Source organism: Crocodylus siamensis, chromosome 10 (genome assembly GCF_052110815.1).
Source record: "Crocodylus siamensis isolate JL-2025a chromosome 10, ASM5211081v1, whole genome shotgun sequence".
Lineage (NCBI taxonomy): Eukaryota > Metazoa > Chordata > Crocodylia > Crocodylidae > Crocodylus > Crocodylus siamensis.
The window spans coordinates 62427433-62499521 of NC_143404.1; the positions used below are offsets into that span (position 1 = coordinate 62427433).

Below are 72089 nucleotides of genomic sequence, written 5' to 3' on the forward strand. Positions count from 1 at the left end.
ATGTGAAGTACTTCTAATCCACTTCTGGGTTTGCCAAGCACATGGGGCATTCCTGTGGGACACTCCATCCGCCCCAGCATTGCAGCATTCACAATCCATACTGGTACCTCAAGGTTTCATAGTTTCATAGTTTCTAGGGTCGGAAGGGACCTGAACAGATCATCAATCTGACCCCCTGCCCTGGGCAGGAACGAGTGCTGGGATCATAATACCCCAATAACACCGTGTAGAAAAAACTTTTAAAGTTGTGTCTGTGTCCAAATTGCTGATTATCCGAATCAGCATTGAATCTTCAGATTCAGATTCAGCTGAATTGAATCAGCGACAGTGATCCAAATCAACAAATTGAATCACTGTCCCTGATTTGGGCCGAATCCGAATCAAAGAGGGCCCACTTCACACACCCCTATTTAGCACCATTTTCGTGTCCCTTCTCCCTAAGGTGTTTTTCTCCTAGGGTTGAGAGGGTGTCTCAATCCCTAATTTTTTGGAGTGAAGAACAAGTAAATAATAGCTAGAAAATTTAAGCATTTTGGCATATATAGTCCTCCATAATGAAAAGATGTTCCAAACCATCTTATTTAGATGATGCTATTAAAATATCATCAGGGAACAACTGACAACTTGCAAAACGTCAGATTATGGCAATTAGCATATGCTGACTTTAAATCATATTTTACAATTCTGCAAGATTTTTTTCTGCAAGAATGTTGTGGGAGACCATATATGTTGAGGGGGACATGATATACCTTGACTTTAGCAAGGCTTTTGATACAGTCTCCCACAACATTCTTGCAAGTAAGCTAATAAAATACAGGCTGGATGAACAGACCATAAAATGGATAGAAAACTGGCTGAATTGTCAGACGCAAAGGGTAGCAATCAATGAGTTGATGCCTAGTTGGCAGCCAGTATCAAGTATAGTCCCACACAGGTTGGTTGTGGGGCTGGTTTTATTCAAGATAGGATAGAGTGTACCCTCAGCAAGTTTTCAGATGACAGCAAGCTGGAGGGAAGAGCAGATATGCTGGAGGGCAGGGCTAGGATTCAGAGAGACCTGGACAAATTGGAGGATTGAATTAAAAGTAATCTCATGAGGTTCAGTAAGGACAAGTGCAAAGTCCTGCACCTAGGAAGAAAAATCCCAGGCAGCAGCTCTACAGAAAAGAACCTGGGGATTACAATAGTCAATAAGATGAATATGAACCAACAGTATGCCTTGGTTGCAAAGGTGACTAATAGCATAATGGGCTGCATTAGTAGGAACATTGCGAGCAGATCAAAGGAAGTGACTCTTCCCCTCTATTCAGCACTGGTGAGGCCACATCTGGAGTATTGTGTCCAGTTTGGAGCCATCCACTACAGAAAGGATGTGGACAAATTGCAGAGAGAACAGCAAAGAGCAATGAAAATGGTTAGGGGCTTTGGCCATGTGGCATGTGAAAAGAGGCTGAAGGAATTGGGCTTATTTAGTCTAGAGAAGACAAGACTGAGGGGGGATTTAATAGCGGCTTTTAATTACCTAAAGAGTGGTACCAACAAGGATGGAGCTGGACTGTTCTCAGTGGTGACAGATAACAGAAAAAGGAACAATGGTCTCAAATTATAGCAAGGGAAGTTTAGGTTAGATATTAGGAAAAAACTGTCTCGGGAGGGTAGTAAAGCACTGGAACAGTTTACCCAGAGAGGTTGTGGAATCTCCCTCCTTGGTGGCTTTTAAGATCTGGCTAGACAAAGCGTTGGCTGCGATGATCTAGTTGGGGACAGCCCTGTTTTGAGCAGGGGATTGAACTAGACCTCCTGAGGTCCCTTCCAACCCTAATTTTCTATGATTCCATGTTCACCAAAATTATATGCTACCTATAGAAAAATAAAGGCTTATATTTTGTCTTCCATTCACATTTCCTTAGTAAGGGTTATGGTAAAAAGTTACTGGCTCAAAGAATATTTGATATCTTTATTAATTTTTTCATTTGCTTCTTTGATCTAGAAACTTTAATAGAATTATTATTATTATATGTTATTTCATTTTTTATACACATACACACACACACACATATACTAGGGCTGTGCAAAGCTTCAGTCCCTGATTTGATTTGGCGGAGATTTGGCCTGATTCAGAGGGCAAATCTCTGAATCCGAATCAAATCAAGAGACGCTGAATAAAATCAGAACCCTCCAAATCAATTTGGAGAGATTTGGAAAGATTTGGTGATTCGGACATAGACACAGCTTTAAACACTTTTTCCACATACCTCAAGATAGCAGGCGGCTCATGAATGCTGCAATGCTGGGCTGGATGAAGCATCCCACAGGAGCACAGGGGGATCCCAGCATGCTTGGCAGCAGACCCAAAAGTGGACACAAGCACTTACAGTCCACTTCCAGGTCTGCTGGGGAGCGTGCGAGGGCCCCCCCTGCACCTCTCTGGCTTGGCAACTGGTGCCTCATGGGTCTGGGGGGGCAGCTGGGGTCTCCCTGCGGCTGATCACAAAGCCAGGGGGACATGGGAGGGGGCAGCACACTCACCAGCGGACCCAGAAGTGGATTGGAAGTACTTCCAGTCCACTTCTAGGTTTGCTGCCAAGTACACAGGAGGGCCCTGTGTGCTCCTGTGAGACTCTCCATGCGCCCCAGCATCACAGCATTCACGAGCCACACCTTGTAGCTTGGGGTATGTAGAAAGAACATTTAAAGCTGTGTCTATGGCCAAATCGCCGATTCTCCGAATAAGCATAGAATCTTCAGATTCGTATTCGGCGGAATTGACAGTGATCCAAATCAATGAATGGAATTACTGTCCCCAATTTGGGCTGAATCCGAGTTGACTATGGCCTGTTTCACACACCCCTAATACATACGTGCATATACACATTATATATATGTACATACACAGAAAGACATAATAGCACCATATTTGCTCCAAGCTAAACTTGAAAAGAATGACCTAAAAAATGGTGTGTTTAATATGACTGGGGGGGGAAGGTGTTTCTCAACCAGTGTCCAATAATATTCATTGTATCAAGGACCTGATTTTCCAGAATGTAGAATAATGGGTAGTACCCAACATCTCTGAAACACAAGTAGATGTTTCAAGGCTGGCACCAAAAACTGGGGCTATGACATCAAAGAACATTTTTTTTAAATATCAGTGTATACCTCTACATTAATCAATATAAAAATAGTCATGCCACAAATGTAATACCCACTCAACCTGGCTTTTTCAGGGCAAAAGACTGATTAGATAACCTTGTAATCATTCTACATGTAAATGTCAACAAGTTGTTTAGCTTAACAGGGAAAACAATTTCCAAAGTTGCTTCCATTGAGAATAACAAGTTCCCCAGCCCGATGCACAACTCCAGATACTGGTAACAAAAGATACTGATGACCTCAGCTCGGAGGATTGTCTCCTATGGTGTCAAGACTAAAACCATTTTAACAAATGTTCCTGGACAAATTTTTCAACATTGTTTCATCAGGTGTACCTGAAAAAGTATATGAATCCACAAAAATCAAAAGCCAACGGGCATATATATGGCCTTAATGCAAATTTGCACCTGTCCATATATATATTCATTTAGCCAGCTGTACTTTTCGCAGGCACTTTTGAATATTTGTTTCTATTCCTGTTAATGCTGAAATCTTTTTTTTGTTTTTTGGGTAGATCTAATAACACAGTTAGAAAGCAACACAAGTGTTTAACAATGGGTTAATCCAATATTCAGTGGCGTATGCGAGTATGAGTTCTTGACAGTCAAACCTGCTCAATAAACTAAAAAAAAATGATGCAGTGTTACAAATAATGGTCTTAATAGAGCAGAAGAGACATCTGAGAGCTTGAGGTACCAGTTTTGGTTGTGAGGTGAATTCTAAGGAATGGTTCAACTCCTTCCTTAAAATTGTCTTGAATAAAAGTTAAACATTTTCTCAAGAAAATCCAGCTGTGCTTTTTGTGATTCTTCTTCTTTTGTGATACCTAGGTGGTATGTTTAGGGAAGGCTTGCCATGATACAGAATACTTAGATGGTGTTATTACACATACAGATCCCCTTTCTTACGGCAGGTATTGTTAACTACAATGTCAGGGGGCGCATCTACATGAGAGGCTACGTTGATGTAGCTTGTCACTGTGGCGACTTATTGCTGGTAGGCACGAACCATGACACCACCACTAATGAGTAGTGGCAACAAGCTACTGTGCAGTTTATTGCTGCTGTGCAATAGGGTCAGAAACGACCCTTGTGGCACTGAGATTGTGCAGGGTCATTTAGTACTTCCTAAGGCAAGTAACAACTGTGCAGCCAGGAGCATGTCTAGCTGCACCTAGGTAGTTCTAGATTTTAATGGAGGATCTGTGGGAGGTCCAAAGAGGAGGTCCAAGGGGCTTATAAAAGACAACCATTTGTTGGGTCCTTTGCCAAAGAAACAAACTGGAGAAACCATGTGTGACTGACTCTATGAAAACACAAGAGCTGGATCTTGCAGCATTGTCTGCATTAGGTTATGTCATCATTAGGCCATGCGCAACTGAAAAACCAAAGGTCAAATTGTATTTTTCAGATGCTCCTGTAGCACATCACCAGAATTGTGTGTGGGATCTCACTGTACGTTTCCTTGGCTAGGTCAACCTAAATCAAAGCTCTGCTTTATAGGTAAGTGTCCACATCTGGCCTATTTCAGCAGGGCATTGCTCTATACTAGCTCTCTGTGTGGACACTCATAGCGAGCAGTAAGTGCAAGGTAGGTTACTGCATTTTCAAAGTGGAATGAATGACCTCACACAAAGGCATCCCTTGCTCTGATCTTGTTCTAGCCCTTGTAGTACAAAGCAGCAGCTTTTCCATCACCCAACAAGTGGTTAGTGTTCTTTGTATGCTCATAGGCCTATTTTAAGTCCTCCACTTTTGCGTGGCACTACCTGGCTCCAGCCTAGTGTTCCTAAGGTGGTATATTTAGGGAAGGCTTGCAGTACACCTTAGCTTTTCTTGACAGTACTAGAAGGTCCAGGACCTGGACACACAAAACTGCAGGTATGGTAGAAAGGCATACTGGAAGCTTGGCAGGTGGTTTTTGCACAAACAGAACACAAGCAAGATAACGACTTGGTGAATCCTGGAACGTCTAAGCACGACGAGGGGAATCTGGTTGCAGGCCAACTTTTAAACAGGAAGCTTGATGCCTCACTGCTGTAAACCCAGACCAAGTGCAGATAAAGTAAACATCCCAAGTGCAGGGAGAGTGCAAATCAGTGTGAGAACAGGAGGCAAATCAAGTTAGTAAGTCAGGGGTGAGGGATGAGCACACAAAGGTTTCTCCAAAGTTACGTGAAGCAAAGGAAAATTACACCAGAGTGAACCACGGGTAAAATTTCCCAATATACATCAGCTTTACATCAATGCACCAACTGTGAGTCTTTCTTGAACTGGGATAACTGTGACTTGCTTAAGATAACTCAGTTGTATAGCCAACGCCCCCAGCCTCCCCATAATGCACACTATTAGTGTCCATAGGGGAAGTTAGTGAGAGGTAGCTAGTACATTTGTAAATTTACACACTACCTTACTGCTCACCTGCTGTGTGTGCGTGTGTGTGTGTGTTCACACACAGGCATTTGTACACTATCAAATATAGCCCTTAAATTAACCAAGTTTTTAATGGGCATGCATAAAACAATCAGCAGCCTTTGTTGATACGTCCACTTCAGAGCCACTTCTGTAGAACAAACCATATACTGAAACTGCTTGCCGCCTTGAAAGGTTTTGCATTTTGCTGTCAAGCAGACAGACAACTTTATTGAAAAGATTTATCAGATGGAAAACAAAAGTTTAGGAAATAACTTGAATACACAAAGGAATACTGGAAGCTGCTCCACTTACCATAAAGTACTCAATTTATGGCCCATATTGAATTCTGTGCTGATAATTTATTGCAAAGGAAGTTTTAATACAAACCAATTTCAGTGTTTTACCAGATACTGCTCTTCCCCACCCGCCTGCTCACACAGATCATAGAAACAACTATTGTGAGAAAGAGCACAAGGCCAAGTATAAAAGTGACAATCTGTTGTGCGTTGAAACAAAATATTACCAACGCAATGCAGAGCTTCCTGTCCTTGCCTGCGACTGTGAGGTCCCCCCTCGTGGACTGAAAGGGCTTTGGGACTTCAGGACATTAATACACTGCCTCCGAGACCCACCCCCACTCCTCCATTCCCATGCTCCAAACCCAGAAGTAAGTCAGTGAGACTTCAGGACTGTCCCCATGGCTGCTCAAGCAGAGAAGTCCCAAAATGGGCTCACCAGCACATTTGGAGCATGTCCACAAGAAAAACGTGAAGGATATCATTGGGGCTTTGCAGCCAGGACACACCACTGCCACAGTACAGACACCTTTCATCACAAGTATCTGTTCTTCAGACACGTACCCTGCATTGGCATTTGGCATTTCACAAGCAATGAGTCTCAGCAGCTGGCTTTAGTAACAGGCTCCCTAATTTCCCATCCCCAGTTGCTTTGAATTTATAAAGCGCACAGGTGCCCTCTTCCATTCCTTTCCTGCTTTGTACACTGCCATAGGGTTAACCAAACCACTGGCAACTCGTAGGGGGTGCATGTGCACCCCGAGATCACCTGCGCACCTCCTGGAAGTGCAAGCCGCGAAACTGGAAGTGTTGGCAGGAGTGCACTTCTGGTTTCGCTGCTGGCTCGGAGATTGGCCGCTGGAGAGCCCCCTCCCCCTCCATCGGTGATCTGGTGCCCCCCCCCAGATTCAGGAAGCACCAGTCACCCATGGACCAAACTGTATCAAAGAGGAGGAACATGACATAACCCCATCAGCTGAGTGACTCATGAATTCAGACATGATGCAAGTACCTTTAGCCATAGCGAAGTTGGGTACAACACTATAAAACACATGGAAGGAGATGCACTAAATGCCAAGAGGAACTTACCCAATATGATTCTGTCTGGGACTTACCTTGGGCATAGCATTACAGAACATTATGTCTGGAAGGAAATTCCTGAGTTACTGGGTGCATCTACACATGTGCTTTAATGAGCAGCAGCCTATTTTACTGCGCAGTAAAGCATCCTGTAAAAAACATGCTATTACACCAATGCTCAGTAAAATTGGCTACTGTGCATTAAGTGTCGCTAGAAAACTGTGCACATTCATTAAGGCAGCCTAATGCACATTGCTTTAGTACCTCACGTTGGAGTTATTAAATTTAACGTGCAATAGAAAAAGTGCCTTAATGCACATGTAGATGCACCCACTGTGTCCAAGCCACTGAGTTGACAAGCAAACATTTATCAAGAGTCCTAAAATCATTCAGGCCAGCCTCTCACCCACCACAACTGCCAGCACCCTATTATATACCAGAGGCAAGAATCAGGAGATACAAGGATTCCCATAATCTGCCTGGAGATTGCTATTCAGAACTAGAAGCTAAGCCCAAGCCTTGAGGAACTCACAAGCAGAATTGTAGGCCCCAATGACCTGCAGGTACAGCACCTCAAAGGTGCAGGGACAGACAGCAAGGGAAGCAGGCTGCATCCCATATACAGTAACAGACGTGTTCTGGAAAGGTTCACAGAAACTTTTTGACTCATATTACCCACATGCCCAACAAGTATGACCTAGCCTAAAGCTAAAGTGACTCAACAATCTTGTGATTAATCCTGGCTCTTCCATTAACTCATTAAATAATACTGGGCTGATAATTTGGAGGCTCAGATTCACAACATGATGCAGGCAGTGGGGCTGTGTGAAGCTTTGGTCCCTGATTTGATTCAGCTTGATTTGGTGGCTGAATCTACAAATGTGAATCAGGAGACCCTTTAGTCTCTCTGAATCGAATCTGAACCCTCCGAATCAATTCAGAGGGATTAGGAAAGATTTGGTGATTTGGACATACGTAGCAAAAACATTTATAGCTGTGTCTACCTTAAGGTACCAGGTGGCTTGTGAACACTGCGATGGAGGGGCAGACGGAGTGTCCCACAGGAGCACCCTAGCAGACCTGGAAGTGGACCAGAAGCACTTCTGGTCCACTTCCAGGTCTACTGGAAAGCACACTGGGGGGGGCCCCCCCATGTGCCCCCCATCACTCAGCAACTGGTGTCTCATGGGTCTGGGGGGGCACCCAGGGTCCCCCTGCGGCCAATTATTGAGCCGTGGGGGAGGTGCAGGGGGCCCCCCCACATGATCAGTGGTGGACCCAGAAGTGGACCAGAAATACTTCTGGTCCACTTCCAGGTTTGCCACCAAGTACCTGGGGGGGGGGGATAACCCACCCCATCACTCCTGTGGGACCCTTCATCATCCCCAGCATTGGGGATGCTCAGGCATCTAAATCCCAAGTTGTACCTCAGACTCCTGCTTAACTGCTGCCTAACCCTGGCGTTAGCAATGGATAAATGGATGGTAGTTCTACAAGAGCTGTTGTAAAGGAAGAGAATGACACTCTCCCTTCCCTAGTATTTTAAATTTTTTTTAAAGGAACTTAAGCACCAACTTGCAGGAAGCAATCGAGGGTTGCGAATACCAAGCAGGTGGTTGTACCTCAGGGAGGAGTTTTTATACCTCTCTCAAAAAGCATTGAATAGGGACGGTAGCCAACGGTGTGGCTTTTCACTGAGGTTCTGCTGGGTCTTAGAAAACCCAGAGGCTAGATCTTCCACCTCCGCTCAGGGTCATATTGATCACTGCATTTGTGATCAAGAAGAATTTTAGTTCAGTCAGGACGACATGGAACATCGGGAGTTTCCATCTTCCTATGTAGTAGAGGGATGAATCTTCTTTCTTGGATCTCTTGTGTATATTTTAACTACTTACTGCTTTTGCAGAGGAATGATGTTGGCAGTGATGTGATTTTTTTTTTTGTACTGGCTAGAGTGCTAAGCATAGACATAATTATACTGGAAAAAATAAATTGTTCTTGCTGGTATAGCTTATTTTGTTCAGGGAACTGGTGTAAAGTTATGCCAATGCAAAGTACTCTTTTTGCCAGGATAAGCTGTCTCTACACAAAATCTTGCTATTTTAGCTACACAGATAAAGCTATGCTGGCAAAACTGTATTGTAGATCTGGCTGTAGTCTGATTTTAACATAAGTGATTTTGAAATTTTCATGTCAGACATGCAATACAAGTGCTAAATATTAGTATTTAGCTTGCAAATGGTTTGATGTAACAATTTTTTTTTTACCAGTTTTTTAATCACTAGCACAAAGCAGGCTGGTTTTGGTTGGGCTCTTTAGGTGGTGCAGTGGTGCAAACAATAAATAATAATAATTGGACAAAACAGTATTGCTCAGACAAGCTCTTTCACACAAACAAAATGTTATTTTTATGAATACTTTTTTAGTGCAACAGAAAAATATTACCATCATATTAATGTTGCCATGGATCCTCAACTAGCAGGAGTTAATCAGCAAACAAGTGCTTTGGCTAACACTTTCATCTCACTGTATACAAGTATCACTGATCTTTATTTTCTAACACACACAAATTATATTCTCAGAAAGCTTCAAAAGTGATGTTTTGAGCATGTCAGATTTTCCACGCCCAACTCAGACAACTCAGAGCTCACCTTTTGAAATTCAGCCTGTTATGAGATTCAGGTTAGGGACCTAGAACAAAGGCACCCAAAATTACTAATCCATTCAGAAATGGAAGCCTCTATTTATAAGCAGCCACATGAAAATTGCAGTTCCACTGACAATAGTTGAGCAGCATAACAGGTATTTGGGGAGGGGTTGTGCGTTTTGTTGATATTACTCACTGAATGTCAATAGACTTGGAGGGCACATTATCTTGGTAGTTTGCATGCATCTTTAAAAAACACTTAAGCTTTTACAAAAGCTCAAATAACTCTAGGTTGGAGAAGGGAAAAGTCCAATCTTTTAAATAACAAAAACCCATCTTTAAACAATTGAGCTCATGTTTTCAAGATGAAGAAACGTATACCTTTAAGGAAGGACCCCATCATGCTATCATAGCACCAGATCAAGGGCCCGTGAGAATTTTCCATCATTTGAGCAGAAATGTTTTGTTCAGGTACCTTTTAATATCAATTAACACACTTTGAGGGGAAAGAATATAAATCCAAACACAACAGTGTTGAGTTAATCCATGGGCGACTGGTGCCTCCTGAGTCTGGGGGACACCAGTGGGGCATTGGGGGTCCCCCAGTGGCCAATCATCGAACATGCCAGCGGCACAGCAACGGTGGAAGTGCTGGCGTTGAGCCAATTTCGGGGGGCTCTCCATGCCCTCTACCAGCTGAAGCATTCACTGTTAGGGGGGCACCAACTCCCCCCCCCCCCATGTCCCTGCAATGCATTGCTTATGAGTTAGACTAAATGACAGGAAATGGAAAATGAAACTAGCCAACATGGTTCTGTTTAAGCCAACAGAAATGCAGAGGAAACAAACAGTATTAATAGTGGAAAACAGGGTTGAAAAGGGCTTTGGTCCCAGTAACATTACACATTTTTTGCTCCATAGGTAATGCTTGCTCATTGCAACATTTCTTCAGGTCTCAAAAGTACTACAGGGATATTTGTCATGAGCTGAAAACAGAACTGAAAACTGCAGAGTTTTCTATAAATGTATTAAGGGTACGTCTGGTCAACAATTTATAGTTTCATAGTTTCTAGGGTCGGAAGGGACCTGAGCAGATCATCTAGTCCGACCCCCTGCCATGGTCACCCTTGTAACCTGTCTACGTCTGATTGTAGCCCGTTGCATCCTTCCAGTGTGCCCACGTCCCCCTACATCTTAGTGTCATCAGCAAATTTGAACAGGGTGCTTTTTACCCCCTCGTCCAAATCACTGATGAAGGTGTTGAACAGCGCAGGCCCGAGGACCGAGCCCTGGGGGACCCCACTGCCCACGTCCTTCCGGGTTGAGAAGGACCCATCCACTACCACCCTCTGGGTGCGGCCCTCCAGCCAGTCGGCGACCCATTTGACTGTGTGGGTGTCTACACCACAGCCCCCCAGGTTCTTAATGAGAATGGGGTGAGAGACAATGTCAAAAGCCTTCCGGAAGTCCAGGAAGACTATGTCCACTGCTACCCCTGCATCTAATGATCTGGTGACCTGATCGTAAAAGGCCACCAGGTTGGTCTGACAGGGCCTGCCACTGATGAACCCGTGTTGGTTGCCCCTAAGCATGCAGTCCCCTGCTGGCCCCTCCTGGATGTGTGCCAGCATAATTTTCTCGAACAGCTTGCCTAGGATTGAGGTAAGACTAACCGCCCTATAGTTTCCTGGGTCCTCCTTCCTGCCTTTTTTGAAGATGGGGACCACGTTGGCCCTCTTCCAGTCCTCCCACTTTCTTTAATCTGGCTAATTCATTTCGACTTGTCTTGTTCCATTATTTAAATTTCAACATTTTTAAATACATTTAGTTTTTTATTCAATGTGACTGCCTTTAGAAATACGTTTTGATTTTTTTTGGAAATAAACACTGAAGTTGAAATAAGCTGCACCATATGGGCAAAAGCAAAGCTTTTTCATAATTTTTAAGATGGGAAAACTCCATTTAATCCAATTCAAAACAGTATTATTTTGACTAATTCTTTGGAACTACCAGTAAATCAAAAAGTCTATTCTTTCTCAATTATGATTAAACTATTCAGGCTGCTTTTCCATTCTTACCACCCTTTTCTCTTCACACATCAAAACATGCAATGCAACTGGAAACATCAAGATCTAGAATCATGGGAACTGCACTGGCAATTAATTATTTAGTGGGAAGAAAAGGTAAATAATGGTGTTAGACCAGGTCTACCACTGGATCTCAAATTCAAACATTTGTGTATAACTAATGTATTTATGCTCCAGTATTTTGCAATTCTTTGCATTCAATCCTTTCACATTAACAAAGAAGTTTATAATTAAGATCAAGCCAAAGATGTCTGTCACAAAATGATGTGTGCCACGTTATATAGTGCATCTTAGTTATATAATACATCTCTTAATTAATCAGGAAATCTTGAGCAGTCAAAAAATAAAGGCAGCCAGGAGCTAAACTAATGCACACTACATTTGTTCTGAGGCAACATAATTCAGTAAATATTGAAATGCTAGCGAGATTAAATGAGAGATAACATTGCTGTATCTGCAAGCTTTCTTTGGTTCATCTCACTTGTCAGTGAGTTGTCTGGTTTTATACTAAGATTTCTTTTACACATTGAGTTAAATAAATAGGTCAACACTTTCTTGCATGTTCTGGGAAAGTTTTGTGCCCGTTTTATTTTCACCAATGTTCATGGAACAGCTAATCGATTTAGGAATCCAAAGTAAACTTGGCTTTGAAATGCATAGTACTTTCAGCAATGTTGGTTTGTATGGTGACTACTAATATCACTCTCCATTTAGCTTGTTTCAAATAGCTATTGCATGCTAACACTGCCACCTAATGCTCAAACACATTCTCAGCCTTTGCTGATAACTAATAAAGGCATCCTTGTGACTGAAGAGAAGCTATGGTCCAGTTTCAACTGTACATGAAACGGTACGTGAAGACAAGAGCCTACTCAAGTCCTTTTAACTTGAACCACTGTAGACACCCACTAGTTTGTCTCCCACTATTGCTGATACCCGTGAGCTTCTGAAGTAACGTGCACGATCATCAGGGATCCTGGTTTTCTGTTTAAAAATCCCAAATTCTCTCGATTAAAATGTCCCAATATTGATAGATGTTCTATCTTAATTGCAGAAAAATGTGGATGTTATGTGTGTGTGCGCCTGTGTACATATACACATATATAGATAGATAAATATAGACATCAGTTGATAGGTACCACCTATATATAGAGGCATCAGTTGAACGTTTTATTGATATATTTACAATTTTAAAGCAATTTGGAAGCGTCCCAGTGCCTCATTCATTATAATATGACAAGTTCTAAATACCTACAACTTTTGGGATGATTTTGGTCTTTTTTAATCACAGAAAAACAGAACACCCCTGCCCCCTTTGCTCACCAGGACACAGGTCCAGCAGTGGCTATCCCTTCTTGCTGCTTTGTGGTGCTGAGCAGCCTCCCTGATGTCCTATCCATGCTGTTACCACGCACTTTTTAGCCACAGCACCCCCCCGCCACCAGTGCCCCTCACTCATGACCTGCAGCCCTCCATATTCTCCAGCTCTGCTAGAGTCCTTCTCTCCTGACCCACCATCCCCCCAGCCCTGCCAGAGCCCCTCACTCCCAACCCACTGCTCCTGACTCCCTACCCAAAGCCCTCTGGCCCTGCTGGTGCCCCTCACTCTCAACCCGCAACCCCCAACATGCCCCAGCCCTGCTCATGTCCCTCACTCCTGACCTGCTGCTTGCACTCCTGACCCATAGAGACTTGTTGCTACTACTGCCGAGACCACCACACCAGTCACTCTGCCAGCAGTGCAATGAGTAATGGACTAGGGGTAGAGGGGCCATGCTGCCCTCACCTCCTCCCACCACCAGCCACAGCTCTACCCGGCCACCACGGATCAGCAGCCGCTGTTCCTCTCAAGCTGCCCATACTGCCCTCCACCCAAACTCCCTTTCAAGGAGGAGCCACAGCCTGATGGGAGGCAGCAGCACAGTGTGGTGGGTAGCGATTCTCCATCCCCACCCACCCACACATGCTTTCTAGCCCCTTTCCATGTACCCCCAGTTGACCACCCCTGCTATAGACCATACTGATCCTAGGAGGAAGAATGTGACATACTATAGAAGACAGACACAACTAGTGAGTGAAAAAAAAATATATTCCTAACTCTGACACTGGCCTTTTTAATTGTTGCATCAAATCACTTTGTATATTAGACCTAATGCTCCCATTGATCAAGAATCCTCAGAGAGGAGGAATTGCGTGCAAAATACATGATAATGTATATATGCAAAAAATGCAAAAGCAACTTCATACTTCAATTACATGCATCATTGTTGCGAGTTCACACAAACATACGTAACAAACAAGCACTCTGGGTGATTAGCACTCAATGTGTCTAAATGTGTAGAAGTGACACAATTGTTTAAACACGAGTGCTGTTATAACCCCAATCCCTGGAAACATTTTAGATACGTTAAAGTATAAATGTAAATTTACTAATTTATTTCAGTTTAATATTTTAAGGTCAAGAGAATTGCATTTAAAAGACTTGCAAATCCTAATTAAAAAATGTACTCTTTACTTATGTGGATAGAAGTTGGAAAAGAAATATTTTACATCTTGAAAAATCTAATCTGTATAAATAATGCACTGCTGATTTTCTTGCATGTTTTCTTTTACTGTTGAAGAAAAAGGAGGGAGAAGTGGCAAGAATGTTTTAAGACTGTATTAAATCCTCCTAATAAAAGAAAAATGAATGTTACCTCCTTTTAATTTTAAATCAAACCACGAGGAATTTTCTTTGATGGTATAGCTAACTGTTAGTTTATTAGAAGCACAGGAGTGATTTTTTTCCTAAACAAATATTTACAATTAATGCTACCAACCAAATGATCTGACAGTAATAATTGCAGTACTGAAATGCTATATATTTTAGTTATATATTCCAGCCATTTAAACATTACTCAAGGCCCTCTAATGATACTCCACTTTCAGGGAGAAAACAGTATTTTGCATAAAATAAAAAACAGTTAATATGAGAAATCTGAAGGTTTAATTTTGTTTACACATGAATTCTTATTTTGCACTGAGGGGGTGGAGAACTAGTCAAAATTAATATTCTTATTTTCTCTCTAGATCGAAAGAGACTCCATAGAGAACAATAAAGTCATCCCAGACTTACTTAAGTACGAAAGCAAAGATTTGCAAACTGGAACCCATTCCTATTTTGGCCTTTATGTGTATGGCCTTGCTCAGAACCTGTAACCTCTAGTTCTCTTACCGCCTCTGCATTCAGCATGAGGTTACTGCTGTCTTACTCAATGCATTTTCCATAACTTAGATTTCAGGAACGGTGTAATTTACTTAAGAAGTAAACACTTCGTTATTCGAGGGAGAGAGGAGCGTTACATATTCTGATGCAACATAATCCAGTGCCAATCCAAAGGCTGACAGATAGGAATTTCTCCCCCGTGAGAATATATTACTTTGAAAGACTTTTTTCCAATATAAAAATGAAGGAAATATTTAAACCATTTTTTCTGAACTGAAAATGAGAAAATGGAATATATAAAATTTGTTTCATCATTTCAAGAGAGTTAGGTTTTGGGTTTTTTGTTTTTAAAATTTTAGAAGTGTAAAGACAAGCCAAAGCAAACCCCCAAACTTTGTTTCGAGGATTCCTCCCCTTCCCCCCCCCCACAAGATTGAATAAGCAGAAAGTTAACTTTGAAAATTAAAAGATTAAAAATGGGGAAAGGAAAAAAAGAGACATCCTGAGAATTTGGGGCTTAGTACATTATTTTCTGACCAAAAAATCAAATAATATAAATACATTTGTAATAAATTTCATATATGAATATGTAATAAATTTCAAGTAAAGCTGGTTGTAAAATGTACAGATATACAATAGCAAGCGACAGGGATCTAAACCCATTAAAAGGGTTTTGGAAATTTGTTTCCTAAACCCCTACCTTCTCCTTGGGATTTGGTAATGGCTCTCATTGGATCTGCAGCCCAGAACTATTTCCTGAGGGTAGATACCCATGAACCCTCTTTCCAGAAAAGACAAGACACTGGAGGAAGAGAGTGGTGATCCCCCATTACATGAATAAATCACGCCGTCACCCGGAATGGACGACACCTGGATTCAGTTGCTTGTCTGCCTGCCCGATTCATCTTCCTGGGGAGTGCCCTAATCATCAGGCTAGTGTTGTATTAACACAATTATACAGTTTCTGAGCTAATGTACAGGGTCTTTCTGTAAGACACTCATACCATATAAAGTTGTTTGTTTGGGATTTATTGAGTTTAGCTCTTAAAAAGCAAAGACTATTCTCTCATACCTTCTTTCCCCGCCAGACACGTAATGGGCATGTGGTAGGTATGGAACAATGGCTATATCAATGGTTCCCTTGGTCATGATTAAGTGCCCATTCTTCATGCAAGTTAATTGTCCTTTAAGGTCACAATTAGGGCCTTCATAGGGCACAAGTGTTTCTTAGACCATGCACGTATCCTCCAAGTGAACTCTGAGTATGACAAGTCCCCACTTGATATTCTTCATGTACCACTATCAGTCCAAATGAATGACATTTTGGTGGGATAATCACTGGAAATGAGTCCTTTGCGTTTGTTATTACTTACTAGGCTTTGGATTGCACAGAAAAGTAGTGTAGCCTTCTGCAAAATGAAAGGCCTGGAAGAGCACCAAAAATACTTGTTTTTAAGCTCTTGGCTTCTCTTTTAAAGGATGAAATAGTCTTCGACAGAAAGGTGTTTTCAAGTGGGGTTTCTGCCCACCCCAGCCCAATTTTCAGAAGTTCTAAGCCCCCACGTCACTCCTTGCCACTTGGTAGAGTTACGAGCAATAGACTTTTTCTAAGCACATCAAAGTTCAAGTTGCACTGGAAGGCATTTGGCTGGCACAAATAAAACTTTCAAGAAGCCCCTTTGTACAAAGTAAATTCAGATAAACAAGAGATCTGCCTTCTCTTCCCCCACATCAAGATGAATACTCTACACAGCATGCAAGTCAAGGAAAGGGTATCAAGAAGCAACAGCTGATGGGGAAAGCAGAGGTTGGTTTGTAACATATCTTCCTGAATGATAGAAGAATATTTTCTTCAAAATGCTTTTAAAAAGTTTTACTGGGAACAGTACAAAGTTTGAGGGTGTTCTGTATATAGTTTATCTTTGATCCAAAATGACATCCAGACAATTATTTTGAAGTTTTAAACAAGAGACAAGAAAGCCAGATTTGCAAAACACCAAATCTATATTTACATCCACATGTAATAACATAGTCAACTGAAGTGAAATACATCATAAATTAAATGAGTAATGTGTGTCTACTGCTTGACAACTTAAGGTTTCAACAATTAAAACAAAATGGAATGAAATAAATACATATAAAAAAAATCAACAACTTGTACCTCTATATATGCACTGTTATCTCCAAAGAAACATACAAAACCAGTAGTATCCCAATAGTTAATACTGATGGGCAAAAGTCTACTTTGAACTACAGGGCTGCAATTTCCATGATATGGAAAAGTCTTGATGGTATGTTGTTCTCCAATCTGTTCCCAAGAGGTCTGACAAAAGGCCAGAAAACTTCAGGAAATAAAATTGTACCAGCAAGAAACAAGATTCTTTAAAAGTTTTGCGATTAGGTTTTACATTACTGCAGCCCTGTGCACGTCTTATCATATACCCCAGTAAGATGTATAGACGATAGTTACAGCATGCATTTTATAAGACTCATTGAAAGATCAGACAGAAAAAAATAGATTAACCATTTTCCAAGTGAGTTTATCTTCAAAAAAATAGGCTATAAAAGTGCAAAACTAGGGGGAAAAAATCTAGATTATGTACATATGGCTCAGCTTATGAACAGGAAAAAAGGTAAATAGTGTACAATTTCCTGATACACAGCACTTCATTACATTGCCAGTTTACAGAGACATTAAAATTAGGTCCCATTTAAATTACAGGAACTAAGACATACAACTAGAATGTCTCAAGTTGCATAATGGAAACACAAATTTCTGGGGTTGCTATTTTACATTTGCTATTTGAGGAAAAGAGCAAAATGAACAGTGCAAAATATTTTTTAAACTTTTTTTTTTTTTTTTTACTAAAATATACAGAAGTCAGAACTGGGTACAGAAGGAGCAAGTCTTTAACTGGAAGCTTTATGAAAAGCAATAAAGAACATAATGTCAAAATATTCATTTCAGCTTTACTGGCTAGTAACTGGCCATCCTCCCTTTAAAAATGTAAATTGCATGTGCATTAGAGGAAAAAAAAAACAAAAATAAAAAACGTGTTGCCTTCACAAAAAGGAGAATAATTCCCCCCCATCAACAGACTATTCCTTAGTAAAATTTCAAACATCTCAGAGTTTGGGACTCGGATGTAAGCAACAGATACTAAGAACCTTCCAAACACAGTCAAACAGGCCATAGCATAAGCTATCTCCCTTTAAAAAAAAAAAAGAAAAAGAAAAGAAAAGGTGGAGGTGACAGCAGCTGTAGATCCTACCTGAAAGACTGTATTATTTGTTATTTTCTAGTCTGGACAAAAGGTGCAAAGATTCCCGCTCCCCCTCCCCCCCCACCCCTCCCTTCCACTCCCAAATGAAAGTGTATTGAGTTTGGTAAAAAAAACAACAACAAAAACAAAACAAGAAAAAAAATCCAACATCGGAATTATTCAGTGTGACATTTCCTATTTTTCATGCGAGTCCTATGTACATTCGGCTAAAAGTCTGTCTGTTGTTGGAGATGTTCATCTAAGAGGCTCTCGACCAATATCAGCAAGCTTCATGCAAGGAGAGGATTCTGCCTGTATTCCAAGAACACTATGAAAGGGCCTGACAAAGTGACAGATACTGCTTCTCCCTTGCTATTACAGATAACATGTTGAAATTATCAATAACGGAAGCAAATTTTGCTTCTAGATTAAGGTCCTAGCATAGGCAAGGAGCACAGCAGAAAGTCAGCACCTTAGTTAGGATGTTCGGAATTTGAGATCATATAATTCATTTGGAAGCTGTTTAAAAACTAACATAGTTTAACAGAACACACACAATATGAGACACTGCAACCTTTAGGGGAAAAAAAAGGAGCAGTATTTAAACCAACAGGATTTCAACTTGGGTATTTACAAACTTTACCTGAGGTGCAAGGATTATATATTTTTCAAAGAGGATCTCTTTTCAGCAGCTCAAGTATGTAAAAATATAAATTCCTACCTAATATTTGGTCAATTAATTCTAAAGAAAAATATTACTCAAGGTTAACATTGAAATATACATTCTCCACACTTCATAATCCAATTGTTCAGACTACAATTTTTATGGCTATTTGGTACAAATGTTAACAGAACCAATATTATAAAACTGTAGTGTTTTTATATACAGTACAATCACAGCTTAGTTCAGTAGCTTTCACCATTCATTTTTCTCAAGGGATGGAACTGCAAATTATAACTCCACAGAATATGTATTTGAGTCCTCAGACCTAGAACAAACCAAAAATAGTTGTGGCATAAACTGTAATACAATTAAATATATTTAACACTTTTCCTCAGCTGCTTTATTTTAAATGTAAAATATAAGCTACTGTATATACACAAATTAATGTGATAGCATGCTAAGTACATGCTATTTATTTGGTAATTTAATTATGACCGGCTATTTAAGTCAGCTTTCAAAAACGGCCAAGCTACCAACAGGAAACAGCTAGACAACATGAAAAATACTGAAATGAGGCAAAATGCTCAGACAAGAAATAAAAGTTACGGTAAAATAATTTTATACACTGTTCATAAAGAACAGTGCTTTTTACGAGTGGGCTTTCAGCACTCTCACTCTCTCGTGGAAAACCATATGTAAATACTGTGCACAGAATTAGATTTTGCAACATTCAAATAAGAATTTACTTCAAATTAGAGAGAATTCCTGAAAGGAAAAAAACGCATTAGAAACTAGAGAAAAATGGAGTTTTAAATCAGGATTTTAAACACTCGCATTCGAAGTTTACAGACTTTGCTAGAGTTTATTCCCACATCCCCATGTGAGAGAAAAATAAAGTACTAAATCAGCCCTATACCGCAGATTGAATGTTGAAGTAAAGTAAACTATGGAAACTGACTGAGGCTACATGAGAACCTCAAAATTCAGAGTTACAGTTTACTGACCTGACTAACCCTTGGCCTGGCTTGGTTAACCACATTTATTATTTGCTTATGTAACAAGCACATATGGTACATGAAGGGTAAATGTCAGGGAGCTGACGATCAAGGAGCATTTCCCGAGAAGTGCTATACATTTCGCTGTGCAATGGTCTTGTCAGAGAAATAAAGTTCCATTGCCTGAGAATTTCCAAGTCACTTAGTATTAACAAAAAAAAATAAAAGACAGTCCACTGAATAATCCTGTGTCTAGAGAGGACTCACTGACATGATTCTTTAAAGATTAAGACCAGTAAGTAAATCCTAGAACATCTCTTCCCATTTATAACTGTCATTCCTTTTTTTTTTTTTTAAACTTGCGTTCAAGGGAAAGATTTCTTTTCGAGACCAAACCATTTTAAGATTGTAACCTTTTCTTCTAACAAGAAAATATATAAGCAGCTAACACTTCCATCTAAACAAGGTCCTCCATCTTTGCTATCAGTTACGTAGCATACAAGCCACTTGAGCTTTTCGGAATAATTCTAACGCTCAAAAGAAAGCTAGATCGTCTCAACTTCTCACTGATGTAACTCAAACACTTGCACAACCTCATTGTTGCATGTACCAACAGATTTGATGCTAGATTTGAAAAGCAGCAACAGTTAAAGTAAAATCTAGTTACTCAAAAGGATTTCTTACCTTCTCACAAAGCAAACAATCAAGTTTTCTTGTCATTTGGTCGGAAGTGTGCATTGCCAATAAGACTCTCATAATTTCGTTTCTGTAGCATGCTGTTTGATAGGTGCTGGTACGCTACTGGCCTTCTTCCTGAAAAAGTAAAAGTTACGAAACATTAACAAGGTTCACTGGAAATAAGCCTAATCATACATTTGATTCCAGGCTCTTTACTTGTCTAGTGATCCCAAAGTGTTGCACATAAACCATCTACGCTGCTTACTCACCGCTGCTGAAACTCATGCAGTTGACAAAGCAATCCACCCCTGTACAGGACAACAGGACTTTAGACACTAAAGAATAAGCCTGATCATTTTTAGCATTCATGGCAAAAACAAGTAGAATAAAGACTCTACTGGCCTTTTGTTTTCCTCAGACAGACCCAGAGGTTTTTTTGGCACAAGATTCTCACATCAGTTAAAAAGAAAAACAACAAAAACCCAAAATAAACCTGTAAGGAAACAGCTGCTATCCACGTTGCCATAAACGCAGCACTCTTTCACTGGGCCTATACAGAATTTTTGACCTCAAAACATTAAAGGCAATCCTTCCATTTGCAATACTATTTGAGCAACAGCATGCGGAGTCTGCCAACACTTCTGCATGCTTATACACGATCTTCAAACAGAAATTTGATAATACAGCAAAGATAAAGGTGGTTTGTCAAATCAGGGTTTCATATCCTTACAGTAGTAAATAACGGGATACTTTCTGCTATTTATCTACTAAGCCTTAACTTATGCTGTTGATGGACAATTTTTGTTTGGCAATTTCCTAGGCAGCAAGCAAAGCAGTGTTGTGTGTGTTTAGTTATAGGAAAGAGTCACTAAGACAAGGACAAATCCAAAAAGACTAGGAAGATCAACAAACACTACTACATGAATGGAAAGCTCAACTGCCATCTCACAAAAATCTTAGAAGGGGATGTGTGGGGACAGGGGGTGGAGGAGGGAAATGGAGACGGGGAAGTAAGGTTTAATTAAATTATAATGGCAAAATTAAATTAATACTTCAACAGAATCTACAAGATCACTGGAGTGTGTCATGAGCAATTGTCTTTAATTTGCAGTCTCTGCCAGATCAATCAGTCAACAGGTTAGCCTTGATAGTGTTGCCACCGCAAAAAGGAGAACTAATTTGAAAATAACACAAACTGAGTGGTTTCAGAATGTTTCTGTCTCTTCAGGGCAACACAAACTGGCACAGCTTATGAGCAATAATGGAAGGCATCAGGGTTTAATCAAGTTTGCCAAGTGGAACATATTCTCATGACAACCTGATCCAGCATTTAACATGCAACATAACATGTTCATAAGACCTAAATAATGTTGCCACAAGGCAACACAGGCCATAAAAGGAATTTTAACATCATGTTTTAAAGTACACAAGGAACATCATCAGGAAGAAATAAAAAAAGACATGCAGAGAGCCGTTTATGTTACTTTCTAAAATATATTCCTTAAAAGCTGCAACTCCTAGAGCAAATCATAAGCAGATTTATATATTTATTTTCAGCAAAGGAGAGAAAAAATGTTTAGAGCCTTTCACCTTCTTTCAGCCCCATTAAGACGCATCAAAGCACAATATGGCTGTCTCCTCTCTCTTGGGCACATTTACACATGTTCAGGAGAGGAGGGTGGCACTAATTAGAGGAGCTTTCAGAGCCACCCTAATGAAAGCACTGCAGCATCTCGTGTATCAGGTGTCCCTGTGCCTCAAAATGCTGGCAAGGGCACTCAAACTATACCTCATTCAATGAGCTTTAGTTCAAGCGCCCCTGCTGCCATTCTGAAGCACAGGGACGCTGCTACGCAAGATGTGGGAGGCTGCTGGAGCTCAGTAATTGCCATGTTTCAGCTGCCTCTTAAATCACTGTAATTACAGTGCATCAGAGCAGCCTCTGTGCTCACATACAGGAACCCCTTAACTCCTCCCCTGCACCAAGCTCAAAATTGACAAATCCATTTAGATTTTCTTGCTGGAATGGCATTCATGAATAGCAACTGAAACTTTGAACAAAGAACAAAGAAGAAAGTTTTCAAAAGCGTATCTTTGTTATTTATAATGTCATGTCAGTTGCACTGGCCTACAAAGTCTACATTTGGTTTTCACCAAAGTACTTATAACTAAAATATCTATTTAGGGAAGGGAGAAACAGTGCCTTGAAAACACAGGAACTACAGAGTAATGGTCTTTAAAAATATTCTCAGCTGCAAGCTGCAGATTTTAAAAAGAGCCCACAGGTGCCCAATGACTACAACTGCATGTGAATCTCAAGTCCAACCCTGGTGACCCATGCTAATATATAGACAATACTCCCTACATAACTAGGAAGAGACTATTTTCTACCCTTCACGCAACTAAATGCAAAATATACCCCCAACTTCCCATATTCCTGTAAAACCACAGTCAAGACTTTGGTTTTAGATACCCTGTTAATCTGGAAGGGTAGGGACGAGAAAGAAAAAGATGATGACATAGTATATACACAAGCAACCATTAAACTTCTTCATCATCTAAATCTAGTATTTTCATCCACACACTTACTATTATTTCAATACTAGCTAGAAATAACAATGTTTTAAGAGTACTTGAGCACATATATCTATTTGCCATTGGTCTAAACATATATTAAAGTGGTTTAGTGGATTATGGAACATAGTGAATATTTCTGTGAAAATTATTCAGATGTCTAAAATGTTTTTTTAAAGGGTCCCAAGTAAAAGTAATTGACCCATCTTCTCAGCGTTATCTCCATCTTTGGGATTTAACTCTGGGAAAACAAAGAGAAAGTGACCAAATACTACACTTCAGCTCCTTAATGTCTCTAAGAAAGCACACAAGCATACAAAAACAAAAAAAATGGAAAAAAAATCACAATTAATATACCGACTAAAAAAGTATGTTCTGCATCAGTTTTATGAGACTCAGTTTATGTTGTGTGGTTCCCCTGCTCACTTTGTTGCATGTCCTGCCATTCAACATTTTTTTGCAAATGGTATCCATGGTTAGCATTTAGCATTATCACTGTTATGAAAAACTATGGAAATACATGTTAATTTAGCTCACTACCCTATATGCTCTAAGTATTAACAATAATGCACTTAACTAAAAAAAACCCCCAAAACACACAGATTTGCAATAGCCCTTAGTAACAGAGGCCCACATCCATATAAAGGTACCTAAACACTAATTCTCATTGAAAATCAATGGGTGTTGGGCACTATATGCCTTTAAAAGGCTGGGTCTTTCTTAATTTATGCAGTCCTAACAAATTTGCTGCAGTAATTAGCAGGGTTCTAAAGGCAACTTAGTTTCTAAGCAAGTTTTGCTTAACATTTAATACTTCCTGTGACTCTAAGTTAGTAATAAACAAATGAGGAGGAGGAAAAGAAGAGATGAGAAACTCCAGGTTGCATCACTAATATTTGCTGGTGCGATGCACGTCATATTATTAGAATCGTTTAACTTAAAAGTAGGAAAAAAAACTTATATTTTTAGTGCCACATTACTATTTGAGATAAATGAAAATACAGTACCTTCTACTGAAGAGCTAGTTGCTTGGCCATTGCTAGGTCCACAAAAACTGTAAAGTGATGCAGGACTATATGGCTCATAGGGTTTTAGAACAGTCAGTACATTAGGAGACTCAACTTCATCTGAGTTCAGAAGCCCTTGTTTGGTTGGCAAAACAGGGGATGCAGGTTTGGTGTGAGAGCATTCCTGAGGTAACATATTTGCATATCTGTTTGCAACACGAAATCGGTTCATTCCATATCTTCTGTAATTGGCCATTGCAGAGTCATTGTGTTCAATACCCAACAGATTAGGTTTTGCTCTTTTAGAAGATGGCTCTCCATATTCTAAGTTTATGTTACCTGCTGATCTATTACAGAGATAATCCCTTCCTCGATGACTGGGCCAGGCAGATTCGCTAAGGGGACAGTCAAGCGAGCCATTGACACTGCTGCTTACAGGTTGAGAGGCTGAGATACTTGGAGCTTTTACTCTCAGTTCAGGCCTTTTCATCCTGTCCACTGCAGAAGAGATACTAGGATTTGAGTGCATTTCCTGCTGTGGCGGTCTAAAGCTACTCGCCTGAGCTCCAATATTATTCTGTGGTTTATAAGCCTTCAAGTTACTTGGAGCAGAACTGCTGGAGTCAGTCGATGGAAACACAGGGACTTTGCTCTGTAGACAGGGACACTGTTTAGCCTTTCCTGTTTGCAACAATTTTGGCTGAGTAGATAGGGAAGCCTTCCTTTTACTAGAATTAAATGACAGGGGAAGCACATCTTTACCAAGAAGGGCTGGAGGGCACCCAGTACGTCTGGCTCTGGCCACAGCCTTATTTCTGTAACCATTTTTGTTAACAGCATCAGGATTGTACTTGTGCATCAGCCTCTGGTGCATCATTAAGACCTCTGGATAAAAAGTTCGGTAAGTACAAAATGGACAGGTGCTGGTTGCTAACAAGCCTCTAGTTGAGATCACTGAACATTCTTGTGAAGTCCCAAGAGATAAATTTAATGGCTTTTCTTGAGAGTCCACTGTATGTTTATATTTGCAGTTTTCTGTGTTTCCTTGTATTTCATCCGTGTTATTTCCATTCTTTAAAGCACAAACGTACTGGACATCATCTTCTGATGCCTCAGGAGTCTCTTTCCCTCTTTTATAAAGATTATTTGTCTGGGACTCCACTGCTTTGTTCTCTGCTTTTATCTTTTCCAGAGAAGGACTGGACGCATTCTCATTCATTTGATTTGAGCTATTACAATTTGCACCTTTGTTTGATTCCTGAGTATCATTTTTCATGGTCAAACGGACTGTACTGCCCAGTACACTCTGAAAGGAAGCAATCCCTTTGTGTTGCTTTACAGATGGGCAGCCTTCAGCATCTTTGGCACCATCGATATACCTTTTCAAATTTTTGGTTTCTTGAGCACCATCAGCAGCCAGCAAAAGATCTGTCTCCTGACTTTGTAATGAAACTTTGCTATCATTTTTCACATCTGTTGCAATATCAGCCTGCTTGTCCTTGTGATGCCTCTCTAAATGATACCTTAATGAAGTTTTCTGGGCTGCTGCATACTCACAAAATTCACATTTGTATGGTTTCTCACCTGAAACATAGGTTGTGTCAGAATAAGTGTGATGCACAGCAATTCAAAAACATCATCATGATTTTTCTGGTGGTTTGCTTATAAAGAATTCCCAGAAGTAAAGAGATAAGCAGGCTTTTATTTTTTCCCTTTCCAAAACACACACTATTTATGCAGGCCACAAATCCGTGTCCCTCCCCCAAAGCAACTGCAGCTAACAAAAAAATAACTAGTGTGTGATTTATCCTGGCTGGGACTACATTTTTTTCCAAACATGTTCATGCATTGTAAAGATGGCAGTTTGCAAATAAGACTGGGGAACATCTCCAAACCAGCAACCTGTGATTCTCGACTATGCCAACGACATATATTGTTCAAAAGCTGTGAATGGCTTTAAAAATCATGCTAATACTAGAACCAGTTGAGAATAAAGAAGAACAACTGAAGTCCATTAAAAGCATTCTCGGACAGGAAGGCAGACCAACATGGCTACAACCTATATTCCTAAGGACATGGGCAGACAAAGTTCTTTGGGTAAATCCAATAGAATTTTTCCAACTATTTGAGTTGGTTTAATGAAAAAATATCAGTTTTACCCAAAGAATCTTGATTAGAAGAGATTTTTAAAAGGGAACAAGTATGGAGAAGATACAGAAAGTAAATAAGTCTATTAAAATAGCAGTTTCTTCCATGCAGTTAGCAAATGTACTTTTTACCACCGTATCTGGAAGTCACCCATTCTTGGTTGTTAATACAGCATTAAAACCAGACAGAGCAACAAGCAGGATATAATTCTGAATCAGTGTCCTAGAAGTATCACACCCAGCTTACTAAAAGCAGTATTAAGAGTGTGACATTTCTGCTTTTTGCATTTCCATCATAGGACTAGAGATATTTTATATCTTAAAATTAGCATTCTATCAGCAACGAAGATATTTATTCTTACTCAGAAGCAAATTATTTCCCCTGGTTTCAGTTAAGAAGATACCGTCCCCCCCAAAGAGTAATCTCTTTTACCTGTATGAGTTCGGAGATGAATATTGAGGTAATAATTTGAGCGGAAATATTTTCCACAATAGCTGCATTCTCTGGAGGCTCCAAGGTTTTTAACTTTTGTTCTTTCCAAGACATCTTCATTCTTATCTGTAGGGGTGGAGGAAAAACAACTATATTATGAGACGAAAAATAAAAGTTTGGAGTTTGGGGATTTTATCCCCCAGCAATAAAAGTTTCTCAGTTAAAATCATTTTTTTAAAATGTCCTTAGCTGCCATCAACTCACTGGAGAGGCCTTCAAGCATCTTGGTTGTGCAGTACTCTACAGGCCAGCTCTTGGACTATTGAGAGTTTCTAATTGCATGCAAAATACTTTGTAGTTTGAAACTATGGTTAAACCAGGGGGATGAGACATTAGATGTCAAACCAGGCCTTTAAAATTGAAAGAACAAATACAATTCATTACTTTTAATCACCTGGGCAAATCTCCAATTTGCTATCCCTCAAAATATCCAACACGGGCACATAAAGGTGTTATTTGATACAGAAATTTAAAACACAAAGATACAAAACCACAGACTTAAAATGCAAGAAGAATTTAATTTGCACTGGCCAATGGAATTTGGTGCCTGAAGGGGAACAGTTTCAACAAGTTAGAGCAAAGCCTTGATAGTTTTCCAGCAGAATTATTAATACTGAAATGGATATCTGGCAAACCTGAGGGGGTGGGGGCGGGGTGTGCTTCAGAGAATAATCAACATGTTTTCAAGGAACAAAATTCACAGTTGGGGCGGGGAGAGGACAGGGGATGGACACACTTGGCTGATGTTAAACTAATCCCAATAGTCACCGCTAGAGGGTAGCAAGTCCAGCATAATATCAAACAAGAAAGGTGGAAAAAAGGGAGTTTTAAACATGAACACTGTGGTCAACTGAATATTACTTTTTTTGGCAGGTTATATGAAGAACACTAAAAGCAAAATTACGTAAGTGCAACCACTCAGGTCAGAAGTGACTAAAAAGTAATAGGGGGATCAGAGAAGGAATGCTTTCAGAAATGAATGGTTTTACTTGCACAGCCAGCTGCTCTCTCAACACAAAAAAGATTGTTTTGAATGGTTCTCAAAAAAATGTAGATGGCTGAGCTGGAAAGCTGTTTGTTTGTTTGTTAGCTTTTAAGATTTGACACACCCCGTGGAGAGTCCTGCAATAGCAGTTTTCAGCTTGCCTCTATGGATATGCCACCCTCTGCATGACTCAGCACTTCCTGATAAAAACTGTTTTAATGCAGGAAGTACTGAGAAGTACATTTAACATTAGGTAAATAATCTTTTTAATATCATCAGACTCTCAGCTGCCAAACAAAAGGGCTACATAGAACTAGAAATGGAAAAACACAAGCGTGTGCGCCAGGACATTCTGTACACTGTGACTTTTCTTGAGGTTATGCAAATATCCTGTCCTTAAATGCACACACATAAAGTATGTCACAAATTAAACGTACAAGGCTAGTTCAAAATATCATCTCTGGTATCCTGCCTTACCTTAGTTCCCCAATAAGTGTGAGTTGTAGAAAGTTTATAAACTTTTTTTAATATTCTGCATGTTCCTACCCAACAGCAATTAAGTTCTTAATTCAGACTGATGCCATTTATGAAGCAAGGAAACGTTACTCTTTTCTCCCAAAAAGAATACACCTTTCAACAAAACCTCTCACACACACATTCAGGGTACATGCCAGCTGCCCATAACATTTTCCCTTAGCTTCAGCAATCTTAATGTTCAAGTTTTCAGAATTTGTATCATACAAGATGTGATACATGCAATAACACAAACCGAAAATGTCTTGAAATTATTAGAACTGAGAAGTGAAGAATTATCTGTATAGATACTGGAAGCACTTCTTTTCCTCTGCCTGGTTCCACAATAATGGCAAGAGACTAAACAAAAGCTAACCAAAACCCTGTAGACTTGCAATTTATAATGTTTCCGGTTTTTTTATTTTATTTTTTTTTTTATCTGCCCCCACCAATACAGACAGGCTCTGTATTGGACAATAGCAGCCATGCAATATCTCAGGAACAGTACACCCAGTTAAATTAAGGTTTCTTGGAAATAAAGCTAAGGAACCTAAGGTGACAGATTACGAAATTTTAGCTCCCAGTATGTATTTTGCCACTGTAAGCTTCTACGTTACTGCTTGCTTTAAAGCTCAGTGTTAAATAAAGCCCTGAGCCTCTTTTTTCCTAGTGACAATGTGAAGGGGAAGAAAGTTTACTGCTTTTCCTTGCTTTGTAAAAGTGTCAAACGCAAGAACACTGTACAAATAATTGTGCTATTTGACTGTAAAGTGGTAAGCAGTCAACTACACTGCTCACCTAAATGAAGAACCTCTGTAAGTCCATCTTCAGAGCCATCTTCAGAGCCTCCCTCTGTTCGCTCTACTGCTCCATTTTCATCCAAGGTTACAATCACGTCTGTACAGCATGTTCTAGAGGTGGCTGAAGTTTCTCCATCACTCCTCCTGTCTTTTTTATGTACTCTCGAATGCAGGACAAGTTGATGGTAGGTTCTAAAGGCTTTGCCGCACACTGAGCAGTGCGTTGGTTTATCTTTGTTTTGTGACAATTTAGACTCCACCTCCATAGAAGGCACTTCTCCACTGGGATGTTTCACTTTGTCTTGAGACACGATACCAGTTCCTGTATAACTGCTTTTATTTACCTTTGACTTCCCTGTAGTTTCTGTCTGGCTAACCTGGTTATTTTTATTTGCATTCCAAATTTCACCAGGTTCTTCTTTATCAGAAGATGAATCATCATTGTCAGTACTTCCTTCTTGCCCTGGTTCTTTAATCTGTCCATGGCCAACTGCAACTTTCCCTTTGGTGGCTAGCTGCCATGCTTGATATGTGTTGAATGGATCTAGCTCAGCTATCCATTTCACAGGTTTTTGCAATTTGCTGTTTTCTGAAGTCAAATTCGGCCTTAAGTCCAAAAACTGCAGAAACTGATCTCGTGAATACATTCCATCTTTACTGGCTCCATCAAGGACTTGTGGAGTATCACCATTGGACACAGATTCTTTGGTGTGCACTTTACTGTGCTCAATTAGAGTCTCTTTGTTGAGAAATAAGAAACCACAAACCATGCAGATTTTGTAAGGTGATATTACATTTTCAGTTGCATGCTCCTGCACCACCTCATTTATTGTTACTGGGCACTCAGAACCTTGCTGAAGCTTGTTTCTCGAACCAGGTTTACCAGTATGTGTTCTCATGTGATTTTTGAGAAACCAAGGCTCTTTAAATCTTCTGCCACATACATTACACCAATATGTGAAAGAGTCCTTATGTTTTTTCATATGGGTCTCAACATCAAAAGCCTCATCAAATGTTTGTCCACAAACTTCACAGCTAAATTCTTCATTATCCTTCTCACTGTTTGATGGAGGACAGTCTGCTCTCACTTGACATTTATCAAGATGGCTAAGATATTTTGCTTCCACACGCAGAACTGCTGGTTCACAAAGTGTAGGCCTATGCTGAGTTAAGACATGTTTACTAAGTTCTTCAGAGTGTTTAAAAGTCTGATCACAAAACATGCAATCCAAAGGCATGCATCCTTCAGCTTGCATTAGGAACTTTTCTTGCAAGCCTTTGTAAGAAATGGTGTTGGTTCCTTTTATTGGCATTGAAGCGTCGTTACTCTCCATCTGGGCACCAACAGTACTGGCTATACCATCCGGTCCCTCCATATATGCCAAAAGGGGCTGTGTTGGCATGTTTCTTGCGGTAGGTTCCCACTTACGCGTTTTAAAGTGAACTTCGTTCTTTTCAGGTTGTTCTCTAGTCAAAATAAGGGCACTTATGAGGTTATCAACCCGTATACACACAAATATGATGAACCTGGAGACTACTGCAGGAAGGTTTTCTTGCCACAGACAAAACAGGTTTTGTTTTAGCTGTATTCACACACCATAGAAGATGCATTCACTGGTTCTTTTGGTGATGGAATAAGATTTCTTCAATTACTTCTTCTGATGTTTTGCATTAAAAAGTGATCAGTTGCACTTATTTTTTCATATGCATGCTTCAAATAATTCTATAAAACTAGGCAGAGTCAAGAAGAGGCTCAACACCACAGTAGAGGTCAGTACCTACAGAAACAAAATGGCTACCATTAGATAAGGAAGGGAAACAAACTGGAAAAATATATTTGATTGCATCTTTCTTACCCTACCTGAAATAAGCATAATTTTGAGCACCTATTTAAAAGTCTAATAACCCATATTTTTCTTCCTACTTTTATATAAAGGTAGTTACATATAAGCAGTGTTTTAGCCTGCTATACAAAATAAAGGGTAAAATTTAAGTTTACACAAATCTACTAAATGAATCCAAATGCAAAATCAGTTTAAGTGATGTAATGTGCTCAGGGTGTTGCATGCTGAGGCTTTGAAAACAGACTTTCAGGAAAAACATGGGCATGGGCAGAGGATCAGGAAATGGGCAGGCAGAACAGTGGCAGATGGAGCAGAAAGCACAGGTGCTCTGGGAAGGGGAAAAGGAACAGAGTTGAACTTATGGGGGGCACATGGCTTACTTTGGGGCAAGTCTACCAAGAAGCTGCCCTAGCCCCCGTTTTATGCTGTATGAAAAATGAACCCCAATTCTCCCAAGCTTAGAGGACTTGAAACTATTTTCACATTACTGGCAGATAGGAAAATATCAGGGCAAATCCTTTTCATTAAAGGAGTCTCACTCATGCCATTATTCCAAACTTCTGACACACTTTAGAGCTGACATGTTTTAAGACTTTCACTGTTGCAAAAATACTAAGAGCTGTAGCAAAAATAAGATTAGGTAATTTATCTGCAAAGAAAGAAATATTTAACAGCTACATTATTTTTAAGCCTCATTTTGCATATATTTTAGGTTACAAAAGAAATCATGTTTAAACCCTCCCAAACAAATGCTTATGAATTTTTAAACTGTTAAAGATTGACAATAAATATGGTTTGGTAGCGTTGGAGTGATGTAGCTGTGACGGTCCAAAAACAAGGATTTTTGAAGGTAAAGCTTTTCACTGGACCAACTGCATGGTTAGGATGGTTTTAATCCAAGTTGCAAAGGTTGCATGAGACTTGAAAGAAAATCTAATGCAACAGATCTATAGATTACTGTAGATTTGTGGACCCATTCTCAGTTTAAGTTAGTTATTAACAGCAATAAGCTACTACCCACTTTGGCAAATCAAAATAAGTTACAGTACATACTGAGTTAGAGGACACCAACTTACTGGAAAAACATCAAACATCCAGGTATACATAACCCTTTCTAGTTTTTAAAATATTATTTTCATCAGGTTTTTCTAGTACATGAGCCGCATCTTCCGTCAGAATCTGCCTTGTATATCTTTTTTCATTTGGATTAACCATTGAAATTTCACAAGTTTATATATCCAAAAATTAAGCAAAGGATTCAGACAGCTCAAATAAGTATGCTTTTAAAGACATTCTATTTGGGCATGACTGACGTACAGCAAGTCATGGACCAAAACCTCCCATATTGAAGTGTGAAGCACACCTGAAGTACTCTTTTTTCAAAGAATGACTCTTAAATGTGTTGAAAATGTATTTACTTAGGAAAAAAAACAAACCACCCATGGCCAGGCTAAACCCACCCTAAATTCACCCTTCATTTTACATCAGAGAAGAAACTTTCTGCTTAATTAAACATGCCCCCTCATATAACATACCCCAGAATACATTATGCATCTTGTTTCTGAAAAATTGATGGGGGGAAAAATCCAGAGTTATAGCTGTAGAGAGCAAGGACAGAGCCAGATCTTCTCCCTTTCCTAATTAACTAAAACTGAAAGTCTAGATGCTGAAAACTGGTCTCCATGTTTGGATCTATGATTCTGAAAAGAGCTAGAGTGTTTCCAAGTTTCTGAAACAGGAGGAGAGAGACCAGGAGCAGCTATCAGACATCAGAACTGCTCTAAGGAAGATTAGCAGAACATCAAGACCAGTATGAAGGAGAGATAATAGTTAACATGCCTAAACTGAAGAACAATGAGCCATTAAGTTCACTGCCTCCCTGAACTGCCCTAATGGTAATAGAACAGCTACTGTACTGTGGAGTCAGAATCAAACCAGGGTGTTTCTATCCCAAGTAGAAAAAAAATCAGTTATGTCACTTAATACACAAAGCCCAATTTTGGGGGGGCTGATTTTATAAAAAAAAAAAGGGATGTCCTGCATGAAAGAAACTTCTCAGTGGTAGCCAGCACTCAAAGTAACACGATCAGATAGAAATCAAGCACAAACAGTTATATCAAATCTATACCCAGAAAAAGGTTTTGATCTAGTTCAGCAAGGACACGGTGTTAAAGCCCATTCTAGTCAAGACAGTCACTGGGTAGTATCCTAGAACATTTTTCTCCATAGCATCATTTAGCAAAGACTTCTTAAGAATAAGTGTGTAAGAATCACCCTAAATTGCTGCCATGCAGTTACAAATGCTCCAAGTCAAACAGTCAATGCCAGAGGGGGGTAAGTTGCTATTTCACCTATAGGAAGTCCCAACAATTGTTTGAGGGGCTATGAAATGGCATCTAAATATTCAGTCTAATATTCAGCCAGCCTCTTTTCCGTGCATCAGCTAGCTGACATCAGAGCAAGTTTGAATTTTTTTCTTCCTTCAGGGTGTGACATAGCTGCTGAAATACCATTAGGAAGTACCAAGTAACAGATCAGCATTCCTAATTTTATCGTTTCATCTTCACCATACCCAAAGAAGCAACAATTCCATACCAAATTCCAGGAACTTACTCGGTCTTAAATTCCAGCTCAGGCAACTAGATTACCAAAAGCCCATTACAGATTGGAACCAGAGGAAGAGATTTTCCTAGATGCATACAAAATATGCATACAAAAGTTCACCCTCCTCCCAGAATTTCACGGACATGTGAAAACAAGTTTAATAGCACAGTTTGGTAAGTACTACAATTACAGTACAGTAGTAATGTTATATCAGAAGTTTAGATGTTTTAGTGGAATAAAAGACTGCTTTAGAGTTTACGCTTTTTGCAGGGATCTACCTAACTTGTGGTGAGGAAAAGAATTTTCGCAGCCTGGTCACAGGCTAAAGGGCTAATTGTGGTCTTTCCCTGGCAGTCCCACCCCTTGGCACCGATTTGCAGAGGTCTGGAGGGGGGGGGGGGAGGACAAGGGGGCTGGCATCATCTTATCTACTGGCTGCCCTTTATGCCACCCAGCACCTCCCCCACCACAGGCAGGCTATGAGGCCAGGCACAGCAGCGCTGAGGGCTTGCTGGCTTCCACTGGGGAGACTGCATTTTATTTTAATTCAAGTTTGGGAGGTTGGGTTGGTTGATTTCCTGGGAAACTTTGGCCAGTGCAATTTTTTGCAGAGATCACAGAGTCTGCCATTTTTCAGTTTCTGCAAAAACTGCAAAACCACATTTTAAGTAGGTCCTTAACTATTAGATCAAAACAAGACTTGCCTGAACGATTTGCTCCCCAAATCAACCTAATAACTCTGCTTGCACCTTCCACCTAATTATCAAGGTCTGGCCACTGTTGGATATGGGCTGCCCTTAATTTAAGCCCATCTGACAACTACTGTGAAAATACTTTGCCTTCAATCTCATTTCATAGCACATCTAAATCACGCAAGTTACTAGGTACTAATCTGTTTGTCCACCTGAAGTACCTGATGCAAGTAGTGAGGAGCAGCCAAAATGAAAAAAAAAAAAACAACAAAAAACCTTAAACAAATGAGAACCCATTATGCTCATTGCAACCGCATATACAAATATATACTGCTTCACCCTCTAGACTGTGATTGGCAAAGAACTAGAAAGAGTTTGGTTCTCAAATCCCACTACATTTCAACACAATCCAAAGCCCACGGTTCCTTTGATAATCTCGTTTTAATCTTCAAAGCTCTTTACATATTTAGGGCTAGATTTTAACCAGCGTTCAGCACCAAAGACCCACCATAATTCTGAAAGGGAGCTTCTATTTAGGGAACTCTTGCCCACTGCTAATTCTCGAAGCACTCCTGAAAGGGGACAATATTTCTGTTTCAGCGTCTGAAATATTTATCTGCAACAATGATCATTACTGCTGTGAGATGTGTTACTGAAGTACAAGTCTCACCTGGACATACGAGGCTTGAAAACTAAATTACGGACTGCCTTTGTAGCGAACATGTCACTGAGGTACAACTGAATTAGATTCAGAATGACACAAAGAGAGGCATAGTAATGCAAAAAGGAAGGGGGGGGGAAAAAGAGTTAATAGCTGACCTACAAAGACAATGGAACTGGTACAGTAGATTTAATCCCCCCCCACCAAACAGAAAGCCCTGTGGAGCAGGGTGTGTCCCTTATGAATGGAAGACACCTAAATCTAGTGTGGACTGCTGAAAACCAAGTATTAACATACTAGGACTAGAGAGCATGTTATGGGTACGTATCCAAATTCAAAATCACAGCACCAGTTTCTTATTAAGTAAAAGACCTCCCCCCTCTCTAACACCACACACACAAACCATTGTTAGAGAAACTAGTTTTCAAAACAAAACATTATTTGACTGCAATAATTATACCGAAGTGGCACTTCTATATGCAGCTATGTCCTGGAAACATTCCAAATACCATCTGCTTTAGTTATGCAATTACCACCTTTTTAATCCTATGATCGCTGCAGAGATGAAGCTGAGTGGGATCTAACTTGGCTCAATCAACCAAACACGATACTTTAAACTGTAAAACTGTCCCTGCTTTGCTCTAAGTCACAGGGAAACAGGTTAATCAAGGCAGAATTGGTCTTGCAGAAACTTTAATTTTCAGAGGGCACAGAAGCCAAGAGACAGAGTTTGACCCTCAGATCCTAAAATGACTTTATAAAACTGGCAATTAGCCTATTTTTACTTGTCAGCCGAACAAGTGAGATCTGAAGTCAGCAAGGAACAAAAAACAGAATGAATTAAGAACCCTTCTTCCAGAATGGAAGACTTCATTGATACAGAGTACTGATCACACAGAAATAGCCTTTTCTCCATCAGAATTAAACACCGAATTGCTAGGTCCTACTCATCAGGTTGAAACACCATGGGGGGGGGGGGAAGAGAGGGCTTTAATCATAAGCCATAAAATCCTAATGTGGACAGTTTGTAGTCTTGTGTTAGCTAATCAAGGTAGCTACCAGGTTCCCCCTCAATGAGTGTTACAAACTGCCCTAGTCACCTGAGGCTTTTATCACTTGCAACTAATATATGGCTTAAAAAGAAAAAGTAAATCCTTTTGTGATACCTTAAAGTTGAGAAACAAAAATGCTGATTCATTACATTCCTGTTACTTAGAACTCTGTGGACAACAGTGAAATTAGCATGGAATTGGCATCATTCTTGACCTTAGAATTTAGGAAAGCCATGAGCTGTGGTTTAGGTAAGCACTGAAGTTATTTCACACAAGAGGGCTTGTCTTTTGGCACAGGAAAGTGATACGCTACCATAGTCTCATCAGTATTTCCCCTGAACCTACAGACAATAGGCAAGGGCAGAGGTTTCCAAACCTTTTCTTATTGTGTACCCCCTTCCAGGTTTACCAGCTGTCCACATACCCCTACAAGCATACAATTTATATTTTAACTCTTTAAAATGCCAATTATTATCACTGTAATGATAATTGCATCTGCCATTACACAACTTCTCTAGAGGGTATATGTTGGAGATGTCTTGCATAATACCCCCAGTTTGGGAACCCTGGGCCAGAGGAAGAAATGACAACCTGGCTGCCTCAGCCAGAAGTCTCCAGAGTTGAGAGAAGAATGTTTCTGCTCCCAAAAGCGTAGGAGAGAGTGCTACATGGTTGACAGAGTAATTCAAGGCATCTGAATCAAAGGTGATCTCTCCTCCTTCGCAGAAGAATAATGGATGGGGAATCTGAGCTTCCAGACCTCCCTTCTTGCCAGCCTGTTCACTCTGGTAAATTCTTCAAGGTCTGGTTTAAGACCCAAGTGCTTCAGAGACTGATCTCCCCCAGCATCTCAACAAACAGTTCATAGAATTTTACTGTCCAAAAGCAGCAGCAAGCTACTCTAACCCGAGCAATGTTACCTTTATCCTTCCAATAAATCTAGAACTGGAGTTAACTAAACTTGTTTACAAAGCAGGCTATGTTTGCTTTAATGCAGCCTTAGACAAACAGGCCTACATGCTCATGATGCTCAGATTTTGTGGGTTGCGAGCACCTTAGAAACATCTATAAATAAAGGTTTTAAAAGGCTGAGACTACCAGTTTCATTTTAACTTGTTGCACAATTAAAAGCTGCTGCTCAACAAAGCATAAAACATACAAAACTTTAACAAAGTGCTAGTAAAGAGACTTAATTTCTTTTTATTAAGTTACACAACTGGACATCTCAAAGATGCCTTTGGAAGTGACCTACAGGTGTTAATTTTATTAGATGTATGCATTTATGGAAAACACTGAAATGGAGGAAATAAAATACTCTTCTCCAGGTTTGTCAATAAAATGTCTATCCTTTGACTTTTCTGTTAAAACGAACACCAGAGATTAACTGAAAAGAAGGAATGGCTATAGGCCACTACTAAAGGAACTATTAGCACATTTCTTTTTATGCTACACTAGTCCAGTTGACTATTACTTAACAAGTTCAATAAATTAAAGTAACAACTAATAGCCAACTAAAACTAGTTATGCTACAAGCACTGCAGCCATACAAGAACGGTTCTTGCAACAATGGAAAAAACAGACTATCCCAGTTTTCCTAGATTTTTTTTTTGAGAGAGAAAAGAACAATATGGTATTTCTGTACTCTAACAAGCTGCTTCAGGAACAGTTAACATTAACAGACACTTAAGAGCCAGATGCAAAGCTATTATGTCCTACATTTCTTTGACATGTAGAAGTTTGTTTGGCTCTCTTATTGTAGAGATATAAGGTTTTGAAAGTTCTCTGTAATCTAATGCCAGCATTGAACATGAACAAAAAAGCAACCAAAACACAGAACCTGTTAGTTCCTTCAGATTAACTACTTGCTTCATTTTACTACAAATCTACATGATTTAAGAAGCTCCTAAGCAAAGTTTTCATTTGTTTGTTTTCTGAAAAAGGCTGTGCTATCAATTTTGAATGTTATGTGGAAGTGCATCTCCCCATGCAACTTTTCATACTTTGTATATACCTCAAAACACACTAGCCATTTTTATCTTATTAAAAACAGCAGGTTCAATTTCTAACTTCTAATGTATGAATCCACAAATAGTCACCTTATTGCACCTCAAAGTTTATTTTTTCACAGTAAGTTCTTTAGGCTTCCAGTAACATCTACTGAACAAACAGCCCAATATCTTCACCTTTGATTTAATCAAGAGGCATTCTACTTTTCCAGTTATAACCTAAAGCTTTGTTTTGGTTGGCTATTTATACATTAAGAAGAAGATTCTATCTGTAGCTTACACATGCATACAGCTCGAGTTAAGTCAACGGAAATTACACCAATTTGGCCCAATGTATAAAGCACCTCACATAAAGAAAAATACAAGTAAAAATAACCACTATAACAAACCAGTGGTATCACTATATTAATAAACCATCTAAAAAAAACAAACCTACAGAGTCGTAGAGCAGCGTAAGGTCAATTACACCTCCCTTCACACAAACTCGAACATTCAAAGCCTATTTGATACAAATACTAATGCACTAGTTAGCACATTGCCTACCAAGCTGTTATGAAAGCTCCCATTGTGTTAAGCACTATATTCATTATCTCTCTCACTTATATTCCAATGAGTAAATTAAAAAGGAAGTGTTAGGTCTTCTACCTTTTCCAGGAATCATGTGTCTCATTGAGAGGGTCTATATATTCATTAATGCACAGTGCTTATTGCGTATATAGTTTAGTACTTGTATAATCAAGCACCAAATAAATGCGCAGTAACCAGAGTTACTACATAGCAGTACCGGTGAATGCCTTTTTAGTGACACTAATGCACAGTAGCATATCAGCACTATCCATGCTGTGACACACTACTGTACAGCATTATTAGGCTACTGCGCAGTTAGCATCTTGTGCGGACACGCACTAAGAACATTAGGCAGGTTCTAGCCATTAATGCTTAATTCCAAATGTGCTTTTGAATCCTGACTGCAAATGCACTTTGGTTTCAGCAACAGAAATCTGGGAGTGAAGAGGAACCTACACACCACACCCACTGCTCCACACCATGCAACTTTATTCTTATTTTTTCACTGATTCTGAATAGCATACTATCCTTTGATCATCCTGAGAATATGAAAGACAGCTACTATTTCAGGGACAAAGGTCATAACCCATATGACAGACAGATAACTTGACAACTGCACTGTGAATTAAGCTAAATGCTTGAATACTAACACATTCTGGTAGCTTAACAAGAAAGTGATTCTGCAGTAGTAGAAAACAATTTCTTTACTCCAACGTGATTAATTTTGACAAGTATTAGTTGAACCCAGTCATTTATCTGTACTGAAAGAGTTAGAAATGTTGACTTTCAATAGGAACAGTTAATATATTCTACCTTTCATATTGGAAAAAGGCCTATTCACACCCCCCCAACCCCTTTTTTCACAGAGATTTTAATACTCAATTTCTGAAACATTCTGCTTCTCACGTACATAGAATGAAAGGAAAATTATTCCACACGTGCAATTAATTTTTTTTTTTAAATTAAAGAACTTTTGACAGTATCACAGGTTGTGAGATAAGGACAAACACAAGCACTTTTAGAGGAAATGAAATTGCTTCAGCTGCAAGAGATCAAAACAAAAACAATCTTTAGGTTGAAAAGAGGATATAATGTAACACATGATCCCTTAATTCAAGTTCTCACTTTGAAATGCTACACAAGCAAGAGAGTTCAAGATAAACTACATATTTTGAAACTTTACAATTAATTGCCTACAAGGTGTCTTGGAAAAGTTAACATGGTTCTTTCAGGTATTAAAGGGGCACTTAACTGAAACTTTATGTTCTCCAACATGACACGGCTAGTATTACTGGATAGGAAAGCATCCTAAGACAGTATTAAGTTTGAAACATGGATCAAAGGGAACCTAAGTCCAGCTGACATCATGTGTTCCACAGAAAGTCACAGTTTCAGCCTCTGCTATTTAAACACTGCATAATACCACTGGAAATAATTGAAGCAATTAACTTTTCCTCCTTTTTATACTGGTGTTGCTTGGTTTATTACTGGATTAGATTAGCACACATGCAAGTCAAAGACATTTGCTACTCTGAAGCCATGCTCACTAATTCATCACAAGTGAAAAATAACCTAAAGTTAATAAGTAATATTATGAAAACTCCCCCCTCCATCCCTCCATTTTGGAAATATATGCGAATAGAAACAGAATATCCTCTCTCTCTAAAAGGAGATCTTCTTGTTGAATCTCTTTTCTTTAAGGCCCTATGTCTAAACATTTTGGCAGCTAATCAACAGAGCTCCTCCAGCAGACAATGCCATTCCTGTCCAACAAGATGCAGTTACTCTTGATAAAGTTCAATCATTAGAGACTGACATCATTTCACACAGGTTTTCCTTCTGAAAAGATCCCATAATGAATTTAACTGCTTATTACATGACATCTTGGATAAAGTGCTACACCCAAGTAGAACTTTTATACGTATTCTTCTGACAGCTAGCTTTTCCTTCTCTAAGTTTCAGGAAAAGGAATTGTATACGGTCCTTAGAAGAGACAGGTGACGATGGTTGCCTTGGTGAAATGAGGGACCTGTACTACACAATAGAAGGTGTAAATCTAATCTTTCAGAGGCAGCATTGGGTTATGACTCATTTTTCAATCTGGAGAAAACAAGTTTTCTCTAGAATGAATTTAAGAGCAGATGGATGTCTTTACTGGTTATCATGAAAATACCACATCTCTTTAGTCTTCCTCCCCAGAAAGAGTAAGAAAACTACAAATTTAGCAGAATAGGTTTAGAATAGGCTCCTTATTACTCAGGATGATGCCTTCTTTCCTACCAAGTATAGCCCTGATCTGCTGGGGGGGAGGAGTGGAAACTTAAATCCCTTTGGACTAAGTAGCTGAAGTAGTAGTAGGAACATCAGAAGTTACTCTTTGTAATCCTGCCACTTGAGATATTATATTTTGCTAATGGACAGCATAGGGCTTCTGTGCTCTTTAAGGTATTAATCTCACCAATGGAGCCCGTCTGATTGCAACTCAGACCGTTCCACTGATAAATCTGAGTACAAAGAGGCAGAATGCAAACTCAGCAAGAAACTTAGAACAGGCAGCACTTCTCACACCTCACCTGAATTTGATTTTCAAAATGCCCTCAATACTGATGACAAAGAATGATCCACAGTCACAGTATAAGACAGAAACAATTTCTTCCACATAATCCAACCAGTACTAGAGACCAAAAGAGACACTAACAAGAGAGCTAACAATATAAGCATACATTCTAGATGCCTTCTTTGTTCCACCCAGGAAGGAGATCTGACAGGAAACTGGTATCAATTTATACTGACTGAACTACTCTGAGAATGGACTATGTCAGTCCAGTGATGGATAATGGGTATATACAATTTAATAATGGTAACTGCCATTGTTTTTATAGTGTGAGATCCAAAGTAAATCTGTATGTGCGATTTCTCTCTCAAAAATAAAATAAAAAAGACACTTTGAGAACAGTGATGGCCCATAAAGACTCTGTGTTTGTTAAAAGTATTGAAGTATTTAAGATGCAATTTAAGATTTAAATATCTCCATTTGGCCAGAACAAACCACTATTGACAAACAAAAACTACAACCATTCACCAATTTATATCCCCGCACCCCCAAAAGAGGTACTCAAAAACAAGATGCCACTGCTTAGTCCACATTCTTCCCACCCTTTATCTGGTCTCACAAGATTGGGAGGGGGGTAAGGGGGAAGAGGAGGAGGAAGAGAGGGAGGAAAGAGCAGCAGTGTTCAGAAATTTCCCCAATATTTATTTTAAAATAACTGTATGACAGTCAGGACACAAACATGAGTCTGTGCATGTCAACTGCACTTACGGTTTAATTGCACAGAAATTTTAAAATATACTCTATTTATGAGTGCACCGAGACTTTGATAAATTAAGTTATATAAAATCTTTACCACAGTTATTGAGTCAGTCACTTAGACTTCATTTAAGTCCAAACTCTCACATTTATCCAAACAGACTTTCCCAAACTATTCTGCATGCTCTAATCAATCAGAATATTTTCTTATTTTGCCTCCTCTTTAAATACTCCTGCAAAGGCCATGGACAATTATATCATCTTCTGCAGTAACACCATATAATTTTAAATTGTCATTCCCCTGCTTTACCTCAAGCAAGTTAGGGCACAGTTGTATGCCCTGTAGTGGAGCAGAAACACAGCTGCTTGTGTACTTTTAGGACTATGTCAGACAAAAAACATTTGCATGGGATGGTTTGGATGAGGATAAACCTGCCTCAAGCAGGGGATTGGACTAGATGACATCCTGAGATCTGTTCCAGCCCTATTTTTCTGTGATTCTCATTTATATATTCAGCGCTTCCCTTTTCTACATGCACATAAAGTGAAATGATACTTCATTATGCCAGTAATTTACTGGGCTGGTCAAGAAATAAAAATAAAAGGATTTGGAGGTATGATAACAGGGTTTAGCCATAAACAAGTTACTGGCTATGTCCCAAATCTAGTCATATGACCACTATAAAAGTTTTAATGGAGAAAATAATCTAACATACCCATTTGATAACATTTTGATCAGCAGCAAAGAACAAGCTTCAGTGTTTCAAGTTCTGCTTCAGAACTGAAATTGAAGCTGTTTATTTTGTAAAGCAAAGCTTGATTTCAAATCCCTCAAGAGTTACTTCCTTTTATGACACTTCCAAGAAATGAGAAAATAAATTAAAGTTAACCTGAAAGTGTTGCACTTGATAATTACTCAATATTTAAGAATTGTACAAAGCTTAATCATATCCTCTTCCCTAGCTTACATTTTGGCTTGCAAAGCTCTAATAGTATGAACCATTTTGAAGACTCTGTATAGTATCCTAGAACCCAAGTCATGTTACCACAATGGAAAGAAACACCAAACAACACTCTCACTTTCTGGGAGTTTTTTTAAGTCACCTTAAAAAAGGGGAGGGGGGGAGGAGGAGGAGGGAGAAGGGGAGTTCAAAGATCATTAAAAATACGTGAGTTCATCACAAGTAAATACCATATTTGTGACAACTTGAAGTAACAACTGTAATGTGGCAGACAGCATCTCATAATGTTCACAAAAAAAAATAAAGCCAGATTGCTGAACTAGCTGATGACAGCCCTTAATGTACACTGATTCTATTTAAAGACAAATAAATGAATGGTTAGGCATTTTAAAAAATTAAACGAGAGAAATAAATGTAAATGGCAAATATCCTCATTTATTTAATCATCCTGAAAGCAGTAAGTGTGAGTGAGTTCAAAGGTCAAACTCCTCTTTCAAATTCTTGTAAAGAAAGAAAAGCTTAGTCCATTTACCCTTAGGGGAAGGGTATGAAGACAAACTATTCTTCCCATATGCTTGTGATAGTTTCAGTATTTTTTTTTTTAAATATATGAAGCATTCCAGAGCTAGCATGGGCGTCTTTTACTACAACAATGGTGTCTACCTCAAGAAACTGAACAGAAAAGGTTGAACAACAAGTTTAAATCTTACTTAACGTTTCCCCAAAGCTTCTTAATTACCAAGTCTCAAATCCTTGTAACTCAAAGTTTACAGTAATCACCATTTTGAAAGTTAAGAAAAAAACCTAGAGTTTCCTTTTAAACTTCTTTCTCTGGAAAGCAGTGATAACTTAGCACTCCTCTTTGTTTGTACAAAAAGAAGAGACTAGTTTACCACTGCAACTCTACATTCAAGAACAGCAGCATGGAATAAGATCTCTTTAGTTAAACATTATGAAGAAGTGCTCAGAAGGCAATTATGGGGTATAATGAATAAAGAAGCCTAGATGAAGTATCTTTTGTCAGACAGTGTGATAAAGGTGCTGAAGTTTATTAGCTTCCCCTTCATTCTCCCCACCATCCTTACCCTCCTCTCTTCTACCAAAACAAAGCAGACCCCCCTCTTCTCAGAGCCATCCATTTAAAAGCCAGAAGTCCTCCTGCCAAAACTTTTAAAACCTAGAAGCCACTCTACAAACCTGCTATAATATTAGCCTTGTTTACAAGATACAAATATAGATCACTTAGCATAAGCAGAAAACAATTTCACATTCACCTATTTAAAGAAAAGAATGTCTTTCCATTTTGTTCAATAAGAATGTAGGTCGAGATGCTTCTTCACAGATCCCAGCACAATCTACATGGATTTTAAATATTCATATGTGATATGGATTACTCCAGAAAGTGTTTAACAAAGGAAGCTAAAAAGCTTACAGTGAGACTTAATGACTTCTTTAAAAAGAAACGCTGATTGCAACATGGTCAAATTATTTTTCTAAGCCTGGCAGTCAGTTTGCAGAAAGAAAACAGTCAATGGGGTAACTTGGGCTCACTGGAAATTCTGTATAAAACAGCTACCTAAAATAAACAGGGCTTCTCAGTAAGAATCGTCAGCTGCCATTAAGGACACACCTTAAACTTCTTACCTCACACAGTAACCAAGCAAGTACAAACTAGTGGTGACTGTTTGCTACTTTTTGTCTGAAAAGTTAGTGAAATCAAGACAGTGCTTGACATCAAATCCTCAAATGTTTTTCTTAAAAAACACCCTCCCCCACCCCAAATAGCTCAGATTTGAGTATCAGATATATTATCAGAATGTTTAAAGTTGTGAAAGCATGAATATAAATATTAACATTTAAACTTGACACCACACAATACTAAAAGGTAAAATGCCTTCCTGCTAAGAGCACCAATGCTCCAGTACTGGAAGGCAGCTGTTGTTACCCTGCCTTTCCTTTTGTTGTGCTTAATCTCATGTCAAGTCATTCAACCAACTCCAAAGCGATGAAGACATAATTGAATCAACCTTAACTAAAATCAGATCTACTGTTCTTAAATAGCCATATACTCACTTTAATGATTCTAAAGACCTACCAAATTAAAATGAAAAAAAAAAAATCTATAAAACCTGAAATCAGCAACTCTGGTGCATGCAGAAAAGAGTTTTGCCTGTGTAGGTCAACTCAATCAATAATTACTGTAATAACCCTGGCTCTGAAGTCACTTACCATTCATACTTAGAACGATTAAAAACTTAAAGCCTGGGTTTACGCTGGCTTCAGGAACAGGCCAGATCATACAGTGAATTCCAAAGATTATTTCTAAATTTACCATGGTTTAGAAAATGAGAGCTGTTTAAAATTAATCAACTGATCACTCATCTCACACTAACATTTCTACCAGTGATTTTAAATACTGACTCAATCATGAGTTGTGGGGGGGCATGGAGAAGGGGGGGGACCCTCCACCCATTCTTCACCACCCTTTTGCTGAAGAATGTAGTCTTTTCATATCCTCCCCAAAAGCGTTTAAAATCTAAGTGCAGATGCCACCAACCAAAGTATTGAATTCCCAAACCTACAGTTAAATAAGAGCTCATAAGGGCAATAAAACATGGCGTTAAAGCATTTGCAAGCCATTGTCATAGCACTGTGCTCTGATACCTTTGCAGACACAAACCCTCCCCCCCCCCACATCCACCAGCATGTAAGCTGGTCAGCAAGTCAATGCCTGCTATTCAACTTGTAGTTAGGCATTTTATTTCTGTCTTCCAGATCCTATCACTCCTGCATTTCAAGGCCTAATAAAACGTGAAGAATGATGTGTTCTCTCTCATTTTATTTGAAACTGCGTTATTTCCCCCTCTTTTCTTTCACACACACTTACAGAAACTTCCCTTTTCACAGACTTCTTTAAGAAAACATTTCACTGTATCCACTCTAGTTCCTATTTCTATTTTGGCTTTGTACTAGACCCCCCCTGCCACTGCCTCCCCCTCAAACCCACTAAGTAGAAACTAGCGGAGTTTAAGTTCTCAAGGTCATTTTAGAAAAGGAAAAAAAAATACTTGCTGCTGCCTTAAAAAAAAAACAAAAAACAACAAAGCCAGAAAAAAAAAATCTTCAAAACACACAAAACCTTAACCCTTTTTCAAATTCAAACGCCTTTCATCAGGAGATCAATAACCCAACGCAAAGATTTTGTTCACTATTACTCCAAAACTATTACACTTCAATCACTCCTAAGGAGTCTAGCACGCACACACACATTTTTTCCTGGGATGGCTCATTAGAGGGCACGCGGAAAGGCTGCTCTTGCTTTCGGATTTTCTGTCTGTGAGACACACACACATACACACACACACCAACAAACCCACCCAAAAAGGAGCACCTCACACCTCCCCAAAAGGCAGGGGAGTGAATTCGAGTCTCCGGCCACTCCAGGACTGTACTGCCCACCTTTGCAAGGAGCTTTTGTGGGGGGAGAAGAAATCACTTGAAGTTCCTTGAGGTGTTGTTAAAAACTTCTCATTCCCCCTTAGGGAAGGGAGCGGGGCAAAAAAATTAATAAAAAAAACCCAAAAAACAAACAAAAAAACCCCAGGCTGCCAAACAAATGATGAGGAGGCGCTGGGGACTCACCAGAGCAGGCAGGCAAATGAAACAAAAAGGAACCTGACAAAACGGATCAATAAACTTCGCATTAAGAAACCACCCGCCACCCCTTTCTTCCCCTCGCGCGGGGCCAATCCTTCTTCCAGGAACATCCCTGACTCACAAAGAAACGCTCCCCCCCCTCCCAAAACATACCAAAACCCACCCAGGGGCGACATTTTGAATATTTAAAGCAAATACCCAGGCAGAGAAGGGGGGGGGGGACCGCAGGAAGAAATCAGAGAAGTTTGGGGGGGGGGGAGAGAGGATGTTCCTCCCCCCCCCATGGGACTTGGGGATGAAGATGACCCCTTCCCCCACCCCTGCCTGGGCAGGGAACGGCCACGAGGGGCCGGGGCAGGAGGGCGCGCACCTGGCCCCACCCCGCGCACCTGCCCGCCCCCCGGGACGGCAGGAGGGACCCCTTCCCCTCAGGGCCGGGGGCTGCGCACGACCACCCCGCCGCCCTCACCTGGGCCTGGGCCTGGGCCGCCTTCCCGGCCGGCATCCTGAGGAGGGGGCGCCGCTGCCGCCGCCGCAGAGCCCGGGCCGGCCGCGCTGGGGGCTCTGTTTGCAAACTGCTCCTCCGCAGCTGTTGCTCCGGCTCCCCCAGCGCGCGGCCCCGCCCACCGGCTCCCGCCGGCTCCGCCCCCTCCCCGCCTGGGCCGCCGGCTCCGGCTGGGCGGGGGCGGGGCGTAGGCAAATGAGGGGGCGGGGCGTCTCGAGGAGTGCTGAGCACCCCTCCCTCCCCATCATCCCCTCGGGCTGTGCGGAGCCGTTGGACACGCGGCGGGCTTTGGGACGGATGAAGGTGTTTCCACGTGAGGGAAAAAGCACATGTAGGCACAAGCGTGCGTGTCTGTATGCACACAGATATACACACACATATGTGCACATGGATATATGCACACCGGTCTATATGCACGCACATATGCACACAGCACACGTCTATATGCACATGGATATACACACGCATGCGCGTATGCGCACAAATATGTGTGTCCGTATGCACGTGTATATACGCACACATGTATGCACACTAACACGCCTCCATATACACACATGTATACATGTGTATGTCTGTGTATAGGTCCAGTGTCCAGGGTGTAGCCATATTGGTCTAGAGGAAAAAGCAATCAGGACTCGTGGTCAAGGTGATATCTTTTATCAAAGACATTTTCTTTTGCAAAAGTCTTGTAGGTCTAATAAAAGATACCATCTCCACCATGAGTCCTGATTGCGTATACAGGTTTCCCTCCCTTTTATGCTGTACACGTGTTCCTGGAAAATGGCACGTAACTCGAATTCGCATAACAGGAACCCACTTTACAATGTATCAAATAGAGATATGCTCCAAGACCTCGACTGTACTGACTCCCAGACCCATTTCTATCATTTTACAAGACAATTTTGCTACTCACCAACAGCAGACAGTCCACACCAGCACAGGGTGGTGGTGAATGTTACCATAATGGACATGGTAAGTACAGAAACACGTGTCACTGACAATGAGCAAGAAGCACAGATCCACATAGGAGACTATATTTTGGTGCGTGTCCCTACCACAATGCACTGCACAAAGCAGCTGACTGCTGGCTTCCACCACACCGATCACATAAGAGTGAATTTACCTTGCATATAACTCATTTTTAGTATAAAAAGGGTCATCGCATAGGAGTGAATTCAAGCTTAAAGAACCTACATAAAGCGAGGGAAACCCATATATGTATATATGCACACATATGCGTATGCATGCACAAACACACATGCACAGATGTATATATGCCAACAGGTATATTACATCTGTATATAAGCGCACATGTATATATTCACACATGTATATATTCACACGTATACACACATGCACACTTATTAGCACATGTATATGTGCACGCACATGTACACATGTGTACACACTCATATATAAATAAATATATATATACATGAGTGTGTACACGTGTGTACACATGTATATATATAAATACACACACACATGTATGGACACATACACGCACATACACACAAAACAAAGTTTGGGCCATCCAAGTTGATGTTTGCCAGTGGCCAGCTTACCGTAGAGTATGTCCTTGGGGATTCAGCCATTGCTCATACAATTCACATATGCACACATATGTATACACATGTATATATACACATGTATATATGTACATGCACATGTGCTTGCATGCACACAAACACAGCTTCCACCCCCCAAATGGACGATTTGCTGCCAGTCATAGCCTTCTATGGAAAAAGCCTCATGAAAGAGGATTTTTGGAAGGACATTGCAACAGTCACCTCACCACAAAATACCTGGCATGATGCACACTTCAGCAGCACAGTGATAGCTATTCTTGCTCAGTTGCTCAAGCCATTGTGTGGTTACTGTAAAAACGTAGTAGCATGGATGGCTAAAGTGGAATGAACTTGGAAAACGGAGCAAGCAATCGGGAGGAGAATTAAAATAATACTTGTAAGGCTTTCGACTCCTACTAAGCTTTTCTTTTTCTGATGATAGAGTTACATGGAATGAGTAAAGCCTTTAAATTAGCAAAGCCTTTAAAAATCTAAATTAGATACTGAAGTTAGCACCTTTAATGAAGTGAAGAGGGCCGAGGGAAGAGTGAGTTCCCACTTGTGATTTCCCTGTTTAAAGGACCAATGCAGGTGAAGGTTGGTCTTGTTGGCTTCAGTGTGATTTGGATTCGGCCATGCTAAGTGCTTGCATCAGTTCAAACGAAATCAAATCAAAACGCATTCAGATCAGGCAGAGCAAATCCCCAACATGGATGAAATCAAGCCAGTGTGCAAGCTGACAGGTTTGCAAACATGGCTTACTTTCCTAGGAAAAAACAGGCTATAATATTCAATTGGAAATGTAAGTTGACAGGAAGCTTACGGTGAATCAATAGAAAGCATTTTAATATACAGCTTTAATGTACTTTCTCCCATACCTAGATTTTTTTTCCTTACAAACCAGCCTGGAGCAAAGGACAAACCAAGATCTTTCATTCTGTCCTAGTCTGAAACAATATCCACTGTAGACAAGGCAATAACTTGGTAACAAGGGATAACTTGACAAGTTTGGTTATAGTCCTGTATCCTGGCCAAAGTTTATCACACAGCTGCCTGCAAATTATGGAAGCTGGATACAGTTGTGATATCAGGCCTCCAGATTTTTAATTTAACTTCTTGTTGAATGTGGCATTTTTTGCAACTTTAGGCCTCAATACTGTATGGTGCTGCATAGTACCCCACTGGAAGTTCTGGACTGAGTCCAGTAATCCACTGAGACAGAGCTTGTTGCAAAATCAGTATTTGAAGTAAGTGTTTGTGCATATGTGCAGGATTTTATACTATGCTGAAGGAACTGTCAGTACTGTACTCTAAATTGCTGTACGCTAATTGGTGTTGTGGCCCACGGTCTTGATCTCACAAGTGCTTACCCAGATTTAAGTACACAAGTAAACCAACATACTTTAACAGCACTAAAACTAAAGTTAAGCATGTGGAGAAAGGTTTGCAAAATCAGGACCTAAAATAGCACCAGTATGGAAAAGCAATAGGTAATGTATCATAGCAACAAGTGTGTTTGCAACATACCAGAGCTGACAATTCCAAGCATTCAAAACCACAAGAATGGCTTGAACACCACCAAAAGAATCACAATAGATAACATAAAAATAACATTATTTTGATTCTCTTCTGATTTTAGAGCATATGGGGGTTCAAGCTTTCAACATGTCTCCACAACTTTTAAAAATGTAATTATTTTAACTTGCAAGTTTCCCATGACTCCTGAAACCAAATCTTTTAAGAAAAGCTGTTTTACAAGATTTACATCAAAAGTGTAAAAGCTGGCAACACTTTTTGCAGTAGGGATGTGTGAACAAGATCAAGAGCTTTTCTCCTTCCTTCCTTCCTTCCTTCCTTTGGGGTGAAATGCTGACCCTACTGAAATCAAAATGAAATTTTACACTGATTTCAGTGGGGCCAGCATATTGTCTTCATGACTGTAAATATGATTTTACAGAGGACACCAAAGCTGTCTTTTGTCCACCATGAGATACAGGACTACTATGGAAAACATTGTTTAGGATACTGCAGTCCAGTGTTTATGCTTCCAGGATGATTTCAGACATGAGCTGCAATCCAACAAACACAGGCATAACTTTGCTAACATGGGTAGTCTGTGTAAATGAATGCTACTATTCACAGGGGCAGAGTTCACCAGTTGAGTATGGGATTTGCAGGATTGGGTTCTAAAGTTTTAAACATTGTAGACCTTATTCATTTCTCAAGTAAAGCTGGCATCACCCCTACTGAGGTCAATAGCAGTTTGGATGCTGGCTTTAAATTTTGCTCTGTCTGCAGGAGATTATCAGACTTGAAATGTGCAGTCAAATTCTGCTCTCAGCTATGTGAGCTACTTGAAGCAGTGTAAATAAGAAATACAGAAGCACACATGGGGGTGCATCGAATTTCAAGCAAAATTTGGCCTGTCTTTTGAAGACTGGTGAAACTACCATTCGAATTAATATTACAAATAGAAAGGGATACAGGTCAGAAAGATTAGGCTGTCAAACTGGTAGAAAGAAGCAAGAAACACAGAAAGACTGTCACAGGAAAACTCAGGGGCCCAGAGCATGTTGAAAATGTTTTGTTTGTTCTAGTGCCTCATACAGTGTCACCTAATAAGACCAAGAAGAAAAAAAAAAACCCAGTTTATTTTCACAGATTAACCACAGTGACCTATGTGATTTATGCTCATGACTCTGGAAATGTTTGATATGAGGCAAGGGCCAACTTGTAAAAAATATTTTCTTCCCTCCTCTTGCCTTATATTGGCAGTATGTGCTGCCGCTCTGGAATCGCTGCAGCAATGTATGTATTATGTATGAAGTGAACACTTCCAGGCTAATACACTGAGAAGACTGACAGAGCAATCTTCAGAGCATTATGCTAGTTCTTGTTCTTTGGGATCATATAGCCAATGTAATTCCAAACTATAAAACCTGCATCAAATCTGCAAGAGTGATAATCCCCATCCCAACATTAGAAAAGATAAAACAATGGTGCTAAAACCTGAAGGGCTAGAGGGGGTCTTTCCCTCAACGGTTCACACCCTTAAAACATCCCCTTTAATTCTTTAAAATAAATGCATTTCAACACTTTAAGCGGATTTTGGTAATGACGTTAGCATTTTGCGCAAGCCTTGGGCTTCTGTAAGAGACAACAAGAGCGACTGTTAGAGAGACACTGAAATCAGAGCTTATCAAGCAGCAGGAAGCCTTTACCTAAACATAAGTCTTGATGGTTTTGGGTGGATGTGTCTAAAATAACTCACCAAGACTCAGATACTATTCAGTCTTTACCTCAGAGTAGGAGACCCACCAGGTCTCACCCTTTGGGATGAAGGTACTCTTATTTTGTATACCTATTTTGGTAGCTATTAAATCTGGCTTGTCTTGTGGTTAAGGCATGGAATAGGATGTTGAAGATCTGAGCTCAGTCCCAGCTTTGCCACAAGTATCCTTCCTGCCCAATGGTGGGCAATTCTTTTTTAATATGGTCGACCCTCCCCGCTGCATCACACAGCTTGCAAAAATTGGCAGTTTTTTGCAAGCTCTGTTCTTTGAATCAAGTGATTACCCTGGCATTTCAGCTGTCATTAAACACACACATGCATGCATACAAATACACACGCACACAGGCATTTCTAGCTCTCAAAGGAGGAGAGAAATATTTGAAAACACGTGTAACCTGAACATGCAAAACCCAAAAAAGATCTCCCAAAATGTGCTTTTTTCCCCCGCATCTCATCATTTTAAACGCAACCTCATGATTTTCCAGTCCTGGCTCCTGTTTAAAGTAGCTAGAACTGGCCTTGGTAGGGTGACACAAGTTTTCTGTTTCTATAATTATACTTCTCTGCTCCCATTGTTTCTGAGGGGCTTAGATTGAGATTAGGATTATATAAACAAATAGACTCTCTTGTGATAAAATGGCTTTAGCAGTCTTTTGTGGGCTTTTTTTCTTTTCTGTTTTTGTGGGGGTTTTTTGTGTGTTTTTTTGTTTTTTTGGAACTCTCCCTCATTACAAATTACTGCTTTCAGTATTGTTTCAGCAAGGAGTAATAGAAAAGCCAAATGCGTCAGATGACTCCTACATTTTTGCCTCTGTTAAAGTGTACACAGTAGTATGTTTACAGGAAATGCCTGCTACAGAGAGAGTTTTGTAGACATGGCTAGATTTGACTAACAGGCTCACATGATTAGATTGACTAAATGAAGACGCAGATGAGACTGATGAGAAACTGCAAGCAATCGGGTTCTTGCAACATCAGTTAAGCCAGGAACCCACTTTGTGCTGTACCTCTTTACGGATGATCAGTAATAACCATGCATAAGGCTCCATGTCCCTTCCCCCACCAAGAATGTGCTTTGCTGTTGCATTAGTAAGTATCTCTCCAACATATATTCAGTTACAAGCCTCCTCTATAATCAACAGCAGCTTTTTTTTATATATAGTATTTTAGGCAGAAATGCTAAAGCCTTTAGAAATCCATTTGGAGTTGTTTTTATCCTCTTCCACCATGTGTAGATTCAATTACTTTGTAGGTAGAAACTTTAACACAAATCATCTTACTCTTAGCTCATACAATTAGCAGCAGTTTGTTCCTTTTGGTGCTTTCCACGTGCTGCATGTGCAAGATCACAGATTTCAAGTACTGGCCAGTAGACTGACAAATGCAATTACTGACTATGTAAAGTTTTACAAGATCTTTTTCTAATTAAGTACAAATTTAGCTGATTTGAAATATTAAATGGCTTTTAACTTCCTTGTTTACTTATCACCCTGCACAGGTGGGATGATGCCAAATCCCAACAGTAGCTCTGATAGACATATTTTTTTTAAAGTTTATTTGCTGTCACATTTCTGGAAATAGTTGGTTTTTTTTTTTCTAGGAAACACAAACTTTTTGACAGCTTACCTATGCCCTAGTGCCTTTTTTTCAGCAGTGACTGCCTTCCATTATGTTAATGGGGATTTTTTTTCTGCCTAATATTTCTAAACTGGAACCTTTGAGGACAGAACTCCAGTTTTTTATATAATAAAAATGAGATACTTGGCAGTATAGGGATAACTATTAAAGAATGAATGAATCCAAATAAACTGGCCAAATATACGTTATGTAAAGTTTGCCTGAGAAAATATTCTAATGTAAGATCATAAAACCACAGCTTTTGCCCAGCATGCACTCACTTATCAGCTTCTCAAACACTGATAACTTTTGTTATAGCTTTCAAACTTTTCCTTCCTGATATCACATGGCCTTTACTCTGGAAATCAAGAGTCAGATCTGGGGAGAGACTGTTAATCCTCCCTTTTTATCTGCTTAGTTAGGGGCTTCCAATCCTCTAATTCTCGTTTGATAAAATCCTCCTTTCCTGTTCTTGTTCTATGGAAAAGAACTAACGTAATATTAAAACCCCAGTGCTGCACTTACACAGTTAGTGGTGGGACTACTAAGCATGCCTAAAGTGCATATAGGGCCTGCACATTTGCATTCTATATTTATTCACAGAGCAAAGGGAACAGATTTGTCACATCAGCCCACCAATGTACATACAATATTTGTACTCAGAATAGACTTGAGTCCATACCAGCGTTCCAGATCTGAACAACTCTGGACTTTGAGCTTTTTGCATTTAGAGCCAAATCAGAATTTTGCAATCTTGAGAGCAACTTTAATGCAAAATTACTTAATTCTCCCTGCCTCCCCCCTCCCCTTCCCTCTTTTATATTTAGGAAAGTTTCCATTTCCATATAAAAGGCCGTTACTTTTTATACTAACATTGAAAATACAGAAATGTTGCTTTGTTTCCATGATCTAATGCAAAAAAAAAAAAAGAAAGCCTTTTTTTTAGCAAAATATCATGGACAGCTAAAAAGAACATAGGGCACATGAATAGGGAAAAAATGAAAAAGAAGTGAAAATGTTTCTTTGGCAGACAAGGCTCTTTGGGTAGATCTGATATCTTTTATTAAACCAACTTAAATAGTTAGGGAAAAAAATTCTTAGCAAGTTTTTTCCCCCCAACTATTTAAATTGCTCTAATAAAAGATATCACACTCACCCAAAGAACTGTGTCTGCCTGTGTCCTTAGACCAACACGGCTACAACCTGCACCCCTGTAAAATGTTTCTTTGAAATTTCACAAGCTGCCCAGCCCTGAAAGAGCCACCTCTGAATAAAAAGATTAGATCACTTCCACGAGACATTCAGCTACATCCCAAGGCTGCAGCTACCAGTTTCTCTTAATTGTAGTGGTGTCATTTTTGCAATGTAAACTCAGATCCTCATAAACTGGACTGATAACAAGCAGACAGACTCAAACAAACAAAAATACCTTCTTTAAAATACCAGCACTGGGGAGCCCTAAGACCATGTACACACATTTATTCAGAGTTAAGGACTTGTTCGTTTTGTAAAGGTTCCTTACGTAAAACCTCCCAAGACTGGGTGAGATACAATCCCTTAGGCATAATGTGGATGAGTTAAATGGTTTTTTGGTCTTACTTTTGGAAAAAAATATTTACCTTAGGGGCTGCCTTCTTACTCAACTGAAGTGCCACTACAGCAATGAGCCGACAGACTTCCAGGGCAAAGATGATGGTATACAAGAGTCATATTTACATTTTTTTTAAGCTTTCACAATATTTATAAAATAATGTCTTACCTAAATTTGAAAGTTGGTCATGGGTACTGGAATGCTTATATTATGTTATTTATTTATAAACTGTTCAGATCTTGCAGCTATTTAATTGTAAGCTATTACTCATCTGTTCTGGAGAAATGCTATAATTCTTGGATGGCTTCAATCTTGTTTCTCCTCACAATCTCAGCTAGCTGGTGTTGGCGTTGCTACTGTTCCTGCAACTGCTTCTGAACCTCAGTCAGTACTTCAGTCTCACATCAGAAATGCAGGGTGGGGGGAAAAAGCTCTCAAGCTTCTTAACATTTTAAATACCAAAAAAGTGCATCTGAAAGGTAATAAAGGGACTAGTGGCAGACCAACTGCAGACACTTCAGCCTGACAAAGGGTGTTTGTACCCGAAAGCTTGCAAAGAAGAATTTGTCCAATTATTTTAGTTGGTCTAATAAAAAACATCGGCTTTACCCAAATAACCTTGGCTGCCTGTGTTCCTAGACCAGCATGGCTACAACCTATGCCCTAAAGGGACCAGTGACCATTAAAATCAGGCATTAGCATGACAGTTGACAAAGGCATGGAATGTGGTCATATCTCACTGATTTCTACTATTAGTTAATGAGAACAAGTGTTTCACAATCAGGCTGAGAGTTACTTGCCTGAAATCGTCTCACCATGGACACTGACTTGCTTTCCCATTTTGACAGTCATATTAGTATATCACTTCGCTTGACAGGGCTTTGGATTTTTCTCTTCTGTGCTTGACTAGCAACCTGAACCTTGTCCTGTACTTATTGTTGTATTTATTTGATTTGATTTAGCTGCAGTACTAACATTCTGGCATGCATGTGCCTTGAAAGAGAATCCATGAATTCAACTAAAAAGCCTGACTTACAAGGGTGCCCAGCAACCACGACTTTCTGTGGGAGATGAACACCCTCAGCAAATGCAGGAAATACTCAGCAATTTGTAAGAGACTCTATCTGTCCCTCCGCCTACAGCTGCCAGGATGCAACAGCTTATCCACTAGAGTGGGTACCACCGCACTTCTGCCACCCTATTCTAAATTGCTGTGCCAGTGGAGCATGCTGTGTACCCAAGTATCTTGCAAGCCAGTGTATGTGAGGTGAAGATGAGCAACACTGAGAAGGTCCAGGACTTACTGAGGAAAGCATGGGTAAGGGGCTTTTTCCACCTACAGTGCATTTCCCTGTCCATGTGAGTATGCATCTGAACATACTCACAGTCCATAGTTCTACAGCCTGAGTCAGTCTTTCCTCATCATGAGCTACAGTATTGTTGTGCGTCTGTCATCTATAGCATGGCAGAACTAGAGGAACAAGGAGCAGCAGCACCAGGCAGCTGCAGTAAGGCTAAATGCAGACATTTAAAAGCCTGAGCCTGAATTGATTCAATCTTTGCAGGTTAGTCTAACCTGAGTAGATTGAAGCAATTTGCAACTGAAAAGACATTCACTTTTGATTCAATTCAGGAAATGCAGACACATGCCTGCAGTGGCTCAGGCCAGAAGCCGGGCGGTACTAGAGGGAGCCCACCCTTCCCTTTGGCATTGGCCGAGGGAAGCTGAGCTGAAGAGGGGACAGGCCAGGCCCTGGCAGGTTTCAACCCTCACCCTGGGTTTCCAGGGCCCCAGGCTGGGGGTGTCTGGAGGGAAAAACAGCCCTTGCCAGGCTTTTCAGATGTGGGGTGGAAATGGAGCATGGTCAGACCCTGGCCCCCCAGCTGGCACCAAGCAATGAGAGCGGAGGGGCTGCCCAGACCCCCTGTCCCATGGTGGGGGAGGAGGAAGGTGGGGAGAGCCCTGCCCGCTGCAGTGGCTCCCTGACAGCCCAGCCTGGCCTGAGTGCAGGGAGCCAGGAGCAATCCAGAGGGCAATGCAGGGGGCGCAGCAGCTGTGGACACATGAGCCCCTGTGGCAGGCAACTGCTGGGCTCTGGGCCCACCAGCGGCTCTAAACTGGCCTGGGCAGCCTTGAGCATGATTAATGCATCCCGTGTGGGCAGCCTGGCTGCCAAGATGCCCGCCCACAGCTGCAGTGGCGTCGCCTCTACTCCGCTGCCTGGCCAGCTGCCACATGTGTGCGCCAGGTTGGGCTGTCACAGAGTGGTAGCTGGCTGGGAAGAGCCCCGCTCCTGCAGCCTGGCTTGGGATGGCCCCACTATTCGCCAGCCTTGACCAGGGCTGATCAGGGCTGGCTGTAGGCACTTCTGAGAGCGGATGTGAAGGGGCCAGCCTGGGCCGTGGGAGCAGGGACCTTCTCAGCTGGCTGTGACTCTATGACAGCCTGGCTCAGCCGGGGCGCGGGAAGCTGGGAGCAATCTGACCACACAGCTCCTGTGGCCCCAGCCTGAGCTGCAGCCAGCTGTGACCTGGCCTGGCCCGGCGCTTCCATGCCCACCCGCAGTAGTGCCCATGGGGCCAGCCCAGATCAGCCCCCAGCCTCAGCTGTGGGTGAAGCAGGAAGATGGCACGGCCACGCTGGCTGGCTGGCTGTTGCCACGCTCCTGCCCCTGCAATGGTGGGGGGGGCAGGGTTACCCTGACTGGGGCTGCTCTGCCCTGGCCAGGCAGACCCTGACTGTGGTCCGTGGGGGAGAGGGGCAGGAGGAGAGAATAAACCCCCTCCCTGCCCCCTTAGTCTTCCCACGCCCCTGCCCCTGCTCCAGCTAGGGAGCAGAGGGATGGGGCCAGCCCTGCTCTTTGGAGCAGACAGGGCAGTGCAAGCCAGCCCAAGGCTGAAAAGCATGCTGGGACGCTGGGGGACTCTGGTTTACTTTAAACCAGGAAGGGGTCTGAGACAGAAGTTCCAAAAAACAGTTTGACCCAAATCAGTTAAGTCTGATACTATATCCAACCAAGTTCATCTTAAACCAGTTTTGACCATTTTGAAACAGGTTTATGTGTATTGAATTTATGTTCTGTTACGGGTTTAAACCAGTTCCTGATCACTTCAACCGGTTTATATGTAACTTCTGTCCCAGGCCTAAAATGGCAGAAAATGAACCGTGGGCATTGCCACGGGCAGCAAGGACTCACCGGCTTCTGCCGGTAATCACAGTGCTGGTTCTGGACGTGGGAGACCAACAGGAATTGATGGGGGGTAAACTGACCTGCAGATACGGCTGGCAGTGGCTGCAAAATGTTTGCACGTGCAAGTCTACTTTTCTCTATCTGCACGTCACACTTGCTTCTGTGCCGCAACCATCTGACGGAAGGATGAGAAGCAGCTTGTTGAAAAGTGCCTGGTCTGGGAAGCGAGCAATCTCAAGACTGCTGCCAGTCAACTGACAAACAGGTCAGGGTGGGAAAGCTCCTGGTTGGGGCTGTCCTCCTCAAGGTAGGCTGAGCCCTTGTGCAGTATCAGCAGGAAGGTGATGGAAGCTTTGTTGGGTCACAGAGGCTGCTTTATGTTGTCCGGTGCAAATCACCACAGTGTTACCAACTCCAGTTGAGCTACTTGAATGCATGCCAGCCGAATGAATCTACTGCCAAGTATTAACATGCTTAGGAAAGTCTACGTGTGTGTCAGGGGGGAGGTTGGGGCAGGGTGAATATAAAATCTACTATCGCTCTTAGAAGTCCCAGTCCGAAAACAATGGGCATTCTGCGTCTGCAGAGAACACCTCTGAACAAAACCAGCACAAAGCTCTCCCACAGATGGCTTATTCCAGAACTATTTTGACCTCTGCCCATGTAAATAAAGGTTCAGGATCAGGCCGTTTGCTAACAGTAAAATACCACGTACTTTACATGCTTCCCTCCGATCTACTTGCGTGAGGATCTGAGTACCCCAAGAACAGAACCTGGCTTGTTTTAGTCTGCTTTGTGGAATGAGCCTGTTCTGTTAAAAGGGGCAGTCAAGTTGAATATTACGGTTTATATAAGTTTGTGTGACTTGGTTTTTACAAAATATTGAAACGTCTTACGATTGAAACATGGACGCTTTTTTTGAAACAAGAACAAACACTAAATTATTGACTATATACTTTTGACTACAAAGAACGAAGAAGGCAAGTTATTTTCTGTGTTCTACCTACACAAAGAACAAATACTGGAAAATCTAAAGTCAAAGTGCAAATTCCCTTTCATTTTATTCATCTATGATGTTCATGTCAGTAGCTTAGGTAGAGGAATTGGTTTTTAAGTAGGACTTTGGAAGCTGAGGTTACTGAAAACAATAATCTCCCTACAGTATCATAGTTGTTTTAATATAAGAATTATATTGACAAAATCATGATGGTTTGTCTCTATTTCAAACCAAAGGCAAACATCTCATAATTTCTAGTGTTTGTACATACATGTTTATAGGAAAAAACCCAAGAATGCTTGTCTAGTGTCTAAAGCTGTACTAATGGGTATTGTTGGAAAGGCAACCCTTCCCCTAATTCTGCTAATATCAACCTTCGGTGCTGACAAAATCCTAACTAACAGATACAGTTATGACATATATATATCAATGGTTTCTGGCAACTATATACACCATGAGAGAGAAAAAATGCTTCCTGATTCAGACTTCCTGCTTCTTCTGCAGGAGCAGCTCAGCACGGCAGTGTTTGTCAGACATTATATTATTATCATGTTGTAGGGTAAATTAAAGTCTTTGAAGCTGCAGCGTGGAAAACTAGCAAAGCCTGTACACTGATAACACTGTAAATGTGTGTATTATGTATATACATTTATATAACACCTGTGGCAATTATTGGAGACTTAGCAGTAAATACAATTGTTAGAAAATCTGTCTTCAGATATTCAAAGTGCAAAGCCATTTTGGTGCCTCCCATCACATACATTTTTTTACATTTCACACATGAGTAAAACCAAAAGTTCTGAATGCAGTTGAGTATTAGAAGGGCACTGGGAATTGGGCACCTATTTTGTGAATGCAACTACTCCTGCCAACCAAATAACAGCACAGGGAAGTGATGAATTTGGCATATTTGCATGTGCCATTACCCTCAAACACACGCAGTGAGGTGCAGTTGAACAACTGAAAATGTGACATTTTTCTCCTTCCTTTCATACCTGTATACCAACTGCAAAAAAGAGCTAAGATTCTACATCCTGCTGTTGATCTATATATGGAAGTGTCTTTGAAGTAATGAGATCATATAGTTTTCAGACCCCCTGGCCATGTCAGTTTGCAGTGACCTCCGTTCTCCTTTCATGCTGCCCTCAGGGAGTACAGTTTTTGCAGTAGCCTTTCTCTATCCACAGCCCGCACTCGTAGTTCAGATGCTGCTTCTTTGTAGACTTCATTTCCTCACCCGCCCCTGATTCTGTTACTTTTTAGGCCTTTTATGCCAATGAAGGGGAAAGGAAAGGAAACCCATAAGAGGCTTCTCTAGCTTTGTAAAGAGGATCAGGTTTTCATCAGAAGTTACAGCAAGTATACATTCATTTTATGTGTGTGCATGCACAGACACACACACACACACACACACACAAATCTGAGCGCTTCATGATTTTCAATAATCATTTTACTGTATTCTCAAATTCCCAGAGCCTCCACAAAATGCTAGTGAATCAGGAGCTCCCCCCGCCCCCATCTACAGTACTCCAGCTGTCAGCCTTACGCACTGCCTCTCCTTCCCAGACTACAGCCTTCCTTTGTTTCTGCTTTAGAAAGGAAAACACAATTGGAAAATTAAAAAAAGAACAAAAAAAGAGAGATAAATAATTCTTAGAAGGGAAAATCACAAATCCCATCTGTCCTGCAGACTTGCCTTCCTTTCAATATAGCCAAAATGCAAAGGTTTACAGCTTGTGGCACTGTCTGTACAGCTCTAAGAAAAAAATGCTCAAGCCACAGACCTGACAGTGAAAAAATTATTTTAATAAATATTATCTTTTTTCACTGAATCTAATAATAGTTACATAAAAGCCAAGCTAATGTGCTGTTCTCAAGATAAACCAATCCCAGGCAGCAATTTCTTTGTTTTACAAATAGTTTCCTTAAATAAAATACTGAAAATACTTATCTCAATTGACTAAGCCTTTTCTTTTTATTTGATTGTATTTAAAGGGACTAAACAGATTTGAAGGGGAGGGTTGTATAGCTGAACATAATTTGAATAGTAGGACAATAGTGGCTGGTATACTGAATTACTATTCTAGATTTGCATCCGTTGAGTCTTAGTAAGAGCAGGTCACTGGTAATGTGACTTTTGCAGGGCCTGTTCATATAGCCTTGTGTAGGTGTGGCCAATTTGCAGAGGCACAGTCCCAATTAGCTGTGGATGGTTGTAAGGACAACAATTAGAAGCTCTTATACCTAAGGTTCAAAGTGCTTTACAAATAATATTTAAGTATCACCATCTCCATTTTACAGATGGGAAAAACTACAGTTTGGAGAGATAAGTGTATAGCTCAAGATCTTAGAGCAAATCAGTGGCAGAACCAATGAACTGAACATAGATCTTACATTTTCCTTCCACATTTATGATCTTCTAGCCTAGGGTCAGACATTACACATAAACCGGTTTAAGTGATCAGAAACTGGTTTAAACCTGTAAGAGAGCAAGTGTTCAGTGCACATTAACCAGTTTGAAAATGGCTGAAACCAGTTTGAGATAAACATGGTTGGATATAGTATCAGACTGAGGTGATTTGGCTCAAACCGTTTTATGCAATGTCTGTCCCAGACCCCTTCCTGATTCAAGTTAAATCACAGTCTTCCAGCATCCCAACATGCTTTCCAGCCCTGGGCTGGGCTGGGCTGTCTGCTGTAGCAGAGAAAGGTTGGGAAGAGGGAGGAGGCAGGGACTGTCTGCCCCGCACCAGGCAAACCCTGGCTGGGGTCTGGGACCAGGGAGCAGGTGTTAATAAACCCCGCTTCCCCTGACTACATAGCTACCCTGCTGTTAAAATTACTGAAACTTACGGCTGGGTGTGACTGTGGACTATAAATCCCAGAGACACCTGGAAGCAGGAAGAAGAAGTGATGGGCAGCCTTGCAGAGTCTTGCTGCTGTAATTCTGGACTGCAAATCTCAGAGACCTTGGGAGCATCAGGAAGATGAAGCCCATGCTGGCTATGAGCCAGAGAGCCATTCTCTAGCACCCCCAACTTCTGGCTTGAGTTACTTCAGGGATGTGGCTGCATTCCCTGAATCAGACGTATATGTCTGTTCACTTCTTTTTCAATTTAATCTCTACAGTTTAGACTAACTTGCAAAGACTGAATCAATTCAGCCTCAAGCTTCTTGACTGTCTGTACTTAGCCAAGAGGAATAGAGTTTGGAGCAATATCTCAGTAGAATCAGACCTTCATAAGGAAGGAAAGAAGGAAGGAATAATTTGGGGATGAGAGGACATGTCTCATTTCCCCTGCATTCAGTACAGTTAGCCAAGGTCCTTAACTTTTTCAGCACTTGTGTGTGCAAACATCTCCTTTTTAAAAGGCAGGGTCAATGGAGTAGACCCTGGTAATGTGCCTCCAATTAAGATGAGCTTACTAACAGAGGAACATTCAGGAGCAAGAATTATTGCAAAAGGACAGAAACTTCTTGGTGTCCTGCTGATCCTGCTTGATCCACCCAGATCCCTGGGCTCTGCTGGCTTTGGGGAGGGTCTGGTGACCTGACCAGGATGGGGGCAAATTCATTACCCCTAAGGAGCAACCAGAAGGAAAACCCAACAAGGATGCCCTTCTTACAGTCCCTTTATATTCCCAGGAATATTACCAAAACTGAGCTCCACTGTCTCTGATTCATTGCTACGGCCTTTCCTAAGGCAGGGAAATGATTAATTCTGACTCCATTTAATTCTGCAAGATGTTCCCTATATACAGAAAATGGAGATTAGGCTATTTCTGATGTGAAGATACAGAGTATAACAGAGAATAAAGTTTTGCCACTGATGTGGCAGCAGCGAAGGCATTCCATTCAATTGTAAAAGTAAAGGACAAAAGAAAGCAACAATAATATTTAGGTGAAAAATTAAGGAAAATTTCACCCATTTGGGAATTTCTTTTTACAAGAGAAAAATCATTTTAAAATCTCACTTTTTTACTTTTAAAAATAAAGTTCTAAATCTCCTCCTTTTGTTTTCAGAGGCCAATAACTTTAAAAAAAACAACAACAGCAGAATAGTATCATATAACTCCTCTATAACACTACTAAAAACAGTTTGTTGAACTTAACAGAAGCATTTACAATCATTCAAGAATAAATCCGTATTCGGTTCACTGTGATAGTGAAATAAGTGACAGTGAAGTGGATTAATCTGGGCACTACTCATCTGATACGATGCCAAGTAATAAAAGTCAGAAGCGAAATTGTGCTGCAGAAACATAAAATTACCAGGGGAAGATTATCTGTTGACCCACAATGAGGCAAAGCTAGGTTTAGTTTAAATGTTCCTAGAAAGCCACATTCCAGTTCAGAATTGCTTCATTGCGGTTTTATTTTAAAGATCACATTTTCCCAACAGACAAAGTGCAAACAATGCTGAAGTGTTAAAAAAAAATAATAATCAAGGTCAGATGTCTCCACACAGTGAAAAACACTCATCAGATTTACTCCACTTCCCTAGCTCACTAACAGTGTTTTCCTTTTATTTATCTTTTAATTTGCTTAAAAGTTCTTAGAGAAACATAAACCTGTACATTTAATTAACTTTATAAAACAAAAGGTGACCATTGTTTAGTAACCTGTATTATTCCTCCAGTGTAGCAAGCTAGAAAAATACAGACAAATTTATTTATTGACCAGTTGTGTTTTGCAAGGACAGCCAATGTTATATTGATCCAGCTATCAAAAATACTGTAGCAGGGGTAATAACATTCAAGTGCCAGTGTCTCCACATAATCACTATTCTTTGCTTCCCCCCTGCCCCTGTGTGATAGCTTGCATCTCTCTCAGAATATGCAAATACACCCATCCCCCCCAGCTCATCCATACACCCTACTCTTGCCTTCAGGAAGGAACTTCATTGTTATAAATTAAATTGAGAGGAGAGAAGAGATCTTCCTATTTACTTGCATCTAGTTGTCTTCTTGTATTAGCAGTGATCATTCGTAATTATTGTCCCAGCTTTAAATATATCTTGAATAATTAATTTTGCTTTCCATCTATAAATCCTTTGTTGTACAACTGGGGAATCTGGTCTGGCAACTCTTACTCATGCGAGTAATCCCATTGAAGTGAATCAGGCCAGCTCCTAACACCCAAACACCAATCCTGCAACATACTTACCATTAAGAAGTGGTCTATTTTTATGATCAAGATCTGATCTTTTACTCAGGAAAAAGGTGGTGGACAGACTGAAAAACATTAAGATTTGGGGATTTCAGCATATGTCCTTGATTAATTACTCACCAGAGTTAGTGTGGTAGGGTCAAGTCTCCTATTCTTTATTCAGTTAATCATTTTATAATTATGTGCAACAGTGGGAAGGCAGTTATCTTCGCAGGTAAGGATCTTCCCACACCTCAGAGCTAAGATATTGGGCTCAGGGAGAAAAATCACTGGTGGGGGTTAAGAAATAGTTGGTGAATTTTAAGCTATTCACTTTAATGCCTTGAAAAGAAAACCTCTGTTTTCTGAGATGCAGAGTCACTTAAAACTCCTAATAAAATAAATCATAGAGGTACCAGTGGACACTCTGGAGCTAGGATAACTGGGTTAAAAGCAACTGGAAATTGGCATGGAATATTGTTATGTTGTTGGTGTTCCTTTGTTGTGATGTGCATTTTTATGCAAATGTTAATTAGTTACAGACTCCCCCCTCGGTAGGTTGGTGATCCTTAATTCCTGTTGAAACAATAGGACGCTGGAGGCACACAGCATCCCACAGGAGGTGTTCAGTATGAAGTAGGATCAAGGCCATTGTTTTATGACTGAAACATGGCTAAGAATAGGGGGTCAGATTTTCATAATTGCACTGCATGCAGTGGTGGCAGTTATGCATGCAATGTTTGTATGTGCAATAATCAAGGTCCAGTTCAGGATTGCTCCAGGTTTCCCCCCGCAGTCCCTAGCCAAAGCAATCTTTAAGCATATGTTCAACTTTTAGTACCTAGCATGTCGTTACAGTTAACCACATGCTCAAAGGCTGCCCTGACTAGGGATGCGTTCTTGAATCACAGTCAATCACAGATGCAAATTCTTTTGCAGGTGCAAATTTGTCTGCTAAGTTTTGTGTGTGTGCCTTCATGCACGCAATCATGCAAATACAGACCAACATTTCTTCTCTTGTTAACATCCTTAGTTTTCTGTGCTATATCATTTAGTCAGTGTCTCTGGAAAAAGGGACTGGTTTTCTGTTACAGTAGTGAGAGACTCAGCTTTGTCTCCATAAAGGATGAATACTAGAAGAAATATCTCAGATGCATGCTTTTAATTTTATATAGATGTTTTGCAAACCTTTTCATGTAAGAGTCTCTTTTTATAGATCATGTTTCAGTTTAACAAGTAAATAAAACAAGTAAAACGTTGGGACGTTCTTGTACATGGAAGCGTAATTGATTTTAAAAAATGACATGCTGTACATGCAAGGGTGCAGATAAATGATATTTTGTGAACTCTGTTTATCTTAAGGTTGGTGTGAAAATATAGAAGAGGGCCCTGCATGATTGATCACCACAAGCATCAGAAGGAAATGATTCACCACAATACTGTAACTGAAACTGCTCCAACAGCTGATTGCAACCTTGCACAATGGGACCAATTAACACGATTTGTTTTACCTGCACAAAATTTTTTGTAATGCACAAGGCACCTTGTATAGAAGTATTCCAGTTCTGAAACGGATTCATTATTATTGGTGGCAACATACGTGACATATAGGTAAATAGCATGCAAATAGTAAATGTATGTGTTGTGGATGAAATACATGAGATGACTGTTCTTAAGCCATAAAGACCATTGATACACATACCTTTTTGTCCCACAATGCGCCAGAGATCTGCCACAGATTAATCGAGTCTGCTCCTCACGGGAGCTGACGCGTACCGCGCTGTGCCACTTGCAATTGCAGAAGTGGCGAAATGCACGTCAGCGCAGAGAAAATGGCAATGGTGCACTTTTGAACTAAGCACCTCCGAGGTGTGTTAGTTCAAAAGCACACTGCCACCATTTTCTTCATGTTGACACACTTTTCACTGCTTATACAACTGCAAGCAGCGCAGCACTGGGCACATGTAAAAATGCCCACTGGCTCTAATTTCAAAGACAGTTTCTTCAAGAGGATTTAACCACATGTTTAAAGTTAAGCATATACTTTAGTTGTGTCCAGTTATAGGATTGTTTTTGCCTAAAAGTCTTTCTGTTGCCTTCCATAAGTTTCATATTAGATGTATTATTGTTTGCAAAACACTTCAGATCCTTGGACTGAATTCAATGTGTTAGTTTTAAAAGGGTCTATTGCAAAGACTGTGACCTCCTCTATAAAAGAACTGACAGAACATCCTCACCAAGTTACATCTGCACGGATTCTAACAACTAAAACATGTATATATACAGTACTATGGAAATATCAAACAGGAAGCGCACGTATAAATTCATACAAATGCTTTGCTTGGAATTTATTATCACAAACAACAGAAACAGGGGGGAAACTATATGTTGTTTTTTAAAACAACCATTTGCTTTGTATCCATACGACAGAAGTTTTTAGTATTTTTTTCCCCTTCGCCTGATGCTAGTTATATGACTGTAAATTAAAGAACTAAAGGACATATTTTATATAGGGCCCTGAAATCTTTTGGTCTTGTTCTACCATGTGGAATATGCCGGTTGTCACAGCTATTCCAAACGGAGGTAGTATTGCCAACTGTCAACCTTTTTGCCAAAAGTTTTAAATTTTAAGTATTTTCTAAAGAAGTGTTCACATGTATTTAAAACAAATATTTTTCATCTCTATCTAGAGCCACCAGGCGTTTTTTCACAGTTTGTTTTAGAAAATATTTACAAATGCTGATTCTTTCGAGTAATATATCAGTGCAGTTTAATAAAAAGAAAGGCCCAAAATTTGGCAATATGATAGAATAGTTTGGCACTAGCTTAGTATCGTTTGTTCTGGTTTTCTAAATGATTGATCATCTCAGTTGATGAGATGAGAAATGGGTGAGCTATATTTAGAAAAGCAGTATAAAAACCCATAAATGTTTATGTCACTGAATGGCATCAATTTGATGTTCCTAAAAATAACTATGCAAATGTATCCATTATGTTCCCATATCTCACGAGAAACAGAGTTCACTGAGCATAAATAGGTTGAAGTACGTTTCTTGTTTACCATTTTACCATTTCTTGTTTACCAATTTTGCTTTCATTGAACATGTTGGGTTCAGGTAATTCCTCAAATCCCAGGTATACACAGAAATCCAAGCACGTGAGCCACAGAGGCGTATCTGAAGGCAGACTTGGGATTATATTTTAATCACGTCACATATCTTACTCGTAAAATTCTGACATCTGTAGTATTTTCCAAAACTGCAAATGGACGATTTATCCAAAATTTGGCAACGGTGGGCACATCTACACAAGTCACTGATTGTACTGTGCATTAGTAGACTGATTGTACTGTGCATTAGTATGGTGGGCAAAACCCGTGCTAATACGCAGTAGAATTAGTCTACTAAATAAGCGTGTGCCGGTGCTAACGTGCAGTACTGCTGATTATAGCGCATTTGGTACCTGTAATTACAGGTATTAAGCTTAATGCACCATAATTACGGCGGATTAATGAACATGTAAATGTGACCAGTACAGACAGTTAAATTTTAAGGCGTTAGTCTACACTCCTCTCAAAAGCAATCCAATCCCCAATTGAAATCTGGGTTAAGAGTGCGGGAATTTGTCACAGAGGTGGGGGATTTAGCTGCATAGTGTACAGTAAGCTTATTTAAGCTTAATCACCTAGGTAAATTACTCTACCGTACGATACAGATTTGCTTCTAAGTTACAATGTCTGAAGATGTATTTCCCTTTACAAACTAAGTCTTGGTCATTTTTATTGTACACAAATTTGAGGAGTAAAACAATATTTGCCATGCATATTGCGTCATATATTTTATAGCATTCCTGAGGTCATTTGTTGACTGCTAGTCAGACAATATGTAATGAGTCCATTTTTTCTGCTTTTTGGCCTGAGTCTATAAAGGTATCAATATTAACACAATAGAATCATAAAACTTTATATATTTATATATTAGTCAGACACATACTTCCTTTCTACAATGACCTGTCAAGAAGAGACATCTGCTGACTCCTTAGCTTGCCTATATATCAAGATGACTAAGGAGAGGTGGTTATGTAATGTTAGTCTGAAGTTTAGGAGAAAGCAGGGCTGTATGTCTTAAGGACTAACCTGGCCACATATTCATTTAATCAGTGGTGCAGTAAATCAGGGAATAAGTAATAAAGTTTTTCCATAAAACATGTATAATATATTTGTGGCTTGTTCCCATCATACATTGAATTGTATGTGTGGCCAGCGCTGATCAGCTGACTGGCACACACAAGTCATGAAAGCACCGGGCATCTACTTGCTACTTGCTGGTGCAAAGGGAGCTCAGGATTATGATCCCAATAGGCTGTGGTTGGGATCTGATTCCTAATCTTACAATTGCTCCCCCTGGTATGTATGTGTGGCATGGCAAGAAGTGTGATTGCTGGAATTGTGGATCAGATCCATTACACTTTGAATGTCTGTCAGTGGCCGTATAGACTAACTCATACACAGAGGCAAAAAGACAGGTGAAGTATAGTTCTAAAAGTGACCTTCCCTAAAACTCTGAGATGTTCAGTAGGGCTGTGCGACGCTTTGGTCCCTGATTCGATTCGGCAGAGATTCAGCCCAATTCAGTGGCTGAACCTCTGAATCCAAATCGAATCAGAGGACCCTTTAATCTCTCTGAATCATCTCAGAACCCTCCAAATCGATTCAGACAGATTCGGTGATTCAGACATAGATACGGCTTTAAATGTTTTTTCTACATAACTCTAGGTAGCAGGGGCTCTGAACGCTGTGGTGCTGGGATGCATGGAGTGTCCCACAGAAGCGGGGGGGGTCTCCCCAGTGCACTTGGCAGCAGACCCAGAAGTGGACCAGAAGCACTTCCGGGTCCACTGGGGAGAATGTAGGGGGGGCCCCTCCCTGTACCCCTCCCCAGCTCGGAGACTGGTGCCTCCTGGGTCTGGGGGGGCACCCAGGGTCCCCCTGCAGCCAGGCTGGAGAGGCTCCCCCATTGCACTCCCCAGCAGGCCCAGAAATGGATCAGAAGTACTTCTGGTCTACTTCCAGGTTCACAGCTGAGCACGCTGGAGAGCCACCCCCGTTCTGCTGTGGGACACTCCATCTGCCCCAGCACCACAGCGATCATGAGCCACACTGCTACCTCAAGTTATGTACAAAAAAAATGTAAAGCTGTGCCTGTGTCTGAATCACCGATTTGCTGAATCAGCATCGAATCATCAGATTCGGATTCGGCCGAATTGAATTGGGGAAAGTGATCCAAATCAATGAATCAAATCACTGTCCCTGGTTCGGGTCATATCTGAATTTGAATCAAATAGGATCCATTTTGCACAACCCTAATGTTCATACTTTTATAATGAATAGTTAGTCTAGCTGTATATATCCAGATATAGAAATGTTCAAGACCTTGGGGATAATTGAATCTTGCTGTGTGGCTTGAAACCATCTTTAATTTATATGGGGGAAGTCTAATGTGTAGGAGAAGTATCACATTAACAGGAATAGCAAACTAACACAATGGTCATGCATAATAAGAAATATCTTTTGTCTGGCCAGAGTATCTCAGTTTTGACCTAAAAGTAGCACTTCTAGGGATGGGAAAATTCAGACTTTATGACCTCCTTGATGTTACCACTGAGACTTCCTGACCAATTGCTCAATTAGTGCCACTTATGTTGGTGGTTTTCTTGGCTTTTCATAGGCTCAGATGAAGTGCAGAATCTGACTGCTTGGAACCACCAAACTCACAGTCTAAAGAGTAGATGTCAGAAAGTAACAGTTTTCAGTCAAAATCTGCCTGTGTTGGTTTCACATTAATAACTAATAATATGAGAGAGAACTTGTCAGAGGAAAGGCTCATTACCAGCTCCCATTACAATCATTAAATAAATATTTTGAACCAGATTAACAGAACCCAGGGAATCCAGGATTGGCACTAGAGCTGACTGAAAAACACAAAATCGTTTGTGAAAACTTGTCTGTTCTTATTTTCAGTCATCTCTATATCCACTGAAAATAGAATGAATATTTTCCCAAATATTTTTGTCTCTAAAATGTCATGCCTACTTGTCAAAAATCAAGATTTGAGAGAACATAAGATAGTTACAATACTGAAAATTTCAATCAGCCTTTATTATCACTCTAAATTTTACTCAACCATGCTGAAACATCAGGTGTAAGTGTACATTATAATCATAAAATGTAAGTCTTGACTGGGGTTTTCAGAGTTTTGTCAGACTATGCTTCTTTACCACTTTTGAGGGATGTAATATGCCTGGACAGCCCAGAATCAGGTAGTAGAATCTCCTGGTTTTATATCTGGGCTGTAATTTTGGAGTGGTATAACACTGTCAGTGTTAACATGAATCAGACCCAGTGAGGCTCCTCCCCTGCAAAAAAAAAAGGGTGATTTTTCTGTACTATAGACATTTGCGCTTCAATAAGTATTATAGGATTAATTTATAAAGAAAATAATTGAAAGAGATAAACTCCCCAGAAAGTAAACCAGCCAATAGGAAAACAGTAACCAGAACATCGAATGTGAATGAAGGGAAACCGGCTGAATAACTAAACCAAACTGAAACTCTGAATCGTTTATTGGCAGACAAGATGGAGATTGGTCATGGCTTAAAAACAGGGTAGAGCACTGACAAAATCTCCTTAATTAACACTTCCCTTCTAGGGTCCCTTCTGACCCTAGAAACTATGAAACTATGAAACACAGAAGAGTAACACAACTGCATATGTGGAATAGCATGTGGGTCTTTGCATATTTTTAAAGATTGCTTACATCCTCCATGTCAGAATCCACACTCTACCTCTTCAGTTCCTCATTACATTAATCCAGCAGCATCTTAAAACAGCACTTGCAATAGCATATATAACCGCAGCGTATGCTCCATCATCAAACAGAGATACCATCAGCCTTCTTATTCACTCCATTATAGCACTATTTCTCCACCCAGTTCAGCCACCAGTAAATTTATCACTTTCTACACCAGTGATAGAAATGGCTCTGAATGAGAAATAGTATAATAAAATGACAGTAATAATCACAACTGAATTCATTTCATAATCGAATTGCATAGCGCCTTCTGTTCCAAAGCAATCCTGCGTACTTTACAATCTTTGGCTCAAATTCTGCATGCCTTAATAAGTTTTTACTCAGTCAAGCCTCTGAGTAAGGACTGAATAGTAACCAGTATAACTTCCAGACTTTTAAAAATTCAGAAATTAATTTGTGCATCACTGAAAAGCAGCTACTTCTCAGTAGCGGCCTTCGGGGAGGGCACACTGGGCGACTGCCCAGAGCCCCACACTTTATAAAAATAAACATTAATTACACTGAATATTTGTATTATTAATCTTGTATTAAGATACTTTCATTGCAATTGTATTGAAACTGAAATAAAAAATGCTTGCTTATAGGTCATCAAAATTAAGCCTCTAAAGGGCCCCAAATGACTCTCTTGCCCAGGGCCCCAACAAACCTAAGGCCGCCACTGCACTTCTAGAGAGGAATGCAGCAGCTGTTTAACATCACCCGGAAACATTACAAAGACCCCTGGAACAAAATTGCAACAGGAATTTTAGGTGAGTAGAATGAGGTTGGCTACTTAAACTTGGTGTGTAATACTTTATGCTTGAGCCTTTGTCTAGTGTGAGTCCCTTTGTCTAAAATATGTTTCTTTTATGGCACATGATGACCACAGGAAAATACGAGAGAGAACTTGTCAGAGGAAACCACAGAGGATAGTTGCACATAAATAGTTGTAGAGGTGCACAGGAGTAATGAAAAG

General features: G+C 40.3%; 1 protein-coding gene across 1 annotated transcript; it reads right to left on the reverse strand.

Moving 5' to 3' along the window:
* Positions 1 to 15398: 15398 nt before the first annotated feature.
* ZNF217 (zinc finger protein 217) lies at positions 15399 to 46974 on the reverse strand. Its single transcript, XM_090065283.1, has 6 exons — positions 46826 to 46974; positions 29000 to 30779; positions 26644 to 26769; positions 24064 to 25647; positions 20489 to 20617; positions 15399 to 19134 (listed from the first exon to the last, which is right to left on the reverse strand). The coding sequence occupies exons 2-5, from the start codon at positions 30402 to 30404 to the stop codon at positions 20508 to 20510; spliced, it is 3225 nt and encodes a 1074-aa protein (XP_089921409.1). The 5' UTR covers positions 30405 to 30779; positions 46826 to 46974; the 3' UTR covers positions 15399 to 19134; positions 20489 to 20507.
* Positions 46975 to 72089: the final 25115 nt, after the last annotated feature.

Coding starts and splice junctions, on each gene's coding strand:
- ZNF217 (XM_090065283.1), bottom strand. CDS start 30,404: ATGCCAACACAGCCCCTTTTGGCATATATGGAGGGACCGGATGGTATA. Junction 25,648..26,643: donor TCATCTCCGAACTCATACAG/GTAAAAGAGATT, acceptor CCTATGTTTCAG/GTGAGAAACCATACAAATGT. Junction 20,618..24,063: donor AACTAGCTCTTCAGTAGAAG/GTACTGTATTTT, acceptor TTACTTTTTCAG/GAAGAAGGCCAGTAGCGTAC.